General features: G+C 34.5%; 1 protein-coding gene across 1 annotated transcript; it reads right to left on the bottom strand.

The window, feature by feature from the left end:
• Positions 1-4,443: 4,443 nt before the first annotated feature.
• Positions 4,444-42,038, bottom strand: LOC127721585 (CTD small phosphatase-like protein 3). The gene is made up of 12 exons (XM_052228359.1): positions 41,942-42,038; positions 34,543-34,691; positions 33,159-33,258; positions 25,962-26,075; positions 23,751-23,876; positions 21,889-22,078; positions 18,801-18,912; positions 17,380-17,466; positions 14,437-14,579; positions 12,638-12,767; positions 11,936-12,031; positions 4,444-10,043 (listed from the first exon to the last, which is right to left on the bottom strand). Exons 2-12 carry the CDS (start codon positions 34,651-34,653, stop codon positions 9,981-9,983), a joined length of 1,272 nt encoding a protein of 423 aa, XP_052084319.1. The 5' UTR covers positions 34,654-34,691; positions 41,942-42,038; the 3' UTR covers positions 4,444-9,980.
• Positions 42,039-72,089: the final 30,051 nt, after the last annotated feature.

The raw sequence follows: 72,089 nt of genomic DNA on the forward strand, positions 1-72,089 counted from the left end.
AACGGTTGTGTATAAGTTTTATTACATTTGGTTGAGACAAACTAAAGTTAGAGAACGGAAACGAAAAATTTAGCAATGTTTGTGTTTATAAAGGGACATAACTCAAGAATGGTAAAAGTGTCGCCACCAAATTTCGTACTCAATCTGTATTATGTAGTAATAAGCATTGTGTATAAGTTTCATAACATTTGGTTGAGGCAAACTAAAGTTAGAAAACGGAAACAAAAAATTTGTACTTGATCTTAGTTATGTGGTAATGAATATTGTGTATAGGTTTCATAATGTTTGGTTGGGGCAAACTTAAGATACAGAATGGAAACTAAATAATTTGCAATCTTTCGATTTATAAAGGGCATAACTCCATAATGGTTAAAGTGACACTACCCAAATTCAACTTGATCTGTGTTTTATCAGTGGAAGTCAAAATTAAACATTGCATTGTATAAAGATTTGATTGTAGTTGATTCAACTATAATCATGGACAAAGAAATATAACTCCAATTTTAAAAATTACTTAATATTTAGAAGAAAATAAAAATTTTGCAATTTTTCCATTTGTAAAGGGCGTAACTTTAGAATGGTTAAAGTGACGCCACTAAAATTCAAACTTGATCTGTGTTTTGTGGTAATAAGCATTGTGTATAAGTTTCATAACATTTGGTTAAGGTAAACTAAAATTAGAGAACGGAAACGAAAAATTCAGCATTTTTTTCATTTGTAAAGGGGCATAACTCTAGAACGGTAAAAGTGAAGCCACCAAAATTCAAACTTAATCTGTGTTTTGTGTTAATAAGCATTGTGTTTAAGTTTCATAATATTTGGTTAAGGTAAACTAAAATTAAAGAACAGAAACGAAAAATTCAGCAATTTTTCCATTTGTAAAGGGGCATAACTCTAGAGCAGTAAAATTGACGCCACCAAAATTCAAACTTGATCTGTGTTTTGTGGTAATACGCATTGTGTATAAGTTTCATAACATTTGGTTGAGGCAAACTAAAGTTAGAGAACGGAAACGATAAACTCAGCATTTTTTTCATTTGTAAAGGGGTATAACTCTAGAACGGTAAAAGTGACGCCACCCAAATTCAAACTTGATCTGTGTTTTGTGATAAGTTTCATAACATTTAGTTGAGGCAAACTAAAGTTAGAGAATGCAAACCAATTTTGGGACGTACTTATGTACGTACAGACAGACAGACAAGGGTAAAACTTAATGCCCCCTCCCCTACGGCGGGGGCATAAAAATAGTTCATCTGTACTGATTTTCTAACTCGTCCGAGACATTGCTGATATAAACCTATGATATAAGTTTTATAGATATCTGCCAAGAATTGTACACGTGAGAGCGCTAACAGTGCAATTTTCCATATAATTAATGTTTCCAACTCTTTAAATAAACTGTTAACACAGAGATATGTCTAGCCTTTTGTAATTATGATAATGCAAATGTTGAAATTAAAATAGCAATACTTTTAACATGTAAGTTATGCAAATATTCAAAGCCAATGAACCATGATGAGGGGGTGGGGCTATATAATCTCCATGGAAACGAGACTTGCAAATACCAATAAATTTGCAAACCAAATATCATTGACCTAACATTAGCAGTTCATCTTGAACTGACCTTATCACAAACTAATACATGTAAACTAAGCAAAAGTTTAAAAGTCAATAGACCATGACTGAGGGGGTGGCACCAAACATTCTCCATGGAAAACGTGTTGACCAGGGGACAAAAAGTGGTGTTAACCATCAACCTATCTGACCTTGCAAATTAAATTGTAATGTCAAGAATTTGTTTTTGTTTTGTTGGAATGAGAACATGGCTCAGTTTACAAAGTGAAAGAGACTCGTATTATATAGTCATAGTTAGTCATATTTATTCACTACTTGTCTATAGATTTTAGGCACTAGTCTATTTGACTTACCAATCTCTTTTTAGAGTTTTTTGTGTTGTCTGGTTGTTCAATGTATACATAAAATTCTACACCATTTCTGACATTTAAGAATCACAATGACCTAGCAAGTAAAATAACAATTCATTTATTTTCATGGCCATACATTTTTCATGAAATCTTGCTTTAACGGTTTTGCCAAAGTCTGCATACATGCCTAAATATGATGTGAAGCTTGTTGAACGCAAATTTGTTGTTCATGTATACTTATAACTATAAATGGAAAATTTGTCCATGGGACACAGATGATGCCCCGCTTGCATATAACGTTATAAAGGGACATAACTCAAGAACTGTAAAAGTGAAGCTACCCAAATTTGTACTTGATCTGAGTTTTGTGGTAATAAGCATTGATTATAAGTTTCATAACATTTGGTTGAGACAAACTTAAAGTTAGAGATTTTGGGATGTACGTACAGACAGACAAGGGTTTGGGATGTAAGTACAGACAGACAAGGGTAAGACTTAATGCCCCCTCCACTATGGCGGGGGCACAACAATAAAAAACAATAAATAAAATGCTCCGCAGGGCGCAGCTTGATACGACCGCAGAGGTCGAACCCTGAACAGTTGGGGCAAGTATGGACACAACATTTAAGCTTGATACAGCTCTGAATTTGGATTGTGATTAAATATTTGACACAGCCTAGGTTACTGACACAGAATGAATGTGGTCTAAGAACTTAAATTTTTTTATTAAATTGGACATTCACCTATTATGGTCCAATATCCAAAATCTAAATACATGGTTAGATTAAGCATATCAAAGAACCCCAAGAATTCAATTTTTGATGAAATCAAACAAAGTTTAATTTAGGACCCTTTTGACCTCAATGTGGACAAAGTTGATAACGGGGCCCAAAAATCAAAAATCTAAATACATGGTTAGATTCAGCATATCAAAGAACCCCATATATTCAATTTTTGTTGAATCAAACAAAGTTTAATTTTGGACCCCGATTTGGACCAACTTGAAAACTGGGCCCATAATCAAAAATCTAAATACATGTTTAGATTCAGCATATCAAAGAACCCTAAGAATTCAATTTTAATTTTGAACCCTTTGGACCTTAATGTAGACCAATTTGAAAACGGAACCAAAAATTAAGAATCTAAATACACGGTTAGATTCGGCATATCAAAGAACCCCAATAATTCAATTTTTGATGAAATCAAACAAAGTTAAATTTTGGACCCTTTGGACCTCAATGTGGACCAATTTAAAATCGGGGCCCAAAATCCAAAAACTTAATACACGGTTAGATTCAGCATATTAAAGAACCCCAAGAATTCAAGAATAAAACCCCATTGAAATTGGTCAAGATATAAGCAATTAATACTGTGCAATTGAATATTTCTTGCTATTGCGCAATACTGTACAATTGACAATTTCTTGCTATTGCGCAATATTGTGCTATTGGATATTTCTTGCTATTGCGCAATACTGTGCAATTGAAGATTTCTTGCTATTGCGCAATACTGTGCAATTGAAAATTTCTTGCTATTGCACAATACTTATTATATAATAATTTACACATCCTGTTTGGTGTGTATCTCCTACCATATCATTATTATTTGCTTTTAAATATAAATCAGAAATAACCAACTTAAAATGGAAAATTTAAAAAGAAAAAAAAGGAAACCCCCCCCCCCCCCCCCCCCAATTTTTTGAAATCCCTTATGATTCATCACCCCCAAACTCAATCCCAGCCTTCCCTTTGTGGTATGGTACCTTGCAGTACAATTTCAGAGAGATCCATACACTTGAACACAAGTAATTGTCTGGAAACTATAAAAATGCTATTTTTGGCCCCTTATTCCTAAATGTTTTGGGCAATTACCCCCAAACTCAATTCCAGCTTTCCCTTTGTGATATGGAACCTTGTAGTTCAATTTCAGAAAGATCCATACACTTACACACAAGTTATTATCATGAAACTAGAAAAATGCTTGTTTTTTGCCCCTTTTTGGGCCCCTAATTCCTAAAATTTTGAGGCAATTACCCCCAAAACCAATCCCAGCATTCCCTTTGTGATATGGAAACTTGTGGTACAATGTCAGAGAGATCCATACACTAACACACAAGTTATGTCTGGAAGTTACAAAAATGCTTATTTTTGGCCCCTTTTTGGCCCCTAATTCCTTAACTGTTGGTACCATAACCCCCAAAATCAATCCCAACCTTCCTTTTGTGGTATTGAACCTTATGGTAAAATTTCACGGAGATCCATTCACTTAAACTAAAGTTAGAGTGCGAAAACCAATGTGTCTTCGGACGACGACAACGACGCCAACGTCATACTAATATACGACCAAAAAATTTTTAATTTTTGCGGTCGTATAAAAACCAGGAGTAATGAATCCACAGTATTATAATACAGATCAAATGTTCCATGTAATAAATATATGGCAAGTATATATCAACTGTCCTGTCTACTCAATTGAGGCAACCTATACAGCATGACCTAGCAATAAAGAGTAAACAAAGTGAATTTTTATCATTTATTTCAAATTTTACATCCATTATAAAGATTTAAGGTCACATCAATGGTTTTACATGATAAATCTATCAACATAACTCTACTTTTAGCAATTTTATCACAGTATATTTATATAGAATCACTTACAATTACTATTTGTGTCTGTATCATTTCATACAAGAGTCATTCCCCCACATAACATTAAACATCCTATTCTATAATTTTAGCCTGATAGATTATTAAATTACATCAAAGATATTCAGTTTTTTTCCATTTTTTAAACTAATGGTACTTTGGGATGTTCACCTAGTAATCCAGAGAACAGTTCTTAAAGCATACTTGTTCTGCGTGTGAATCACAGTCCAGGTAAAACTGCAAAAGACTAGATGTCAGAGTTTATTTCTAGGACAGAAATATATGGACAATCATTTTTTCTGTACCAGATCAAAAACAAAAATATAAATGCCACAAAATTAGTTAACACATAATAATCCCTTCAACCATATGCCATTGTATTCATCCTTAGTTCCTGTGGCATGAACCAACACCTGATGTGTACAGATAAATCCTGTTGTCAACAGATACACTGCATTTATACTTTATATTTAGAATTAATCAATAAACTTTACCAATAAAAGAAAACTAAGCAGCAGTTAGGGCTGTTCCAACAAACATGGTAACCAGAGAAGGCACTCTAAAAGGGTACCTTAGAGACAATTTTAGAATGTCATTGTCAATAAAAGTATTTGACATCTACCAATAATAGAAATTTCAAACTTCCTTCCCTGTGCCCCACATATGTCTTAATGGAACAACCTTTATCTGCACAGTAATTATTGTAGAATAAAGCCATTAAAGTTGACAGGGTTGATTCTAGTGAACTAGTTGGTTCTACAACTGTCTCAAATATGTAAGCTTAATCATAGTGACTCACTTTATAAACAAATCAGGAGTGACATGATTCACTTAAGTCATATAACATATACAAATTATTACAACTAAAATCTATCAAAACATGTTGATTGCCATCAATTATTACAATGAAGAATGACCTTTGACCTAGTGATGTGACCTTCTGCTGCCTACAACAAAATAAAGCTAAATATATTGAGAGCCAGAAAAAACAAAAAAATATGACGGGTTGTTATTCATGTACAATTTCTAAATAACTTAAAACAATTTCACCTAACTGGGCTTAAACGAGTACCTAACAAATGACTAACATATTTCGACTACCAATAAGAATAAAGGCAAAAATGTCAAAATCTACAAAGTACGTCCATTTTTTTAAGAGAACACTGTCCATCTATAAAGCTGTTTAAGCCCGGTCAGGTCAAATTCATTAAATAATATTATTGCAAAACAAGTAAGTGAATGAAATGCATATATTCTGGAAAAAAATATTCAAATTTTGATTCTCATGACCGTATGTCCATTTTAAATTCCTCTTTTCAGAAAAAAACATTAATCTATTGTTAATACATTATAATTAGTTGGACTTTGCCCATGATGGGACGTCCATTAAATTTGAACGGAAAATTTAAAAACATAGCATATGTTTAAAAAAAAAAAAAAAGGGGGGGGGCATGTCCTTTCTAAAAGGTGGACACAGAGGACATATATATATAAATGGTTTTGCCAATTGCTATCATGAATATGTAAATAGGAAAATGCATGTGTGCTGACGTGTACATAAATGGTCATCACTTTCAGTTTATAATTAAGGAAATCATCTTCAAACAAATACAACTTCATTAGTATTTCTCAACACTTTTTTTTAAGAATGACACATTTATAAATTTTGCCGATAAACAGAAAATTCCATAATTTACATCCATGAGAATTTTTTTTTACAGAGGATCATTATATTTTCAAAACAACAAATTTTTACATTTTTGCTAAGTTTTGCCTGCATTGTAATATCAAACTACCTTCCCATCAAAAATTTGAGTACTTTCTTGACAGTGACAACATATTTAAACTTGTTTTATTTCCCAGATGACAAGACTTTATACATGTACCTACACCACATGACATGTAATGAAACATACAAAGACACTTTAGCCAAGTATCAACATGATAAAATGGTGGAAGTGGGACTCACTTTTTCATCTTTAGATAATTTTTTGTGGAAAGAGGGCTGGGAAGTTCAAGCTGTTTAGAACTTCACAAGAGTGACATTGTAGAATCATTCATTTTTCTTGACTTCAAATTTAAGTGAATCAAGGCCAAAGTGTATTTTTTGTGGATATTTGATACACGATTTTTATAAGTTCTACACACAAATTTAAGTAAATGCAGTCTGGGGTACACATTGTCCAAAAATCATCAAATTAGTCCCCCATGAATAATAATGGCTGCAATAATGGTCAAAAATATTTATGTTAGATTAAAAAGTTTGTTTACAAAAAATCTGAATACACAAAATAAATTCATCATTCTTTCTTTGTATTGGCAATTTATTTTTAATCAATGTTATCAGGTTTTTTTTTTATTTCTATTTGGTTGGTGATTAAGATTGAACAATACTGACCAAAAAAATAACTTGTCCAATTCATTTCTGATCAAAGATTCAAGAAAAAGGGACTTATGGAAATAACAGATCGATATCAGGGCTTCCAACAAAAAACTTGTATTATATTATACATAATATTGCATACATATTAAATGGACCATCTCAAAACGTAGCAGTTCTTTTCCCAAAAAAAAAAATTAAAAAAGATTTACTTTTATCTTGAACCACATTGAAACCTTATGCTGCTACATAAAAGCAACGTTTCATTGGTTTTTCCTTAACTTCAACAAAGTAAAGGAAAATGTAATCATATGAATTAACCTTATAAACTGCTACATTTTGAGATGGTCTCTAACACAATTTGCCATTTTTATTTATTTATACATCATGATTACTTACAGCAGTGAATAAAACAAAAAACAAAATACACTGTACCATTTCATAGTTTGTGTTACTTAGTCATATCTTACAGAATTATATCCCTTGAATTAAATGACTATCATGATTCAAGTTCAGAGAACTGTTGTATGGAAAGATCGCACATTTCAGATATCTACAAATTGCTATCAACTGTTATTTTAAGATTTTTTTTTTTACATCAAACGAAACATAACGAAAATGTGATTAAATTTGGTACTACTCTATGAAAATATAAAATGTAAGAAATTTCTGTACATTGAGAGCTTTTTTCATTTCTTTAAGATATCTTATATATTTTTTTTGTCATTTGTGTACCAGCACTACCAAAGTTGGGCAGTTTGTCAAAGTTAAACCAGCCAAAACATTTGGGAAAATGATATAATTTGCCTACCTACCTCCACTTATTTTTTTCAGCATATTAGTGGAAACAAGCATTATTATTTTAACTCTAAAAGAAAATCTCACCAACACAGACATTTGATGTCCCCACATCAAGCTCAACATGTCCTGTTGATACAAATAACTACCACAAACAATGAAACTTAAACACTTTGTACAATTCAAAAAACACATGAACAAAAATTGTTCCATGCTTAGGTAAAATTCATTTTTAAAATCAACAAAAAACATCATGTATATAAGATATTGGTAAAACATAGGTTTAAAATGAGGATAAAATAATAAAACTGCATAATATAAGAACAAAAAGGCAAAAAATTAAAATTTCTTCTTCAACATGTATAATATAGTATATATAATTGGTTAACATTATTTTGTACAGTTTCACTTGAGAATAAATTCTGTGCTAATTATGGCCAATTTATAAACCCATAAAATATAATCCTGAACTAGATACTAACCTGTTGAAGGATAGATTTAATTCAACTATACCTAGTTTGTAATTACAATTGACCACTTGTGGGAGGATGGAAAGCACTTCTATTAACATTTGATTGGTCATTGAAGAAAGGACAGTTGTAAGAAATAAGTCAAAAAAACTTGACAGCATTTCCTGTGTTTGGAAGAAAAAAATTGTGAAAAATATCTTCAAAAATATTGAATATCAAAGGAAGTAGTTTGTGTATCATTTTTGAAGATAGAAACAAAAACTCATTTAGGACTGTTCTTAAATTGATAATAACGATTGTGGATGGTTGCATTTTCCTTAGAATTTGTGTAGAATTCAAAGCAGAATTTCTTTTTTTATTATGGGTCTAAAAAAGTGCCTCCCATGCGTTTACTTCTGGAACAGCTGTTACTTAATTTTTGAGAATAAACAAAAATAAAAGCTTAACAAGCATTTTGGCCAATTATCAACATGCAGAATTTAAACAAAGTATATAATAAAAATATTCACAATGACAATCTATTTCTTAAAAATAACTCTGCCCAATTATATACATTCTATCAGAGCAGAAATGTCAACCAAATTTCAACGTCACACAAATAAGTTTTTGGCATAGTAAGCCTGTTGTATTTGTTTAGCAATATAACATGTTTGTTTGATATCAACAAATAATTCTATAAAAAAAAGGAGACTTGAATTTGGTATAAAGTGTACCAAGAATTTGTCAAAATGGCCTTATTAGCTTTTAATCATTCATTTTGGAAGACAAAAAAAGGTTTGCAAAATATTCTTTAAATGAGTTTCCCTCTATGTGGTCAGGCAACCACAAACACTGACCTGTAATGCTCATATTGAACATGGTTCACCATTTCTTCAAAGGGAAGGATACTGGTCTTCAAGCTGCATAGTGTAGCATCATTCATGCCAAATAAATTACAAGAGTTATTGTGTGGACTCCACAACTTATAAATATGGGAAATACTAATCTCAACTTATACTTCATTACATTTTTTTTTTATTACATTTTAAAAAAGAAAGGAAGTCAGCTCTGCCTAATTTAAGTTATTCCTTTGCAGTTTATCAAATTATTCAATATATTAACTTTCTTTCTAAAAGATGCCAAGCTGAAGTATTGGTTCTAAGGTACTTTACAAGTATGGCTTTAACATGAGCTGTTTCTGCTTACCCTGCCTACTTTCACCCCTTTAAACAAGCACTGTTCAAGTCAGACTGTTTTCACCTTTTTAAATCTGTCAAATACTTTTTGAAAATAAAATAATTGAGTCTACCTAAATAGTTTGTTTTTCAGCATGTTTAAAAGAAAAAAATGGTATTATTTTTTAATTTCTTATCATGCTTGGAATAAAATAAAATATATCCTAATTTTTTTAGGCCTAATATTTCAACTCCTCAGCAGAAGAAAGTTCTGTTAAAATGGGTCTTTCAAGGCATGAAGGTTGATTAGTAACCACAATTTAACAAAATAATTGAAAGAAGAAATGGTGGTCCTTGCATCATAAAAATGTATTACATTATTACTCAATAAAATTCCAATGGTTTGTAGTCTTGTGCCGTACTGGCCTGGTCACATAAAATTAGATTATCCATAAAATCATAAAACTATATGTGCATTTGACCTATCAATTATCTTAACAACAAAACAACAGTCATTTTGCATGTGTATAAAAATATAACAAACTTTTACATGATTTGTAACCTTGTTAACAGTTCTTCATGCATCACCGTGGTAACCGTTGCCATGACTATGGTGGAAGAAGTGTGTGTAGACGGAAATGGTCGTGAATAACAGGTCTAACATCTTCATGCTGAAAATAACAGAGACTTAATGAAAATAAACAAAGGATGGCAACATGGCAGACAGTGGTCTATTACTGAATATTATTTATTGACTTAATCATGTTTATAGTATTTTTTGTTTTGCTTTGCTGGTTCACACATTTGCCTAACATTTCCTTTTGTTAACAAAATAAGTTGTTTTTCAAAGTCAATTATCATTTATTTCAACAAGTTTCCAAGATGCCTATTATTTTATTACATTGTGGTTCCTTGTCCTGTAGTTTCAGATCTCCCCTTTGTATCTATCTTCTCTCCCTATTAAATCCAGTACCATTTAAGCTATCTGCACCTCAGACAAAAGGTAAGCTGTATTTTGTTTCTCAAAGCTGCTCTGTACATTTTAGTTAGATTAATTTTTGCCCTTCAATCAAGTCAAAAGGCTTAACAGCCCTTCAATCCAGATAAATGGCTTTTTAAGAAATCAATATTCGGGTGTGTAAGAAATCCATTATTTTTTTTTACATAAATATTCTATATCTTTCCACTGATCTATTACAGAAAACAATTAACCCCAAAATAAACTAGAGGCTCTCAAGAGCCTGTGTCGCTCACCTGACTCTACTTTGGTTTTAGAAATCATGTAAAGATAGATAAAAATCATAACAGATACCCAAATAATGATTGAGGCCAAATTTGGTTTAATATTGGTCCCCGTTATTTAATAAAATATCCTGGTGGCCATCTTGAACAGTAAATCGGCAACAAAGAAGCAACACTTGGTCAGCACCTCATAAGGAACATTCATGCAATGTTTGGTTTCATTACATTCAGTGGTACTCTTAAAGAAGACATTTGTATGTATTTCCCATAGGGTCCTATGTTAAACTAAGTCCCCCCTGGCGGCCATCTTGGATGATGGACCAACTGCAAAGTAACAACACTTGGTCAACACCTCATAAAGAACATTCATGCCATGTTTGGTTCCATTCCATTCAGTGGTACTCTAAAAGAAGACATTTTGCATGTATTTCCCATAGGGTCCTATGTTAAACTAAGTCCCCCGCTGGCGGCCATCTTGGATGATGGACCAACTGCAAAGTAACAACACTTGGTCAACACCTCATAAAGAACATTCATGCCATGTTTGGTTCCATTCCATTCAGTGGTTCTCTAAAAGAAGACATTTGTATGTAATTCCCTTAGGGTCCTATGTTAAACTAAGTCCCCCCCTGGCGGCCATCTTGGATAATGGATCAACTGCAAAGTAACAACACTTGGTCAGCACCTCATAAGGAACATTCATGCCATGTTTGGTTCCATTCCATTCAGTGGTTCTCTAAAAGAAGACATTTGTATGTATTTCCCAAAGGGTCCTATGTTAAACTAAGTCCCCTGCTGGCGGCCATCTTGGATGATGGATCGCCTGCAAAGTAACAACACTTGGTCAGCACCTCATAAGGAACATTCATGCCATGTTTGGTTCCATTCCATTCAGTGGTTCTCTAAAAGAAGACATTTGTATGTATTTCCCAAAGGGTCCCATGTTAAACTAAGTCACCCGCTGGCGGCCATCTTGGATGATGGACCGACTGCAAAGTAACAACACTTGGTCAGCACCTCATAAGGAACATTCATGCAATGTTCGGTTTCATTCCATTCAGTGGTTCTCTAGAAGAAGTTCAAAATGTAAAAAGTTAACGACGACGACGGAGACGGACGACGGACGCCAAGTGATGAGAAAAGCTCACTTGGCCCTTTGGGCCAGGTGAGCTAAAAAGGACTCCTGATAAACCCCCCCTTGTGTAATTTTCCCTTCGATAGTCGATAGCCCTAAGAATATGCCTCCTTTAGACAATCAGCTCCATCCAAATTAAAATAGGGTCCCTGTCCAAAACAATCAGAAATAATACTTCACACAAACCTTAAACACTAATTCTTCTAAAAATGGTAACAAATTCAACAGTTCTCTGTCAGATGGTTCAACAAACCAACTTTCTATTGGTATACCATTGTCTAGCTGAAAATATTAAAACAGATCTCTTGTCAAAGGGAAGTAACTCTTGTCATACTATGTAAAAAGACTGACCTGACAAATAATGACCCAAGCCCAGCATATATGACAGCTTTATTACAACCTAATCAGGTATTACCTCTATCTGTCTTCATAATACAATCATCTTTGATATTTGTTATTGTAGTAAAACTCACCTGTTCTATATTGTGAAGCAAATGAAGACTTTTGTTATGAACATAAATCAGGCTGTCAGTTTTCTCATTTGCATTGTTTTACATATTATGTTTCTATGGCATTTGGTCTCTGGTGGGTAGTTGACTCATTGGCAATCATACGTCATCTTATTTTATGAAAATGAAAATTTAAATGCTTTCGAAATTAAAAAAAATCAAACATTCTATATTTTTTCTGGTAATTCAAATACAGCACACCAATTCATATTCACTGCACCATTTTGGAAAATAAATTTACACGAAAACTGTACAGTATTTGCAATAATTAAATTATAGTTGGAATGTCCAAATAGTGTTTTCCTTTATATGCCCTCCAGACAATGAATGGCCAGTAGTGATGATATCTCAATTCAGTGTTGTTAATACATGTACTCACCTGATACCCAAAGGCCTGTGGTGAATTATCAATGATAATGGTTTTCCTCAAGTCTCGCCCTAAAATTGTCAGGTCTTTGATGTAATTGTTGCCATTCACACAGACACAGTGTTCTCTAAACAACCGATGTCTAAAATAATATTAAACAAATCCATATAATTCAAATCTATTACAATAATTCAAACCGACACAATGTTCACTAGACAACTGATGTCTAAAACAATAATATAAGTCCATTTCATACAAATGTATTACAAGTAATTTATTACAATTATTCCAATTGACACAATGTTCACTTAACAACTGATGTCTGAAACAATAATAAAAATAAAAGTTCATATAATACAATGTATTACTAATTTTAGTAAAATAGCTAATTTTTCAAAACAGTACCAACCTTTAAATTGAATTCAAAGTGATGCACAATGACTTAAGGGCTATTCAATTCAAATGTTTGTGGGAGGGTAGAAAGGGAAGTCTAATTAATGAATGTGGGTCATGGGTCTTTTTTAAGTATGGGTCTATTAACATTATGCAAAATTATCTAAAAAATGGTTCTTGGTTGTAGGGATGTTTTGAAAGTCCCTTCCTACCCTCCCACATACATTTTATTGGAATAGCCCTTAATATGAAATATAGTGTTAAATCAAAATCATGATGATTAAATATTCTTCTAATTTGTAAAATCTGTCACTATGTTAATGTATGTATTGAATCTTTATATAAGAACATAGTAACATTTTAAGATGATGTAAGCATTGTGTACAAGTTTCATAACATTTGTTTGAAGCAAAGTAAAGTTAGAGTGCAGAAACTGAAAACTTGCAAATTATTTTCATTTATAAAAGGGACATAACTCAATACAGTGAGAGTGACACAACTCAAGAACAGTGAAAGTGACGCCTCCCAAGCTAGAACTTGATCTGTAATTTGGTGGTAAAAAGCATTGAATATAAGGTTCACAGGGAAAAAAATTAACGGTCGCCTAGTTGCCCATGGGGACCAAAAATTGACCTGGGCAACCTTTTTATTCAGTTGTGGTAGCCCAGGTGGCGAATAGAAAAAAAGTACTCAACAAGTAAAATCTAGCGTTCACAAACCCAGGATCGGCACTCTCACTGGTCCCCCTTAATCAGAAACATAACCGTCGTCATCACAATTTTATAGGGAACCAGTTGTTAGAATTCGGAAATTGTGCCAATATCAGTTTGCATTTACAATTTTTCGCGAACATCCGAATTTGAAGAAAAAACAAAATGTGGAAACATATTCATGGGGTTAAAGAACCTGAAGTCACCAAAAGAAGATTGGGTGTGATGATTTGGAGGAGGATGTGGTGTTTGCAAGGTTGTTCGAATTTTCCAGAGATTAACAATTATGTCTGTTCTGTTGTTTGATGTAGCTAATTCAAGTTAATAAAAAATAAAATCATTGAATTCTTAGTTATCTTAAAAAGATATATATAAAAAAAAGTGTAGTCCTCCGAGCAAAGGGTGCCCTTAAAATGTAGCCAATCGCGCTAATAGTGCCCTCTGAGAAAAATAATTACCCTGCCCTTTTCAAAAGCAGCAGAACACTATGCATGAGACAAACATATTCAAAAATTAAGTGCTCCATCTTTGTATAAAATTGAAGGCAATATGACATCTACATATGCAGCATTTTTCTATTTTTGTGGTCAATACATTGAAATATCGTCAAATAATAGTGTGATTTCTCTGAAAAAAATAATTTCCATCTGGTAATTCATAATAGTCTGCCCAAACCAGTTGCTGGCATATCCAGTAAATTAAACTTACTTTATTAGCTTTTTCTCAGGATCTAACAAATTAAGTAGTTTATCAGCATAAACTTTCTTTGATGCAGTGAATAAGATGACTTCAAACAATTTTGATACTCTCTCTAGGAATTGCCTGAAGTGGGGTCGTGTCCGTACATATACCTACATCAAAGATACAAACATTTTATACTCTCTTCATAGAATTTTAATAATGTAAATTCAATAATTTGTTCATGCATTTATCATGGCCATTGTTGAACAATAGACATACATATGAGTACAAATATTGATTTCAGGAAATGCTGCAAATAATTTTTAATGTGAGATTCTTTTTTTTCAAAGTCAATCCCAAAACATGGCAAAAAAATTTGATGTCCTAGTACAATAGGAAATGAGAAAGCTGGGTATTGTGGGTACACATACATACAACCAGAACACAAACATAAACTCTTTTCAAACAATTTTACAGTCTCCATGGCCAATTTTCAAATAAAAATTTGTAAGGGTTCCGCGGAACCCAGTGTCTCGCCTACTTTTGCTGATAATCGCAGGCTCAACAAAAATGAGATGAGGCAAAAATTTAATAAAAATATTCCTCTCGATACAATTTTTTTATTGTAAGAAGCTTCTGTCCTAGTTTGGTAAAAATCCAGGATAGTTTATGAATCTAATAAAAGTTTTAAAAATTTTAACTGCAGACTGTATGTAATGTTAACTGGAAGAAAAACTAAGTCCATTTATAAGTAAAATATGGATAACAAGTACAAAATTTTAATAAAAATTTCCTTCTAGATACTAGCTTTTGATCATAAACAAACTTCTGTCCATGTTTGGTACAAATCCAGGATAGTTTAAGAAAGTTATTAAAATTTTAAAAACTTTAACCACAGAGTGAATGTAATGTTTCCTGGCAGAAAAACTAAGTCCATTTATAAGTAAAATACCGAAAAACAGGATTTTTTTTTTTAAATTTACTTCTGGATACTATCTTATGATCATAAACAAGCTTCTGTCCAAGTTTGGAAGAAATCCAGGATAATTTGAGAAAGTTATTAAAATTTTAAAAACTTTAACCACAGAGTGAATGTAATGTTTCCTGGCAGAAAAACTAAGTCCATTTATAAGTAAAATACAGAAAAACAGGATTTTTTTTTTTACAAAATTTACTTCTGGATACTATCTTATGATCATAAACAACCTTCTGTCCAAGTTTGGTACAAATCCAGGATAGTTTAAGAAAGTTATCAAAATTTAAAAAACTTTAACCACAGAGTGAATATTTGTGGCCGCAGCCGACGGAATGTAGGATCGCTATGTCTCGCTTTTTCAACAAAAGTCGAAGGCTCAACAAAAATCATCATTAAAGGGGAATAACTCTATTTTAGTCATGATAACATATTTGTAGAACTTATCCTGCTCATAATTTTTCTTTTTTAAAGTTTCTTTTTATCTATTATAGTTTTCAAAATAAAAAGCAAAAAATGCATAAAATTAAAAAAAAAAATCATTTAAGGGCAGTAACTCAAATAAAGAGTCGAATGAAGATATCTGGCTTATTCGTAGATCCTTGTATTGCCGACCATTTGTGCTATCGAAAGTTTTTATCCATCTATTAGTTTTCAAGATAATAGACAATAAAAATCGAAAGAGAGGTTACAAAAATAGATATTAACATTTCACCAAAGTTTCATGCAAATTGGTTAAAGCGTTTTTGAGTTAATGTCCGACATGTTGACGACGGACGGACAAACAGTATACCATAATACATCCGGTAAACAGGCGTATAAAAATGAGGAAAATCATCAATAAAGGGCAATAACTTTGATAAAGAGTTGACTAATGATTTCGGATATGTTGAATATTTGTAGATCCTGTCGTGCTGATCATTTTTGGCAATAACGAAAAAATTGTTAAAAAATGTCATTAAAGAGCAACAACTCTAATAAGGAGTCGTCTGACGATTTTGGTCAAGTTGACTTATTTGTAGATCTTGTCTTACTGATCATTTTTGCTTTATTAAAGTTTCTGTGTATCTATTATAATTTTTGGGAAAATAGGCAAAATTTTTTAAAAAATAATAAAATTCATTTAAGGGCAATTACTAATATAAGAAGTCGTCTGACAGTTTTGATGGACACAGAAAATAGATAAAGCTCAACATTTTGAAAATTTCTGCCCTTGTCAGATTTTCTCTATTTACTGCAGTTTTTCGGAATAATAGGTAAAACTTGCATTTTACCCCTATGTTCTATTTTTAGCCATGTCGGCCATCTTGGTTGACAGCCAGGTCATGGCACACATTTTTTAAACTAGATACCCTAATAACCAGTGTGGCCAAGTTTGGTTAAATTTGGCCCAGTTGTCAGAGATTTTTTTTTAATTTAACGGATGACGACGAGATGCCTGATGCCAAGTGATGAGAAAAGCTTATATTTAGCTTTTCGGCCAGGTTAGCTAAAAATACAATAAAAGTAAAACTTAGACAGTCTTGAAGCTCCTGAAAAAACTCCAGTCTTGTTAAAGAGTTACTTCAGAGTAATTCACAAGTAATTGACCTTAATAAAAATCTGCCAATTTATGTCAAAAATTGCACAAAATGTATTTCAGATTACAACCTACGTTTACAATTCATGTCATTTTGGCTTCTTATATTCTTACAACATTAAGTTACAATTCAAGTCATTTTGGCTTCTTATATTCTTACAACATTCATGACATTAAGTTACAACTCGTCATTTTTGCTATTGTCACTTAAGCACAGGTCAGGAATGGCAAAAATTTCTGTGTACTACGCTACTGGACTATTTTTTTTAACAGAAACTACAAGTACAAACCACTGATCTATCATATAAACATGTGTTTTTATACTTTTTTTGTGAAAGACTTTAAACTTAAGTGTACATGAATGGATTATTGAAAGAAAGTACCATTCACTAGAGCTTGTCCAACTTTATAATCTCACCTGGTAAGTGACTTCTTGAAATAGAACAGGGAAACTAAATGCAGCATCGTCTAATTCTGTTAAACTACAATGGACTAAGGTTTCATCCTAAAAATAATAATGTAAGTTTTTCAGTTATTTTAAAAATGCAACAAGTTGTCATATTCTTCATTCAAATGGAATTCACATTTTTATCTGTCCAAGGGCAAAACCTAACAAGAATGTGTCCATAGTACACGGATGCCCCACTCGTGCTATCATTTTCTATGTTCAGTGGACCGTGAATCTGGGATTAAAACTCTAATTTGGCATTAAAATTAGAAAGATCATATCACAGGGAACATGTGTACTAAGTTTCAAGTTGATTGGACTTCAACTTCATCAAAAACTACCTTGACCAAAAACTTTAACCTGAAGCAGGACAGACAGACGAACGAACGGATGTACAGACCAAAAATTATGCCCCTCTACTATCGTAGGTGGGGCATAAAAAAACTGATTTTTGGTTCTTTAGAACTTTTTATAAATATTTTAAGAGAAATGACGGCTTGAGAGCAAATGCAATGCAATTTCCTACATTTTTCCTGTATAAGAATGAATGATTTTTTTGTCGATCAAATCAGTCAGCCAAATGGTTAACCCTTGTTTCATATTCAATGTTGACATTCTTTTCCTTTTAATAGTTGTACATGCCAAGTACACGTGTAACCCTTCTCTGTATAATGGGTTTAAATGAAGGTCACATGAATACAGATTCAATGAGGTTAAATTATTGACTTGCAAGTGAATAATTTACATCAGTAATGTTTCTGATCTTATTTTGACAAATTTGGGCCAAATTGACTGCTTAAAACGAACTATTAGTTTTAAATTTTGCTTTTATTAATACTTGAACCAAAGAGAATCGTATTTTAAATTTTTGTCAAAATCGTAGCCAATGCCCTGCCCCTCTATCAAACAATCAATCAATTTCTACTTTTTCCCATATTTGTAAAGAAAAGAGAAAATATTTAATCTTTGACATATGGGTCAACCTCTTAAGTAAAAAATTCTGAACTGAATTAAATGAATCAAACAGGCAACAATCCATTTTTTTTTGGCCTCTCAATTTGACTTGCACATTTTACACATAATATCAAATGTTTTTATATGATAAAAAGATGTAAAGAAGCAAGGAACACACTTTTCAATTCCAATGTTTTCAAAACACAAACAATCTGGAGGGCTGTTTCAGAATTAAACTCATGGGAGGCCCTTTTTTTAAACAAAATTCTAAGGAAAATGCAACCACCAACAATTAATTTACTTGAGAGCCTCACATTCCCTCCACGAAGATCAATTTTGGAACAGCCCAAACATAAATGCCAAATTGAGCTGTGATTTAAATGAAGCAGGATGTAAAATTTGAATTTATTTTTGTGTATAGAGATTAAACATCATACCAAATCGAGCACTAATGAAAATTCAGGTGAACTTCTGGTTTTCAAAGGTAAAGCAGGCACCCTGGCCCTCAATTCTTCTGTTAATGGTGGCAGGTTCTTTATGAATACATAGCTAAAAAAAAACAACATATCTATAAATAATAATAAACATGGCAATATATACAAACAAAAATAGTAAAAGATACATAAACATAGCTATAAAAACACAAATAAACAAAGCTTTCTGTACAGAACACAACAAAGTCAACTCATCTCTTAAACAAAGGCATAAAACTAAATAAATAAAAAACAAGAGTGCACACGCTGAAATGTCTCGCCTTCTTTACTAATCATTGATATTATGTTGATAGTCCTAAATATAAAGCTTTATTACAACTGTCACATAAACTTAACATTAACCAAGTAACCTTAACATTGACCAATGAACCATGAAAATGAGGTCAAGGTCAGATGAACCATGCTAGGCAGGCATGTACAGCTAACAATTCTTCCATACAACAAATATAGTTGACCTATTGCTTATAGTTTGAGAAAAACAGACCAAAACACAAAAACTTAACACTGAGCAATGAACCTTGAAAATGAGGTCAAGGTTAAATAAAACCTGTGTGACTGCCAAATAGATCATAAAATATTTCCATACACCAAATATAGTTGAACTATTGCATATAGTATTAGAAAAAAGACCAAAACTCAAAAAACTTAACTTTGACCACTGAACCATGAAAATGAGGTCAAGGTCAGATGACACCTGCCCACTAGACATGTACACCTTACAATCATTCCATACACCAAATATAGTAGACCTATGGCATACAGTATAAGAAAAACAGACAAAAACACAAAAACTTAACTATAACCACTGAACCATGAAAATGAGGCCAAGGTCAGATGACACCTGCCAGTTGGACATGTACACCTTACAGTCCTTCCATACACCGAATATACTAGACCTATTGCTTATAGTATCTGAGATATGGACTTGACCACCAAAACTTAACCTTGTTCATTGATCCATGAAATGAGGTCGAGGTCAAGTGAAAACTGTCTGACGGGCATGAGGACCTTGCAAGGTACGCACATACCAAATATAGTTGAACTATTGCACATAGTATTAGAAAAAAAGACCAAAACTCAAAAACTTAACTTTGACCACTGAACCATGAAAATGAGGTCAAGGTCAAATGACACCTGCCCGCTAGACATGTACACCTTACAATCATTCCATACACCAAATATAGTAGACCTATGGCATACAGTATAAGAAAAACAGACCAAAACACAAAAACTTAACTATAACCACTGAACCATGAAAATGAGGTCAAGGTCAGATGACACCTGCCAGTTGGACATGTACACCTTACAGTCCTTCCATACACCGAATATACTAGACCTATTGCTTATAGTATCTGAGATATGGACTTGACCACCAAAACTTAACCTTGTTCACTGATCCATGAAATGAGGTCGAGGTCAAGTGAAAACTGTCTGACGGGCATGAGGACCTTGCAAGGTACGCACATACCAAATATAGTTATCTTATTACTTATAATAAGAGAGAATCTAACATTACAAAAAATCTGAACTTTTTTTTCAAGTAGTCACTGAACCATGAAAATGAGGTCAAGGACATTGGACATGTGACTGACGGAAACTTCGTAACATGAGGCATCCATATACAAAGTATGAAGCATCCAGACCTTCCACCTTCTAAAATATAAAGCTTTTAAGAAGTTAGCTAACGCCGCCGCCGCCGCCGCCGCCGGATCGCTATCCCTATGTCGAGCTTTCTGCGACAAAAGTCGCAGGCTCGACAAAAAACCATACTGAAAACCTTTAAAATGTACCAAAAAGAATGTGTCCATAGTACACAGATGCCCCACTCACACTATCATTTTCTATGTTCAGTGGAAGTTTCAAGTTCATTGGAATTCAACTTCATCAAAACTACCTTGACCAAAAACTTTAACCTGAAGCTTGACAGACGGACGAACGGACGTAGGTGGGGCATAAAAATTAATGCCTACATCAGGTCTGTGGAAATGCTATGCCCGACTCTTAATTTGACCAACCAGACAAGCAAGTTTTCGTGTCTTTGTTTTGCTGTGGACAAGTAAAAAGAATGTTGCTTGACAATTTTAATTTACATATCGGTCATATTGAAAAGTCCTCTAAATTTATTCATCAAAGTAGAAAAAATATCAAATAAGACAAAAGCAACATGTTTTAAGTAAAACAATATCAATGATCAAGAAATAGATCGATTATCAAACAACAAAAAATAAGTATGCAGACCAGGGTTTCATTAATATTTTGCGATCCCCCCCTTTTTATCCAGATCGTCATTATCAATTACAAGCTCTGATTTCTTCAGAATGAAGACTTAATGGCCAGAAGACAAACAACAATTCAATAATTCATCAATTATTTGGTTTTCATCTCTTTAATTAACTTTCAAACTTCACATAGGCTCACAGTGAAGAAAATATGTCATGATATAATCTCCCAGGTTCATGTACAAGCTAGCATCAACAAACATTGCAAAATTAGCCTCAAGATTGTTTAGTTTCAAGTTGTTGTTTTTTTGGTTGGTTTCTATATCATTGGTGTATACTCTACTTATATTTTTATCATTCTAACATACAAACAAAGACCAGGAATACCATTTTAATTGTGTTTCAAAACTGTTTTAGAAACATACACATTTACAATATAATACATCTTCTTCATTCCAAAATTCATTAAAAAATCAGGCCAAGTAACTTTTCTTCCAGACAAGTAATATTTAGAATTTCACTTGCCAGGGGATAAGTCGTCACAACAAATAATTCCACACCCCTCTGCACACAAATGCTGCATTTATTATTGTGAATCCTTGACAACTAGGATTTTTTTTTGCGGTCGTATAAAAACATTGCAATCATTTCTGCATTTACTGTTTTATTTCAAATTACACAACTTTTTTCCTCAATGTATTGAAGAATCAGCCATTTTTTTCTTCTTCCTTCGTATATTGCAGTGATGCAATGTAGGGTTGTGTTATCACTACACCTCCCCTCCCTCACAAATACTTGTTCCTCATACTTACGGATCAAAGGGCTGATTATCCCATTCTCCCTCTTCATAGGATTCATCAGACACCTCTTCCTCTTCTTCCATGTGATGGTACTCATAAGGCACATCACCTTTGTTGTACATATGGTTGTTATTGTCCTCCAGACATTCCTCTTCCTCCTCCTCTTCTTCTCTTTCAAATGACGGCTCCTGGTTTTCTTTAGCTGCAAAAATATTGAATATTGCTTTTAACAAACAAAATTAAAAATGAAGACCTAAATTAATATTTTTTTCAGTTACTATTAAACATGTGTTTCTTTAAGAAGAAAATCCTATAGGCCAAAAAAAAAATATGTCTGTTTACGGTTACCTGACCCCTACTTATGAGCGACGACCCTAAGTCATTTTATTTCTGTCGTAAAGTGAAAAATAAACTGAACACGTGTCAAAAGCGATGTTAGTGTTGCAAAAAATATAAATCAATTGCCTGATACATCCCAATGTTCACAATCGTGAATATATGACAGCTGTTTTAAGGAAATTCGCTACTTGTGTGATGAAATAAACACTTTGCTGCCTTTTTTGCAACCAATTAGTGAATTACCAAGGGATTTAATCCAATCATTAAAAATTCGAGTAACTCGAACCATGACAAGACGAAATGGCATGACTCAAAATCATGTTACAAAAAAAAAATATAAAAATGAAATAAAATGGAACTACTGACCTACCTACCCTATTTTTAAAAAGTATGTAACCTTAAACAGACATATATTTTTTTTTGGCCTTATCTTATCAAAATACTCAGTAATATACTGCTATTGAATTATTGTCTTCCCATAGACATGTTATGATGTACTCTAATTTCTTTAATAATCTAACATTTTTCCTATCCTTTAGTTACTTAACACAACTTTTCAAATTGTTTTTTTGTTGTTGAGATTATGGCTTATTTTAACACTAAGTGATGAGGAATCGTTTACAAGCATTTCCAACTTTTACTTGTTAATGGAAAATGGGGGTTTTCCATAAAATTACTGCAAACAATCACACATGATTTGAAATTACCACATTCTCACTTACTTAACAATTAAGGATGTACTTAGGTGAGGTTTTGGAATTCGTGACAAATGTTCGGACTCCTTGGTGTTTTTCCATACAATACAATGTAAAATATTTTGCCCCATAACATCCATTTATTTTTTCATATAAGACTTAAAAGCTCATGAAAGGTGATTTACCAAAATTTTAGAAGATTCTTGATTTTCTTTGTTTTGTTTTGGGACTCAAATCATACCAATGCAAATATAAGGTAAAAGTCTGAGTCAGCCTTTTAAAGCAATATTTTAAATCTCAAATATCTCGAAAAGGAGGTCCATGACCTATCAATATTTTTAGCTTATTTTTGTCCTTAACGGATGCTCTACCAGTTTATAGTATCAATTTTAATTTCTTGATTTATTAATTTTCACCTAAACTCACCTAAGTACATCCTTAAGATTTATTTTCTTTTAAATGTTGTTGGGTGGGCTATGATCTTGAATTATTTGATATTATAACCATATCTAAATATACTTGAAAAAGCTTCCGAGATGCAGCGAAATTGTATCAATTCTGTGTCATCAGCATCAAACAATAAACACATAACAGATCTAGATTATGTCTATAGCAGATGATTATATCTCAACACTGACATAAGTCACATGTATTAAAGTGATGCTGAATACCAGTCCCTGTGGAATGCTAGAGAATCCATGACAAACTTGATGGAGTCTGAATCTCCTTCCTAATTGCTACATAAAATGATGGTATATCAATAAACAAGTTGAAGTCTTAATGATTTATGTACATGTATGTGATGCTGTGTGGGGAGGGGGAGTGTAGTATTATACAAACTAGATGAAGCTGAGTCTGAATCCTCTTCCTCATTGCTAAATGATGATGGCATATCAGTACACTGGCTGAAATCTAATGATTTATGTACATGTAGATGTTTGTGATGATCTGTGTCTTCTTCTCCATCTGCAAAGTAACAAGTTACATGTTAGGCCAACAAAAAAAATGATTGATTCCTGACTCTTCCATCTTCAGGGGTTTTTCTGGGTAATTTGGGAAAAAGGACTCTGGACAGTTTTGGGAATTTCAATGAAATTGTGAAAAACAACAAATATACCAGATGTAAGTTTTAGTGTGTCAAGTTCATTAGAAATTATCTTTTTTGTGAAAATAAAGCAAGAAACTACATGGTTGCCATTTATAATTTTATTTTTCTGTCCCTTTTTTGTTTTTAAACTTTACAACAAGGCAATCAAGTTCATTTTAGCATCAGAATACTGTACTTCTTAAAGCACACATGGGAAAAGAATTTACAGCCTTTTTCACCTTCAAAGTCCATTACAGATAAAAATAATAAGTTCAGAGATAGAAATAAGATTTTTAATTGGCCAAGCGGGCTTACACTTTTTTAAATTCACTTGAAATAAATTGAGCAGAAATAACCTCCTAGTTCTGTAGTAATGTGTTACATAAAAACATCCAATATCAAAAATTTTTAGTGATAAAGAAAAGTAATGAAACATTTTATTGGATTTTGACATGAAAATTTGTGGACTAAAAATATCTTTAATTTCTGTATAAAATATTTCCTGTTCCTTCTTTCTTCTTCGTATATCTTTTGGTTTACAATTCAAGAGTATATTTTGGTTGTATTTTGTCTCCTTTTGGCGATTTAAAAAAAAATTAAAGTGACGCCACCAAAATTCAAACTTGATCTGTGTTTTGTGGTAATAAGCATTGTGTATAAGTTTCATAACATTTGGTTGAGGCAAACTCAAGTAAGAGAACGGAAACCAATTTTGGGACATACATTCGTAAGTACGTATGTATATTACGTACAGACAGACAAGGGTAAATCTCAATGTCCCCACCGCTACGGCGGGGGCATAAAAAATTAATTTGTATTTGACTGGCAAACCCAGATGAGCGGTATCTGCTTCCGAAATCTGATCTGGTATTGCATTTGTCTACATTTCTGGTTTAAGCGACCATTTGTCAAAGTTGTTTTGAAAACAGTCAGATATGTTTTTAATTGGTTTTAAACGTTACTTGTTGGCGATTTTCTGCATAAAACTAGCGGTTGAACAAAAAGAACATCACTGTCAAGAATAAAATAGGTGTGATTGTAAATTCAACAATTTTTAGTGAAATTTCTACTGAAAATGAGATCGTTTGTGAATTTTTCATACCGAAATTTGGAAAAATGTAGGGGTTTGCCATTGGGAATGAATCCAAATACCGGATCCTGTGGAATGCTAGAAAAATCCATGTTCTTAACTAAAATTTCCAGGCTTACCGTAAGTTGATGTAACACATTTTTTTGGACACAAACCTCACATTTCCTTTCTCATTTAAGCAAAGATAGCATATTTAAAGCTATATTTTTATTTCCTCGAGAGGAAAGATAACAATCTTACATATTATCAAACAGAGGGACACTTTGTTCCTTCCTTTTGGAAAAGCCCAGAATTGAATAAACAGCTGCGCCATGAGCGAATGTCACTTCTTTTAAAAGAATAAAGTTCAATAACTTCTCAATGTCATATCACAAATTTATGAAAAACTGAAGGGAGGTTATCTTAATAGATATAAATCAGTCACCAAAGTTTCATGAAAACTCCTCAAAGCACTTTAAAGATAGTCCGAAAACTGGAATATCCCCCTTTTTTAATGAATAAAACCCCATAACTCAGAAACTTAAAATCTAAAATTGATAAAAAACGAAAGGGAGCTCACGTCAATAGATATAAACAATTCATAATAATAATATTTTTCAAAGTACACTCGCCGTGTGAGCTAAGAAGATTGCATATCTATGAGACAACATCAAAAAACACTTGCTAATGGTGAGTGGATGACGGCTAATTTCAAACCCTGCTGATTTTTCAGTTTTTTATGCTCTTCAACTTTGTAATTGATCTGGCTAATCAACTGTTTGGATTTGAGCGCTATTGATGAGTCTTGATAAGACATGTTAAATGAAACGTGTGTATGAGGTACAAAATCAAAAGCCTGGAATCTTTGATTAGTTTTTTCAGACCAAATACTTACCAACATATGAATAAACTGGTGAAAACAATGTTCCACTGGTCCTTGGTGGACTCCCTGGGCAAGGTGGGTTCTGGTTTTCTTGTACTGGGTTAAGCACTTCTGGTTTCTTCTTTCCTGCAACACACATGATGAATTAATCTGTGGTAATATTCTTATTTCTAAGGGTGATTTCAGAAAAAAACATGCAGGCCTCTACAATAACTTTTTTTTCAACCTGTCCAGTAGGACAAGTACATACCAAAACTTACTTGTCCAAATGAAATTGTAACTTGTCCAAAAAAAATCTTAACAATAACCTTTTTTGCATTTTAAGTTGATTGAATTAAAACAATAGAACAGAATTTGATTTTAACATATCTTTTGCAATACTTTACAAAAATATGAGTCGAGAACAACTGAATCTAGTCATGTCACAGGACTTAGGTTCTAGTTTTCATCAATGCCAAAGTCTCATCAGACTCTGCACATGAGGCACCGTCTGATAGGATTGCCAATGTACACTCATTGGATTTGTATCCTGGTTTTTTAATTTGAAAAAAGTTTATTCAAATACAATCAATAAAAAAAACGAGATGAGGTATGATTGCCAATGAGACAACTCTCTGCAAGAGATCAAATGACACAGAAATTAACAACTATAGGTCACCGTATTGCAAGTATTGTTTTTTTCTACATACATGACATATGATCAAATATGATTTTGTGAATTTTATGGTCATTTTTATTTTAAAAATATTTTTGCTAAAAAAATTACCGGTATGGTATTTATTATAAAGCAACAGAATAAGGTAGGAAAACGAGGTACTGATTTGTCTTGGTCCTGAAATGTCTCCTGCGTTACCAAACTGTCTATTAATTATGTTTATTGAATATGTCTCCTACGGTGCCAAACTGTCTATTAAACTTGGAGCCGAATCGCTTCCGAGCTGGAGATGAACTGTCTTGTAAAGTTACCTTATCTACAAAGCGCAGCATATTGGATCAGTCTCTGGTTTCCGAGAACCTATTAAAAAGTACCTGACAAAGAACCAGTTTTAAATTATCAATTGCAAGTAAACATGTCAAATTAATACTTGTTTTTATGTTCTTTTCTTGTTTTTTGTTTATAATTACTTTGTTCATCAAAGTTGGATTAAATTTATTTTCTGCAGAATAATTTTACTTGTCCCATCGGACAAGCTTGATATAGCTTTTACTTGTCCGACCTTTGTTTCCTCTGGTACCGGACAATCGGACAAGCGTTATTGTCGAGCCCTGACATGGGGGAGGGCAGAAGGCACTTTTTGATTTTACTCTGCCATGTATTTAGAAAGTATAAATTGATTACCTACTTCAGGCTATCTTTCTAAAACAATCAGAATGAAAGAACAGAGTTCCAATGTCCCCCGCATCACACATATTTTATCTGTCCAAGGTGCAAGAGCAAGGGCAAAAACTAAAATAAAATGCTCCGCTGGGGCGCAGCTTGATACGACCACAGAGGTCGAACCCTGAACAGTTTGGGCAAGTATGGACACAACATTCAAGCTTGATACAGCACTGAATTTGGATTGTAATTAAATATTTGACACAGCATAGGTTTCTGACACAGAATGAATGTGGTCTAAGAACTTGAAATTTTTTAATTAACCTATTCAAACCATATCATTATTTTTTGCTTTTATATATAAATCAGAAATAACCAATTAAAAATGGAAAATTTTAAAGAAAAAAAAGGAAAAAAAAATCCCCCCCCCAAATTTTTTGAACCCCCTTATGATTTATCACCCCCAAACTCAATCCCAACCTTCCCTTTGTGGTATGGTACCTTGCAGTACAATTTCAGAGAGATCCATACACTTGAACACAAGTTATTGTCTGGAAACTAGAAAAATGCTTGTTTTTTGGCCCCTTTTTGACCCAAAATTCCTAAAACATTAGGGCAATTACCCCCAAACTCAAACCCAGTTTTCCCTTTGTGATATGGAACCTTGTAGTACAATTTCATAAAGATCAATACACTTACACACAAGTTATTGTCCTGAAACTAGAAAAATGCTTATTTTTTTGCCCCTAATTCCTAAACTTTTAAGGCAATTACCCCCAAAATCAATCAAAGCCTTCCCTTTGTGGTATGGTGCCCTGCAGTACAATTTCAGAGAGATCCATACACTTGAACACAAGTTATTGTCTGGAAACTAGAAAAATGCTTATTTTTGGCCCCTAATTCCTAAAATTTGGAGGCAATTACCCCCAAAATCAATCCCAGCATTCCCTTTGTAATATGGAACCTTGTGGTACAATGTCAGAGAGATCCATACACTAACACACAAGTTATGTCTGTAAGTTACAAAAATGCTTGTTTTGGCCCCTAATTCCTTAACTGTTGGTACCATAACCCCCAAAATCAATCCCCACCTTCCTTTTGTGGTATTGAACCTTGTAGTGCAATTTCATAAAGATCCATACACTTACACACAAGTTATTGTCATGAAACTAGAAAAATGCTTGTTTTTTGCCTCTTTTTGGCCCCTAATCCCTAAAATTTGGAGGCAATTACCCCCAAAATCAATCCCAGCATTCCCTTTGTGACATGGAACCTTGTGGTACAATGTCAGAGAGATCCATACACTTACACACAAGTTATTGTCATGAAACTAGAAAAATGCTTATTTTTTGGTTTTTTTGGCCCCTAATTCCTAAAATTTGGAGGCAATTACCCCCAAAATCAATCCCAGCATTCCCTTTGTAATATGGAACCTTGTGGTACAATGTCAGAGAGATCCATACACTAACACACAAGTTATGTCTGTAAGTTACAAAAATGCTTGTTTTGGCCCTTAATTCCTTAACTGTTGGTACCATAACCCCCAAAATCAATCCCCACCTTCCTTTTGTGGTATTGAACCTTGTAGTGCAATTTCATAAAGATCCATACACTTACACACAAGTTATTGTCATGAAACTAGAAAAATGCTTGTTTTTTGCCTCTTTTTGGCCCCTAATCCCTAAAATTTGGAGGCAATTACCCCCAAAATCAATCCCAGCATTCCCTTTGTGACATGGAACCTTGTGGTACAATGTCAGAGAGATCCATACACTTACACACAAGTTATTGTCATGAAACTAGAAAAATGCTTATTTTTTTGTTTTTTTGGCCCCTAATTCCTAAAATTTGGAGGCAATTACCCCCAAAATCAATCCCAGCATTCCCTTTGTAATATGGAACCTTGTGGTACAATGTCAGAGAGATCCATAAACTAACACACAAGTTATGTCTGTAAGTTGCAAAAATGCTTGTTTTTGGCCCCTAATTCCTTAACTGTTGGTACCATAACCCCCAAAATCAATCCCCACCTTCCTTTTGTGGTATTGAACCTTGTAGTGCAATTTCATAAAGATCCATACACTTACACACAAGTTATTGTCATGAAACTAGAAAAATGCTTGTTTTTTGCCTCTTTTTGGCCCCTAATCCCTAAAATTTGGAGGCAATTACCCCCAAAATCAATCCCAGCATTCCCTTTGTGACATGGAACCTTGTGGTACAATGTCAGAGAGATCCATACACTTACACACAAGTTATTGTCATGAAACTAGAAAAATGCTTATTTTTTGGTTTTTTTGGCCCCTAATTCCTAAAATTTTGAGGCAATTACCCCCAAAATCAATCCCAGCATTCCCTTTGTAATATGGAACCTTGTGGTACAATGTCAGAGAGATCCATAAACTAACACACAAGTTATGTCTGTAAGTTACAATAAAATGCTCCGCAGGGCGCAGCCTGATACGACCGCAGAGGTCGAACCCTGAACAGTTGGGGCAAGTATGGACACAACATTCAAGCTTGATACAGCTCTGAATTTGGATTGTGATTAAATATTTGACACAGCATAGGTTTCTGACACAGAATGAATGTGGTCTAAGAACTTAAAAATTTTAAATTGGACATTCACCTATTATGGTCCAATATCCAAAATCTAAATACATGGTTAGATTCAGCATATCAAAGAACCCTAAGAATTCAATTTTTGATGAAATCAAACAAAGTTTAATTTTGGACCCTTTTGATCTCAATGTGGACAAAAATGATAACAGGGCCCAAAAATCAAAAATCTAAATACATGGTTAGATTCAGCATATCAAAGAACCCCATATATTCAATTTTTGTTGAAATCAAACAAAGTTTTATTTTGGACCCCGATTTCGACCAACTTGAAAACTGGGCCCATAATCAAAAATCTAAATACATGTTTAGATTCAGCATATCAAAGAACCCTAAAAATTCAATTTTTGTTAAAATCAAACTAAGTTTAATTTTGGACCCTTTGGACCTTTATGTAGACCAATTTGAAAACGGAACCAAAAATTAAGAATCTAAATACACGGTTAGATTCGGCATATCAAAGAACCCCAATAATTCAATTTTTGATGAAATCAAACAAAGTTAAATTTTGGACCCTTTGGACTTCAATGTGGACCAATTTAAAAACGGGGCCCAAAATCCAAAAACTTAATACACGGTTAGATTCAGCATATTACAGAACCCCATATATATCAATTTTTGTTGAAATCAAACAAAGTTTAATTTTGGACCCCGATTTGGACCAACTTGAAAACTGGGCCCATAATCAAAAATCTAAATGCATGGTTAGATTCAGCATATCAAAGAACCCCATATATTCAATTTTTGTTGAAATCAAACAAAGTTTAATTTTGGACCCCGATTTGGACCAACTTGAAAACTGGGCCCATAATCAAAAATCTAAATACATGGTTAGATTCAGCATATCAAAGAACCCCATATATTCAATTTTTGATGAAATCAAACAAAGTTTCATTTTGGACCCTTTTGATCTCAATGTGGACAAAGTTGATAACGGGGCCCAACAATCAAAAATCTAAATACATGGTTAGATTCAGCATATCAAAGAACCCCATATATTCAATTTTTGTTGAAATCAAACAAAGTTTAATTTTGGACCCCGATTTGGACCAACTTGAAAACTGGGCTCATAATAAAAAATCTAAATACATGGTTAGATTCAGCATATCAAAGAACCCCATATATTCAATTTTTGTTGAAATCAAACAAAGTTTAATTTTGGACCCCGATTTGGACCAACTCGAAAACTGGGCCCATAATCAAAAATCTAAATACATGGTTAGATTCAGCATATCAAAGAACCCCATATATTCAATTTTTGTTGAAATCAAACTAAGTTTAATTTTGGACCCTTTGGACCTTTATGTAGACCAATTTGAAAACAGAACCAAAAATTAAGAATCTAAATACACGGTTAGATTCGGCATATCAAAGAACCCCAATAGTTCAATTTTTGATGAAATCAAACAAAGTAAAATTTTGGACCCTTTGGACCTCAATGTGGACCAATTTAAAAACGGGGCCCAAAATCCAAAAACTTAATACACGGTTAGATTCAGCATATTAAAGAACCCCAAGAATTCAAGAATAAAACCCCATTGAAATTGATCAAGAAATAAGCAATTTATACGAAGTATCTTCTTTTGCACAATACTGTGCAATTGATTATTTCTTGCTATTGCGCAATACTGTACAATTGACAATTTCTTGCTATTGCGCAATATTGTGCTATTGGATATTTCTTGCTATTGCGCAATACTGTGCAATTGAAGATTTCTTGCTATTGCGCAATACTGTGCAATTGAAGATTTCTTGCTATTGTGCAATACTGTGCAATTGAAAATTTCTTGCTATTGCACAATACTTATTATATAATAATTTACACATCCTGTTTGGTGTGTATCTCCTACCATATCATTATTATTTGCTTTTAAATATAAATCAGAAATAACCAACTTAAAATGGAAAATTTTAAAAGAAAAAAAAAAGGAAAAAAAGAAAAAAAAAAGAAAAAAAAAAATCCCCCCCCAAAATTTTTTGAACCCCCTTATGATTCATCACCCCCAAACTCAATCTCAGCCTTCCCTTTGTGGTATGGTACCTTGCAGTACAATTTCAGAGAGATCCATACACTTGAACATAAGTTATTGTCTGGAAACTAGAAAAATGCTTATTTTTGGCCCCTTTTTGGCCCCCAATTCCTAAACGTTTCGGGCAATTACCCCCAAACTCAATTCCAGCTTTCCCTTTATGATATGGAACCTTGTAGTACAATTTCAGAAATATCCAAACACTTACACACAAGTTATTGTCATGAAACTAGAAAAATGCTTGTTTTTTGCCCCTTTTTTGGCCCCTAATTCCTAACATTTTGAGGCAATTACCCCCAAAATCAATTACAGCCTTCCCTTTGTGATATGGAACCTTGTGGTACAATGTCAGAGAGATCCATACACTTGCACACAAGTTATTGTCTGGAAGTTACAAAAATGCTTATTGTTGGCCCCTTTTTGGCCCCTAATTCCTTAACTGTTGGTACCATAACCCCCAAAATCAATCCCAACCTTCCTTTCATGGTATTGAACCTTATGGTAAAATTTCATGGAGATCCATTCACTTAAACTAAAGTTAGAGTGCGAAAACCAATGTGTCTTCGGACGACGCCAGACGACGCCGACGACGCCAACGTCATACCAATATACGACCAAAAAATTTTCAATTTTTGCGGTCGTATAAAAATGCTTATTTTTGGCCCCTAATTCCTTAACTGTTGGTACCATAAACCCCAAAATCAATCCCCACCTTCCTTTTGTGGTATTGAACCTTATGGTACAATTTCATAGAGATCCATTCACTTAAACTAAAGTTAGATTGCGAAAACCAATGTGTCTTCGGACAATGACGACGATGCCAACGTCATACCAATATACGACCGCAAATTTTTTTTGCGGTCGTATAAAAAAAAACCCAGTTTTTTTTGTTCTTAAAAACTTTATTTAAATATATCTTAAGAGAAATGAAGGCTTGATAGCAAATTAAATGCAATTTCTGATATAAATATTATTTCCAAGGGGCATACCTGGTTAAAAATATTTTAGCAGCACTTATTTTCCATATTGTCAGAGACATTGCTGATATAAATCTATGATGTGAGTTTTATAAAAATCTGGCAAGAATAATATTATAGAACAGATTATATAATTATTAGGATAATAAGAAATGTCTTTATAAGATACAATGTTAAGTTTGAGTGGCTACGTCAAGTCAGCAGTTGAAATAAGCAAAATTAACCTGGAACTAACGTGTAGGTATGAAATGGACATTTGCCTCACCTTTGACCCTCAAACAAGGTGTAGAGGAGATCATATCAGGCTCTCCTCCTTCCACTCTACCCTCATATGACATCTTGTATTTCTTTTCTTCTGGCACATCCTGCAAAATAAATATATGTAAATACTGTCATAAATGTAGATGTCAAGTAAAAAATTCTAGATTTATTAGAAATGAAATTGTGAAAAGTTTCATAAAAGAGCTAATGTATTTACTATCTATTTCTTGCTTCTACATGTGCAAGAAGGATCCTTTACGGTCTGTAGAAGACCTATTGTGTGCTGTCTTTTTATTTTCAAATTTTCATACCTGTTTACCCCATTTAAGCTAGTAGTGTACAAATGTAGTTTATACATTTAGAAAGTTTAGTTTTCAATATTTAGGTGTCTTCACAATAAACTTTTAAATCTACATTGCCAGGGGACTTGTGGTTTATAAGATTTTACAAGTCCCCACAAATTACTATCACCGATGAGCGACGCAAACACAGCGCGAACTTGCTAGATTTTTTTTGAAAAATTATATGCAAAATCCTGCATTCTGAGAGCTTTGATGGTCATGTTTTGAAGATACCAAATATACAAATTCAATAGAATTAGTAATATTGAACACAATATATGTTTTCTTCATAAATTTTATTAATCAATTCTCATGTAAATTAAAAGATACAACCACGGTCTGTCCTTGGTCCAAAAATTTACTTTCTCTGACAATATATGTAACTAATTGAAAACTTTAGAACAGTTCCAATTATTTATTCAAACTTTTAATAATAATGCAGTAAAACAACAATGACTAGATTTAGCACACATGAAAAGTCCTTTTGACATAACCCGCAACATACGTATTGGTTTCCCTTTTTGGATGAACCGAGACACTTCCAAATCTCAGCATAGTCCTGTCTTTAACGCTGACAAAGCTTTTTCTGCTTGTCTTTTTTCATTTCCCCTCTTCATTGTTCCATCCAAGATACTTTCATTTCTGCATAGCACCATGTGTCACGATCACCAGAGCGTTTGTAAGACATACTTTTATAACCCTTTTCAAGCACATAAAAGGCAAAGACTATGTTTTGCGTTCTGATAACTTCCTTTGGACTAAAAAAAAACATACTGCCGGTTTTTTTTTACTGTAACATCTTTGAAAGCGTAGAAATGACCTATTTGGGTGTAAAGCATAATTTGAGTGCCAAAAATTGTAGAAACTACACTAAAATCATACTGGTAAACAGGTCTGGAATTTCTGTAATAAGCTGTAATAACTTGTAAATTGCTCTTGGACTTAAAGAAAACATGTTATTTTATATATTTCAGCATGGAGGTTCAATAATGAAGCTTTGTGTATTTCTACAAAATAACATTAAAAACCGTCATTCTTGACACAAACCTGGTCTTCTGTTTGCACTACTGTTCTTTTCTGTCGACCATTTTTCTTCTTAGCTCCCCCTTTCTTTGTACGCAATCTTGTCATTGTACCAGACTTCTGTCTTAGCTGCATATTAAAACTGCTTTCACTAGTGCCTACATTACTGAAATCTGAGAAGGAAAAGATACTTTGAAAGTTTATTATTGGCCAATTAATGGACAAATAAACATGGCGTTTTTGCGCCTGTCCCAAGTCAGGAGCCTCTAGCCTTTGTTAGTCTTGTTTTATTTTTAATTTTAGTTTCTTGTGTACAATTTGGAGTTTAGTATGGCGTTCATTATCACTGAACTAGTATATATATTTGTTTAGGGGCCAGCTGAAGGACGCCTCCGGGTGCGGGAATTTCTCGCTGCATTGAAGACCTGTTGGTGACCTTCTGCTGTTGTCTGTTCTATGGTCGGGTTGTTGTCTCTTTGACACATTCCCCATTTCCATTCTCAATTTTATGGTACTACATGTACTAATTGATATGGAATTATGGGATCTTTTTACATTTAAATAAGTTATGACACCAAGTCAGAAATATGACTATTATTTTCCATTCATTTGATGTGCTTGAACTTTTGATTTTGCCATTTGATAAGGGACTTTCCATTTTGAATTTTCCTTAGACGTCCAGTATTTTTGTTGTTTGACTTTTAACGAAAGAAAAACCGGATTGTCAGGGTTCGACATTAACTTTTATACCAACTTGTCCAGTTGAGCAAGTGCCCTCTTACTTTTACTTGTCCGAAAGTGAAATCTACATGCCCAAACTTTTACATGCCAGGGTTGATTGTTGTGCCATGATGGAAGCAACTAGACTTGGCCACTGAGATACTATGAGGCATATATGAGCCGAGGAGGGAGGGAAAAGATTGAGGAATATACGGGAATTGGATCATTTACATAGAGATACTTATTTCATAATAATTTATCCAAGAGATGCCATTTCAAAAAACCCTTCTTAATAAACTGACAACAACTGACAAATTTGTTAAAGTTTAATTTCATTTTCTCTTTCAAGCCCCTATGTTTCCATCTTCATGATCTTAGGGAAATACACATATGATGTCAAATTCTAAAGTTAGAACAACGAAAATAGACCTCTGCGTCCCATTGATCGGTGGGAATAACACGTGCGTCGGAACGCCAGAGTGGTGTCCCAATTGATAACGATAATGACGAAGCAAAGCTGCAGCCGCCTCATTGGCCAAGATTTTTAAACGTGATCTATTTTTGGTAAAATGGGGGAATTCAGTGCGAACAAATGACGAAATATACACATTGAAGGGGGGTTAAGACCACTTTACTCGACCGTGCGGTGTTATCACTGCGTAATCTATGGACAAAACAACAGACACTATTGATTTTGTGAAATTTTAATCATATAACAGTTTTTTTTTCACTTGCCCGATCGGACAACCAAGATGATGTTTTAACTTGTCCGAATACGGCATTAACTTGCCCTGGGCAATCGGACAACCGTAAGTGTCGGACCCTGATTGTACCCCAATTGAAGGATATGTTGTTGATAATAACAACCAGCTGATCATTAGATGAAGTTGCAATTAAAACTATCTGTCAGATGTTCTTAAAATCTTAATAAATAAACTCATAAACAGTCTTCACGCTTAACCACAATTCCTACAGCCCAGGCTTGTAAAATTCTTCTCTACAAGCCAACAGAATACAACTAAAATTTTCAAAAAATTGAGCTTCGGGCTTGTGGACTCAAAAGTTAATCGTGAAGGCTGCATAAATATCTACTGGATTCAACACTTGACCCATTAAAACAGTAAATCTGGTCCTACAAATGTACTTTCTGAAAATATCAACAATCAGCTGAGTGATTAAGCATCATCCCATGCAATGTACAATTTTAACTGAAATGGAAGCTGGATTCCCTATACTTTAATTATATACATTTCAAAATGTGCAGTGGTACAAAGTCACTGCTGTCTTTGTCCATTTAACCATCAAGAGTATTTGAACAAAATCCCTTCAAAATTGTTCAAACATATTTGTAACCAGTCTGAGTTTTTGAAATATAGTAAAATGACAACTATTAAAATTTGTCTAAATAAAAGATGAATTGCAGTACCTATCATAAAATACATGTATGACAGAGTATTTAACAAATACTGAAATGAAACAAAATTCAACAAAATGGACAGGACACCAAGAAAACATGAAAAAATCTCCTGTAGCAGTCTTCACGCTGAACCACAGGCCCAGCAGCCCAGGCTTGTAAAATTGCTCTCGGGTCTGCAAAAATCATCTCTACAGGCCAACATAATCTGACTAAAATTTTCAAAAAATTGAGCTGCGGGCCTGTAGATTTAAAAGTTCATGGTGAAGACTGCTGTAGGGAGATGTGGTATGATAGTCAATGTGACAACTATATACTGGAGGTCAAATGATAAATGCAGGTTTCTACTGAGTATTTTACTTTGTCAACACTGTCAGGCCATAATCTTGCCGGCGAAATGACGATTAAAGTCGCCAAAGAATTTTGACAATCGCTAAATCTCGCCGGCCAACTTACTATGGGGTTAAAAAAATTTGTTACAGCTCACTAGCCCAGGACTTATTGGTAGCAGGATTTTACTAGCCCTGTTGAAAGAGCTGCTAGCCCATCAAAACTGACCTGCTAGCCCGAGTATACCTTTCAAATTTAGAGTGGGTGTCCCTTGTTTTGAATGCAGCATTATACACGGTATTTGATAAAATAAATCAAATAAATTTTTGTTTTATTAATTATAACAAGGATCTCTAGACATCTTTTTGGATATCCCTTGTACTATGGGTTGTTAAATATTTTCGGGCACAGAAAACATGTTCATTGATATTGTCATGTTAAACCAGTGGTTCAATTCGTATATTTGTTGTTCCCACATACAAAGCAGACTTTTTATCAGCGAGATCGGGAAAATAACGGCAATATTCACAATACATCATCTCTTGTTTATCATCAGTAACAGTCGACCTTGCCCATGGGGAATCTTTCTGTCCATGACACAATAAATGTTTTTTTCCGCTTTTCCTGGTCGTATTTGGCATTTTTTTGGATAAATTTTCAGCCTCATTACCCCCTTCATCTACCGTTTTTCGTTTTAAAACTGACAAAGTTCCTGTGGTGGCCGTACTAAAATGTTTAGAAATAATTTGTGCATGGTTTCAAGCTCAAATTAACAGCTGTCCGACAAGACAGGTCAATATCGATCATTACATCATACACCCAAGTACCATTAATTGAAAATCTCGGCATAAGCAATGTACAATACTCCCTGTACTGAGAAGTTGATATTGAAAGTACGTGAATTGCGATCAATACATGATACCGGTCCACCCAGAGTTAGTTGTTCTATTTTTAAAACATGTACAAAATCGGTTCAAATTCTTGGAATCCCGGATGACGTATGTAATTGAATCTGATTGGCTAAGATAGAATAGTGATGAGGGGATTTTCCACTTACTATTTTGGAAATGCCAAGAATTGTTTGTTACTAGTCCATCGGGCATATTCGGTTACAAGTTTTAATTGCCCGAAGTGTAAAAGTCTAGTCCCGGGCGTCGGGCTAGTGGATTTTTTAACCCCTGTTACTTCATGGTGAACTAAAAAAAAATCGCGATCAAAATCGGTAAAAGGGAGACAACTTGTAAATTATAAGTCTCCCAGGTAAAAAAAAATGGTGACTGACAAGGAAAATCAAGATTTTCAAAACGACCAAGGACTAATACTGTCGACAGTCAAATTAAATAAATACAACTGCGACTTTGAACATCCTCGGTATAACATTCAAAACTATTCAAGCGGAAAACTGACCATCTGTTAAAGTTATCATTTTATGATGATTTTCATCTGATGATGTTGCGTAATCACTCAGCTGATTTGTTCTATTTTTATTTATTACGAGTCGGTCAATTGTACTATTCGGTAGGTTAAGGGTGGGAATTAACGGTAGATTTATTATATTCATTGAATAAATATTAAAATAAAAAGGCAGAAAGACAGCTGATGGATAATGTGATTGCAAACGTATGACACTCGACCAGCTGTGATCATGAGAACACTATGCAACCGAAACAGTAATGGAATCTCACTTGTCCAAGAAACTGACCACTTCTCCCTTCTCTCTCATGGAAGGAGGAGTCACTCAGTTTTCCAGCTTGAATCTCAGGGCAGAAGGGTGCTAGTTGTTTGAAAGGGCACTTTACCGCAATAACCCAGATTGTAAGGGCACTGTTGGACTGTGTATAAATTACCTTGAATATTGCTAGGCTCAGCTGGAGAACATTAGTTGTATTTTAAGCATATTAAGAAATAAATGTGTTCCTGATGTTGGTTCCAGTAAGATTTTTTTTTATCAAATTATCATACCATGATGCAAAGCATATCATTTTGAAGTAAATCTAAACAAAGTTGTACACTTGGTTATTAAAGGAAAATAATTATCAAAAAATTCAATGTTTTATAACTTAAACCAGTCTATAGAAATAAACAAGTAATTCTGAAAGATGGAGCTATAAATGCAAAATTGAATTTGTGATGTAATTAAATTTTCTACATTTAAATAACTTGTTCTACTTGCTATAGTATATGTTATTGAAAGTTACTAATAATCCTTTTAATTGTTACAAAAAAGTTTTTTAAGTGCACACCAAAGTGCTCCTAAGTAAGGAGTTTTATAAATATAACAGGTGAGACAGGAGATGATCATATTATATTGATGCAATAATGTATTGCAAAAGGTATAAATAGTTACTTTTTTCTCCATTATTGTTAAAAATAAAAGCATTTGTTAAATGCTCCTATGTAAGGAGGATTATTAATACAAGAAGTAAAACAGGAAGTTGTGCAATCTTGTTATGTCCAAAGTACAAATTTCTTTGATTCTTCTTTAAATTTCATACTCATGGTTATGAAACAAAAAATGTTCTACCCCATTTACCAATTTAGTCAAAACTGTGTATGCCTTTTAAATTGCTTTAGATATTTTTTTTATTTTATGTCTACTGAAATAAAGTTTTTCTGGTGTACATGCTGTACATAAACATTACAAATGGATAACATGTGGACATTTTCATTCTGTATTAAATATCTAGTATTTGTTCAATTATCTTAAATCCAATAATTAGCAGTAAGCAATCATTAACAGAGGTGATAAAACTGCCAAAGGCATTAGGTATTTAACTTAACCCCATTGTCAGTTAATTAGTGTTACACAATCAGGTAACATTTTACCGGAAACGCCGACAGGCACGAAATTTGGAAATTTTATTTTATGAAAAGACAGAGGGGTGCATTCTTTTGCTTTGGGGGGCAGAAGGGCGGGGGTAAGGGCACCAAGGGCGGGCCGCCCTTCTATTTAGGGCAGGCGGAACACTGTCACTTCTCCCTCTCCAAAATCCTAGATTAGGCCCTGCACTGTATGGTCTAATCAAGCACATGTAAAATTTAAAGTGGTTAAATCCCACCACATTCATGGCCTGTACCAAGTCAATCAACCTGCTCTATCTGTTGTCTGTTTTTGTATATATATTTTCATATATAAACACAGACCAGATGTGGAAGGGTATTTATACATCCCCATTGCTACAACAGAATATCTTAAAGCTTACCAAACATTTTAAGATTCCACTTTACCTTTGAACATTAAATTTAGACAAGTATAGATTTAGTCACATACATGTACACTGTAAAAGGGTGTGTTGGCATGACAAGAATTGATTGGCTGATAAGATTTGACAATGACCCAAACCAGACAAACTGTTAAATTCTCAACGTTACAACTTATATCCTTATCTTTCAGGACAAAAGAAATTTTCATGATTTACTTAATTTATGGGCACAATGGAAACATGATATACTTTATTATCTATATAAGAAAATAGTCATGACCAATGGAATTAACAAAAGCACAAGTTTAATGTAGGTGCAAATGTTGACTATTTTTATAGATGTAGAATAGACAATACTCTCTTAGTTAGGCCAATTAAAATTAATTGATAGATTTTCATCCCCGTCCGCCCCTCTGAAATCGTTCCGCACCAATTTTTTTTATTTTGAAAAATTTACGATTTCTGGATTTTGTTCATTTTCGTTACCGGTAACTGGATTTTGTTCATTTTCGTTACCCGTAACTGTCGATAATTTCGTTTCATTAATAACATCCTGTTTCAAATTTTGGTTTTTGCATTTCTTTGTATGTTTGATTCGTTATACATGTATATACATGATAGAACCTTATTATTACACTTGCATATATGAAGAATACGTCACAAGAGCGTTTCATATCTAATAAAAAATTAAATCCTCCCACCCACCCCATTTTTTTCAAAAATTTGGACGAAAATTTTCTAATTAAATTTACTTGGCCTTATACACCAATCAGTGTAAACAACGACATCGAACAATTGCTTCATAAAGTGATGTAATAACATAATCATTGTGACATAGGAAATATACAGGAAAGTCAATGTATATTGTGAGTGGCAACAATACTCAATTGTAATAAACCATCAGAAATATATATATCTTTGACGTTGGCGCCAAAATATCTGCATATAATAACAATAATTCTTCAACGCATATTAAAAGCAACTGTTCCTAAAGGGCACACTGGTGAACAGGAAATATAGAATTCACTCATTCAAATGTATTATGTAGGTCAAAGTTTCATAATAGGAAAATATTGTATAAAACTGTTGTTAAAATATGTCTCCATATCACAGGATAACACTAACTCTGACCCAATTCTGACAGCTGGCAAACTTAACTTCTCTGTCCTAACTTGACCTAAGTTTGGGAAGAAAAATGTGAAAGAAATGTGAAAGTTGTCTTGTTGAACTTAGCACCGATTTAAAGGGGGAAATTGTTAACTCTCTGACATGGCATTGCCAGATTCTGTTTTATTTTCTTAATTCTGCTTTAAAGTTTGCCAAGTTTTTCTCATTTCATCACAAGAGAACACAAAATGTCAACATTACAACACACGAGTGAAATGGGGTCAAATCAGATGACGTCATCTCGTGGACGATCAATACAAAATTTCAAAGCTGAGAAACTGCGGTTCCCTGACACAATTCTTACATCGACATCAACCTTGACATATGGCCAGACACATTATTACTGTTTATTAAATCGTTCTCAAATACTTTTTCTGAAAATCAAAATCGACAAATGATTTAAAAGAACTCAAACATCAACTTTAATATTTCGGCCAAGGTCCCCAAAAATGGCTACTTGCCAGAAAGTGCAAAACTGATTGTGAAAATTAGATTGAAAGATGTCTGACAAATCTATCATATACAAAATGATATAATTATTGTTATAAAATGCAAATAATTATCGATCTAAGACAATCAATCATCTTACCATTTGATCTATTTTGTGTTTTCCTTCGACATCATTTCGCGCGTAGGCCAAACGTCCCGGATGAGTAACCTGTTTGCGCATGCGTTCTGTACCGTAAATATAAACAACAGCACGTGGTTTCACTATTCATACAGGTAACACTAAATATTTGCTGTTTTACAGAGCTGTTTTTCCTGGGAACTAATACTTCTTTGAAAGAACTTATGAAAACAAAGTGTTTCACATTTCTTAAACGAATAATTTGGAATTTATTAAAAATGAAACAAAACTTAGTCATTGTTGAAGGCCTTACGGGTGCCTTCAATTGCTTACACCCACTTTATTTGAACTCTAGCTGCCTGGTGGATAGTTGTCTCATTTGCAATCATAAAGATTAAAAACGACTCTATATAAATATCATCAATCTGAGATCGGACTAAGGGACTGGTCATTTGTAACATAAAAGGGGGAGACGAAAATAAGGGGGTTTGTGGGGGGGGGGGCTTGAATTTTTATGGGCATGGAAAGGGGCCGGTGTCCAATTTTTTAATACTTCAGATAGGGAGCGGGAGCATCGAAAAATTTTGGCCACCCACACCCATCTCTTCCCAATACAATAAAAATATATTGTTTTGGCACAAAAGACTTTTTTTCGACTCGGTCCGCTCGGCTCAATTCTGAAAATTCAATTCCTTAGTTTCAACATCTTCTTCCAAGAATGTATTTCTATCTGAAGTTAATTTACCAACTTCTTTAGTAAAGGATATATGAACAATGTGCTGAAATTGAATAAAGGTGTGGTATTAAATGTCAATGAGACCATAACAGGCATATTCCTTTAGCCCCTTCTGACGGTGTGATAATACATTTCACAAAGGTTTTAGATTTCAATGAACATAATTTATTTATAACTGGTAAATTAAACGGCAGGGATTTCGTTACCACAAAGTTATTAAAACCTTAACCAAATTCTTTCATAAATATCAATATTTGGTTAGAAAGTTTGGCTGCACACACGGGGGGGGGGGGGGGGGTGGGGGGGGGGGGGGTCTCTTCCTATATGAAGGTATATACATATGTGCCGCTGGAATGCAGTGGAATGGGTCCCTTTTTTGATACGCCAAATATATCAATGGGGTGCAATTTTACTAAGGAAATATATCAATAGGTAGTAATTGACCAATTGTGATGTATCAATTTGTCATAATTTTTCAGTTTGTTGTGCAACGATCTTCACTGAATTTCCTAAACTCATTATATAAATATATGTATAGGTAGGGATTTCACAATTATTCAATATATGAATGGGGGTGTTTTTTAAATCCCAGCTGCACAACTGTACCCAAAATCCCATGTTGAGACCCCCCCCCCCCCCCCCCCCCCCCCCCCCCGTGTTACAAACGGTATATCCCATCATAATTTTTACGGTGATGTTGTTTATTATATAAAGCCTGTAGATTTAGACACATTCCATGTTGATCCTTTAGATAAACTTATTCTTAAAAGCCGGGTTATCAATTTAACATTGTAGTTAAATCTTTAAATATTGTTTTATTGGACTACTAACATAGTTTTTTTAGTTTTGAAAAATTAAAACATAACTGACTATATGATGCTATATATGTACAGTTATGATAACTTATGATACTACATCCTGTAGATACTGTTTGCTTATATTTTGGCATTGCACAATGTCATGCGTTTCTCAGACTGTTTATAACGTCATAATTTACACGTAATCTGTTGGATGTGTACTAGTTGATACTTTAACCTGAGGAAAACATGATGATTTATTTATTAGTGGTAATTTGCATTAAACTAGCTTTCAGTAACTACGAGTACTCTTTTTTCGGTGCTTTGTGTCTTTTGTTTAAGTGCCTCTTACCAATCCTTTGATTTGCAAATTGAAACTGAATTTAACAGTTTGTTCTGAGGTTGTGCTGTAACACCGCTGTCCAATAATCAATAATCTATCAATTGGTCCCTCATCTTAGACTGCTACGTACACAATAGTAGTCTCCGCTTCAATTTAAGTTTTCCGTAACCCCTTAAATCGGTATACATTGAACCGACCAAGCCATGCGTGTTCATTTTACAGTGTATGTAAAAAACTTGTGAGCAGTCTAAAATAGGATCAAATCATAAAATTAATAGATTTTTACAGTAACATTAATATATTGCTTCAAATGTGCAGGTCTGTTCAATAATTATAGCACCTGAGATCACCCCAAGTTTTTGGTGAGGTTCGTGTTGCTCAGTCTTTGGTTTTCTATGTTGTGTTTTGTGTACGGTTGTTTGTTTGTCTTTGTCTTTTTCTTTTTAGCCATGGCGTTGTCAGTTTATTTTCGACTTGTGAGTTTGATTGTCCCTTTGGTATCCTTTGCCTCTCTTTTATCTTCTGTGGTTCTCAAGACTATTTATATGTAGAAATACACATAAAAAGAATGTGACAGCTGGGCTCACGTATCACCTATGCGTAGGACCATTTTGTTTTAAGTGTGTACTACTTTCCAGTATGTTCTTTTATGACCGGGCTCGATTTGGGGTGTTACACCTTACAAAGTCTATCCGAATCATTTTTCAAAGAATTCCGCTCAACCGGTGCTAGGGTTCGTCTTAAACTTGCAGTGAGGTGAAAATTCTTTTTTGCTCCGTGTTGAAGGCATCACGGTGAATTTGAGATGACGAACCACAATAGATGCGTTGGTCCTTTGCTTTTGTGTGTTTTTGGTGTGCATGTACTGATTTTGTGTTATGGATGGATACCCCATATGCTTTGTTTTTTTAAGACATAATTAAGTTTCCAAGCTTATCTTCTGTGGTTCCCAAGACTATGTATACGTAGAAATACAAATAAAAAGAATTCGCTAGCTGGGCGTATGCAATATACAATTAAGTTTCCAAGCTTATATTCTGTGGTTCCCAACAGAAGACTATGTATACGTAGAAATACAAATACAAAGAAGTTGCCAGCTGGGTTCATGCAATACATTATTTAGTTTCCAAGCTTATCTTCTGTGGTTCCCAACACTATATATACGTTTACTAGAAATACAAATGAAAACATCTTGGCCGCTTGGCTATCACAGAAACACTTTAGTAACCTTGACTTAAATGTAGAGGCTTGGACTACGGGGCTCCCGCAAATCTGAACCCGAAGAATAGAAGTGTATTATTTCCCACGATGGTCTCTAAAGCCAGTAAACTTCTATCCAAACATAAAGATTTTTTACTTTCTATTGCTTAAGCTGGATAGGGAATGTTTGCCCATTAAGGGATTAGTAGAAACCATATTTTACCCAGTGGTTACTTTTGTCGCCTGTCTCTTTTCCAATTGTATTGTATTTGTTCGTTTTTTATTCGTGTTGGATCGCTGTATAATCGTTGTATATTTATTTTTATCGAAACATCATATACTGTTCAAAAAAAGAAACGCAAGCTCGGATGAATTTTTCAAAATGCAAAATATATATTTTGTGTTCGAGCATATTGTTTTTCTTTAATTGTTTAACATTTCTTACCGATATAACATGTTACTTTTATTATTCTTCCCTTAGTTTATTTATTTTGTATTTGCATTGTATCATAGGTCAAATTTATTTGTTCAGTGTATGTTCAATGGTGTTAATATGTCCTTTGATTGAGTTAAGCTATTTCAGTTGATATTAATAGTGTGTCTTTCTATTTTGTGATGTTACACTATTGTTTCAGAAAAAGGGTGAAGGTTTGGTACCATTAAAACGTTTAAACCCGCTGCATTTGTTTGCACCTGTCCTAAGTCAGGAATCTGATGTTCAGTAGTTGTCGTTTGTTGATGTGGTTCATAAGTGTTTCTCGTTTCTCGTTTTTTATATAGATTAGACCGTTGGTTTTTCCCGTTTGAATGGTTTTACACTAGTAATTTTGGGGCCCTTTATAGCTTACTGTTCGGTGTGAGCCAAGGCTCCGTGTTGAAGACCGTACTGTGACCTATAATGGTTTACTTTTATAAATTTTGACTTGGATGGAGAGTTGTCTCATTGGCACTCATACCACATCTTCTTATATCTATTTACAAGGTAAAATGAAACGGTCATTTGCATCTCCGAATTTTTACAGGTAAGTTTTAAACTTTAAATGCCCGTTCTTTTGATTTGGCTCTCTGCCACATGAAATTTACGACTCGCTAAAAGTGATTATGACCTTTTTCGCCGCGAAATTTTGCTAACGTTTTTCACGAGTATTTTGTGGTCAACTCAACGGTTACACTTTTGCACATATAAGTACCAAGTTTGAAGATTTAATTCATCACAACTTTAAAACGCTGCCATGCTAAGGTTGGAACCTGCTATTCAAAGCATCGTCATCGGCCGTCTCCAGGCCGGAGTGTCCCAAAGTGAAGTAGCAAGAACTGAAAATGTTAACCAGAGCACAATTTCGCGACTTTGGAACAGATACCAGCAGACCGGCTGTACTAAGGACCACCCGAGGAGTGGACGACCTCGCCAAACGACTCCAGGACAAGATAGCTACATCCGGGTATTTCATATACAGAATCGAACCGTTGCCGCAACAGTCACTATTGGTGGGGGACCAGGATTGAGAAGAATCAGCTCACAAACAGTCCGCAATCGACTGCGACAACATGGCATTAGATCCAGGAGGCCATATTTTGGACCCGTTTTGAGGTCGTTACACAGACGGAATAGAGTCCGATGGTGCAACAGATTGAGACCGGCTGGACAGTCTGAAACTGGCGCAGAATCTGGCGCAGAATCTGGTTCAGTGATGAGTCCCGTTTTATGCTTCAGAAACGTGATGGAAGAACTCGTGTCAACCGCGGCGCATGAATGAACATTTTGCTTCCTCGTGTGTCCAAAAAGTGGATAGCTTCGGTGGAGGAAGTGTCATGATGTGGGCTGATATCTCTAATGACCGTAAACGCAATTGGTACATGTTCCGGGTAATTTAACGGCTCAAAGGTACAGAGACGAAATTCTCCAACCTCACCTTATGCATGTTATTGACCGACAGATGGAGTTATTCCAGCAAGACAATGCTGGGCCTCACACAGCGTGTTTAATAATGGACTACCTTGAGCAGAATAACATCAATGTGCTACCTTGGCCTTCCAAATCATCGGACTTGAATCCTATTGAGCATCTATGGGACCAACTGGATAAACGTGTGCGCCAGCGTCAATCCCGCCTCAGACCCTTGATTACCGGTAGCTCCACAAATGTTGCAACAGGAAAGGCGAGCAATTCCACCCAACAACATTAGAACATTGATAGCATCCATGCCGACGAAGAAATGGAGACGGGTCTAAATCACTCACCTGCTGATACGGCACCTGCTGATTTTGCACCATTAACCTGCCAATTTTGCCCCTATGTAGAACAACTAAAGTTGCTTCCCTTTGTACATTAACCGATTTTAAATTGAAAATTAATGTCATGTTACTTTATTAATTAAGTTAAGATAAATAACAGCTAGAAATTAATTATGTAAAATCGCAGGAAAGTATAATTTAAATGGTTTGTATAATTTTGAATACACTGTTGAACATTTTGTCTTTTTTTATAGTTCACAATAAGAAAACGTCAACGATTTGTATAGTCGTAATATACAAATCCTTGAATACATATATTAATTTGGAAAACAATAATTTATTAATCTTGCAAAGTTAAAAAAAATAGTGAAATGAAATTATTTAAACTTATACATGTAGCAGGAAAATAACTTATATGACTGTTAGGTTATTTTTTTTTCTTAAAATATTATTGTTTGGACACCACTAATAGAAGTTAATCATACAATTAATATAATTTCACAATGATTTTATGATTAATGCATAACGGTATATTTCAGTAATTTACCAGGGGTAAAAAGGGGGAGGTAGTCATTCTGAAATTTGACTACGTTTATAATGATCATGATTATCATGATAAATGTAGGGTATCCTTATACTTTCAATGTAATCATGGTGTAAATGTATTTTCTAATTTGTATAAATACATTCAATTTTATTACTTATTTTAATCACATATATTTTGATAGAGGTACCTACGGAAGCGTATATTGGTCAAGCGTTATTAGTAATTTCGATGTAAACTTGTGTTATTTTACGATAATTAATGCCTTAAAAGATGAAAATATAGGACTATTATATAACAAATATGTCGTTATTAATTATAGTGTTGCTTTAGTTTTCTTTTGGTGTTACTTTATAATATGAAACAAATTTAATTAAACTGTTAATATTATTATAATTGTAAACTTGTGTTATTTTATGAGAATTAATGCTTTATAAGATGATAATATTGGACTATTATAAAACGATTATGCCATTATTAGTTATAATGTTGCTTTAGTTTTCATTGGGTATTACTTATAATATTAAAAACAATTTAATCGGGGCGTAGCTACCTTGTTAATGAAGTGGAATCACAAACTGAAGAGCGAGGGATATGGGGGCTGCGTAAGGCCCCCAGTTGGTCCAGGGCCGTTGAAAGTCCTGGTAGGGGGCAGGGGACGAAGTCACCCGGAAGCTCCGCATATATAGCGTTTCAAAACAATCACAACCGTATTAAAATTTGTAGTTTTGTTATAGTTTTTTTGGTCAGTTATTTGTTTAACTTCGACATATACGAGTCGAATGAAGACTAAAATTGTTATGTGCGTTTTTTGTTCGCCGTGAGAGCTTTTAAAATCACGGAGATTTGTTCCATATATTAGTATTTGTATTGAGGAAAGTAGATATAAAAATAAGGAGATGTGGTATGATTGCCAATGAGACAACTCTCCAGAAGAGACCAAATGACACAGAAATTATTTACTATATGTCACCGTACGGCCTTCAACAATAAGTACAACCCATACATAACAAAGTGGCATCAGTTGTTTTCCATTCGTTAGATGTGTTTGAGCTTTTAATTATACCATTTTATAAAGGACTTTCCGTTCTGAATTTCCCTTTGAAATCGGAATTTTTGTTATTTTACTTTTTCATTTGGAAGATAAGAAGTAGGAAGGGAACTGACAGGTAAAAAATTCATGAAGCTTGCTACTTAATATTAGATTTCTGCCGGAAATAGTTTCTGAGAAAATGCCATCAAAACTTCCATATGTACTAAAATAAAAAGAGCTTGGGAAACAGGAAGTAGGAAACTGAGTAGTATTTTGCTGTGATGAATAGTTGCTGAGAAAAATGTTGTTACGGACGGACGCATGGACAGATACACATGCAGTTACCCGTATACCCCGTACTCTTTTGGGCAAGGAACGGGAGGATAAAAAAAGTCATTCACAATAAGTGCATTATGTTGGAACCAAACCAGCCGTTTTTACAGGTGGTGGCCACAGATTGCACGACTAATCTATTAACGAAGAAAACACATTCTGTATATATTTTTCAATTTCTTTATAATTTTAAATTTCTCTTCCCGATCACTGCGTCCATCTTTGAGGTTTTTCTGTTCTGTAGTAATCGTAACTTCCTAACTATGCGTATCTTTACTAATTTAACATTGTAAAACTTTTAAAATGTGTTAATGTATTGTGCATTACTACATATATTTCTTAATAAGAATATAAAGATGAGATTTTAGCGTCTAGTTGACGATAACTTTTTTCTTGTGTGCCAAGATTAACTTTATCAATTACTCATTTTTCAATTATTCAACATATACCCCCATAGCACTAGCAGAAGAAGAATATTTAATTTACACTGATATTAAGAGTAATATTAAATTTATTGATTGTGGTTCGTTTTACGTCACGTCCAGTGTCAAATATTTCATGCATGCTAATGGTGATAACAATTTTAATAATGAATAAAACGGAAGGTCTTTAATCGAAATGAATGTCGAGAAATTTGAAATACCACTGGAAAATGAGGGTATACTGGATAGAGAAATTGAAATTTAGCCTTGCAACAGCCCACCTACAGACCCTTCAAGGAGGAGTTCTTTCAAGGGTCTTTAATGTGCAGAGACCCTTGCACTCTATCTCTTCAAGAGACAAAGGATGAGAAATCTTTTTTTTTTAACCATACGTGGCTGCGTATTTATCCTCCAACATGACCAAAACTAAAGCAACATTATGAGGGACTTTACTGATCATAAGTGATCATATTTTCTGTCCCTGAGTCACCTTTTATTACTTATAACATCAACTGCTGATATAAATCTACCTAAAGGCACCATAAAAAGTCTCTCTATTGACCCTTTCTTTACTTATAACATCACCGGTTGATATGACCCCTTCCTATAGGCACCAAAGAAAGTGTCTCTATTGACCCTTTCTTTACTTAGGACATCACCTGCTGATATGACCCCATCCTATAGGCACCACAAAAGAAAATATCCATCGAACATTTCTTTACTTATAACATCACCTGCTGATATGACCCCTGCCTAAAGGCATCAAAGAATGTGTCTCTTATTGACCTTTTCTTTACTTATAACATCTCTTGATGATATGACCCCTTCTTATAGGCACCAGAGAAAGTGTCTCTATTGCCCCTTTCTTTACTTATAACATCACCTGCTGATATGACCCCTTCCTATAGGCACAATAGAAAGTGTTTCTATTGACCCTTTGTTTACTTATAACATCACCGGCCGATATGACCCCTTCCTATAGGCACAATAAAAAATGTCTCTATTGACCCTTTCTTTACTTATAACATCACCTACTGATATGACCCCTTCCTATATGCACCATAGAAAGTGTCTCTATTGACCCTTTCTTTACCTAAAACATCACCTGCAGGTATGACCCCTTCCTATAGACACAAAAGAAAGTGTCTCTATTGACCCTCTCTTTACTTATATCATCACCTGCTGATATGACCCCTTCCTATAGGCACCATAGAAAGTGTCTCTATTGACCCTTTCTTCACATAAAACATCACCTGCTGATATGACCCCTTCCTATAGGCACAATAGAAAGTGTCTCTATTGACCCTTTCTTTACTTATAACATCACCTGCTGATATGACCCCTTCCTAAAGGCACCATAGAAAGTGTCTATAGACGCTTTCTTTACTTATAACATCACCTGCTGATATGACTCCTTCTTATAGACACAATAGAAAGTGTCTCTATTGACCATTTCTTTACTTAAAACATCACCTGCTGATATGACCCCTTCCTATAGGCACAATAGAAAGTTTCTCTATTGACACTTTCTTTACTTTTAACATCACCTGCTGATATGAACCCTTCCTATAAGAACCATAGAAAGTGTCTCTATTGACCCTTTCTTTACTTATAATATCACCTGCTGATATGACCCCTTCCTATAGGCACCATAAAAAGTGGATCTCTTGGAATCTTTACTTATAACATCACTTGCTGATATGACCCCTTCCTATAGGCACAATAGAAAGTGTCTCTATTGACCCTTTCTATACTTATAACATCACCTGCTGATATGACCCCTTCCTATAGGCACAATAGAAGTGTCTCTATTGACCCTTTCTTTACATATAACATCACCTGCTGATATGACCCCTTCCTATAGGCATCATAGAAAGTGTCTCTATTGACCCTTTCTTTACTTATAACATCACCTGTTGATATGACCCCTTCCTATAGGCACAATAGAAAGTGTCTCTATTGACCCTTTCTTTACTTATAACATCACCTGCTATTATGACCCCTTCCTATAGGCACAATAGAAAGTGTCTCTATTGACCCTTTCTTTACTTTAAACATCACCTGCTGATACGACCCATTCCTAAAGACACAATAGAAAGTGTCTCTATTGATCCTTACTTACTTATAACATCACCTGTCGATATGACCCCTTCCTAAAGGCATCATACAAAGTGTCTCTATTGACCCTTTCTTTACTTATAACATCACCTGCTGATATGACCCCTTCCTATAGGCACAATAGAAAGTGTCTCTATTGACACTTTCATATTTATAACATCACCTGCTGATATGACCCCTTCCTATAGGCACCATAGAAAGTGTCTCTATTGACCCTTTCTTTACTTATAACATCACCTGCTGATATGACCCCTTCCTATAGGCACAATAGAAAGTGTCTCTATTGACACTTCCTTTACTTTTAACATCACCTGCTGATATGACCCCTTCCTATAAGCACCATAGAAAGTGTCTCTATTGACCCTTTCTTTACTTATATCATCAACTGCTGATATGACCCCTTCCTATAGGCACCATAGAAAGTGTCTCTATTGACCCTTTCTTTACTTATAACATCACCTGCTATTATGACCCCTTCCTATAGGCACAATAGAAAGTGTCTCTATTAACCCTTTCTTTACTTATAACATCACCTGCTGATATGACCCCTTCCTATAGGCACCATAGAAAGTGTCTCTATTGACCCTTTCTTTACTTATAACATCACCTGCTGATATGACCCCTTCCTATAGGCACAATAGAAAGTGTCTCTATTGACCCTTTCTTTACTTATAACATCACCTGCTATTATGACCCCTTCCTATAGGCACAATAGAAAGTGTCTCTATTGACCCTTTCTTTACTTATAACATCACCTGCTGATATGACCCCTTCCTATAGGCACAATAGAAAGTGTCTCTATTGACCCTTTCTTTACTTATAACATCACCTGTTGATATGACCCCTTCCTATAGGCACAATAGAAAGTGTCTCTATTGACCCTTTCTTTACTTATAACATCACCTGCTATTATGACCCCTTCCTATAGGCACAATAGAAAGTGTCTCTATTGACCCTTTCTTTACTTATAACATCACCTGCTGATATGACCCCTTCCTATAGGCACAATAGAAAGTGTCTCTATTGACACTTTCATACTTATAACATCACCTGCTGATATGACCCCTTCCTATAGGCACCATAGAAAGTGTCTCTATTGACCCTTTCTTTACATATAACATCACCTGCTGATATGACCCCTTCCTATAGGCACAATAGAAAGTGTCTCTATTGACACTTTCTTTACTTTTAACATCACCTGCTGATATGACCCCTTCCTATAAGCACCATAGAAAGTGTCTTTATTGACCCTTTCTTTACTTATATCATCACCTGCTGATATGACCCCTTCCTATAGGCACCATAGAAAGTGTCTCTATTGACCCTTTCTTTACTTATAACATCACCTGCTGATATGACCCCTTCCTATAGGCACAATAGAAAGTGTCTCTATTGACACTTTCATACTTATAACATCACCTGCTGATATGACCCCTTCCTATAGGCACCATAGAAAGTGTCTCTATTGACCCTTTCTTTACTTATAACATCACCTGCTGATATGACCCCTTCCTATAGGCACAATAGAAAGTGTCTCTATTGACACTTTCATATTTATAACATCACCTGCTGATATGACCCCTTCCTATAGGCACCATAGAAAGTGTCTCTATTGACCCTTTCTTTACTTATAACATCACCTGCTGATATGACCCTTTCCTATAGGCACAATAGAAAGTGTCTCTATTGACCCTTTCTTTACTTATAACATCACCTGCTGATATGACCCCTTCCTATAGGCACAATAGAAAGTGTCTCTATTGACACTTTCATACTTATAACATCACCTGCTGATATGACCCCTTCCTATAGGCACCATAGAAAGTGTCTCTATTGACCCTTTCTTTACTTATAACATCACCTGCTGATATGACCCCTTCCTATATGCACAATAGAAAGTGTCTCTATTGACACTTTCTTTACTTTTAACATCACCTGCTGATATGACCCCTTCCTATAAGCACCATAGAAAGTGTCTTTATTGACCCTTTCTTTACTTATAACATCACCTGCTGATATGACCCCTTCCTATAGGCACAATAGAAAGTGTCTCTATTGACACTTTCTTTACTTATAACATCACCTGCTGATATGACCCCTTCCTATAGGCACAATAGAAAGTGTCTCTATTGACACTTTCTTTACTTTTAACATCACCTGCTGATATGACCCCTTCCTATAAGCACCATAGAAAGTGTCTCTATTGACCCTTTCTTTACTTATATCATCACCTGCTGATATGACCCCTTCCTATAGGCACCATAGAAAGTGTCTCTATTGACCCTTTCTTTACTTATAACATCACCTGCTGATATGACCCCTTCCTATAGGCATCATAGAAAGTGTCTCTATTGGCTTTCTCTTTACTTATAACATCACCGGTCGATATGACCCCTTCCTATAGGCACAATAGAAAGTGTCTCTATTGACCCTTTCTTTACTTATAACATCACCTGCTGATATGACCCCTTCCTAAAGGCACCATAGAAAGTGTCTATAGACGCTTTCTTTACTTATAACATCACCTGCTGATATGACTCCTTCTTATAGACACAATAGAAAGTGTCTCTATTGACCATTTCTTTACTTAAAACATCACCTGCTGATATGACCCCTTCCTATAGGCACAATAGAAAGTTTCTCTATTGACACTTTCTTTACTTTTAACATCACCTGCTGATATGAACCCTTCCTATAAGAACCATAGAAAGTGTCTCTATTGACCCTTTCTTTACTTATAATATCACCTGCTGATATGACCCCTTCCTATAGGCACCATAAAAAGTGGATCTATTGGAATCTTTACTTATAACATCACTTGCTGATATGACCCCTTCCTATAGGCACAATAGAAAGTGTCTCTATTGACCCTTTCTATACTTATAACATCACCTGCTGATATGACCCCTTCCTATAGGCACAATAGAAGTGTCTCTATTGACCCTTTCTTTACATATAACATCACCTGCTGATATGACCCCTTCCTATAGGCATCATAGAAAGTGTCTCTATTGACCCTTTCTTTACTTATAACATCACCTGTTGATATGACCCCTTCCTATAGGCACAATAGAAAGTGTCTCTATTGACCCTTTCTTTACTTATAACATCACCTGCTATTATGACCCCTTCCTATAGGCACAATAGAAAGTGTCTCTATTGACCCTTTCTTTACTTTAAACATCACCTGCTGATACGACCCATTCCTAAAGACACAATAGAAAGTGTCTCTATTGATCCTTACTTACTTATAACATCACCTGTCGATATGACCCCTTCCTAAAGGCATCATACAAAGTGTCTCTATTGACCCTTTCTTTACTTATAACATCACCTGCTGATATGACCCCTTCCTATAGGCACAATAGAAAGTGTCTCTATTGACACTTTCATATTTATAACATCACCTGCTGATATGACCCCTTCCTATAGGCACCATAGAAAGTGTCTCTATTGACCCTTTCTTTACTTATAACATCACCTGCTGATATGACCCCTTCCTATAGGCACAATAGAAAGTGTCTCTATTGACACTTCCTTTACTTTTAACATCACTTGCTGATATGACCCCTTCCTATAAGCACCATAGAAAGTGTCTCTATTGACCCTTTCTTTACTTATATCATCACCTGCTGATATGACCCCTTCCTATAGGCACCATAGAAAGTGTCTCTATTGACCCTTTCTTTACTTATAACATCACCTGCTATTATGACCCCTTCCTATAGGCACAATAGAAAGTGTCTCTATTAACCCTTTCTTTACTTATAACATCACCTGCTGATATGACCCCTTCCTATAGGCACCATAGAAAGTGTCTCTATTGACCCTTTCTTTACTTATAACATCACCTGCTGATATGACCCCTTCCTATAGGCACAATAGAAAGTGTCTCTATTGACCCTTTCTTTACTTATAACATCACCTGCTATTATGACCCCTTCCTATAGGCACAATAGAAAGTGTCTCTATTGACCCTTTCTTTACTTATAACATCACCTGCTGATATGACCCCTTCCTATAGGCACAATAGAAAGTGTCTCTATTGACCCTTTCTTTACTTATAACATCACCTGTTGATATGACCCCTTCCTATAGGCACAATAGAAAGTGTCTCTATTGACCCTTTCTTTACTTATAACATCACCTGCTATTATGACCCCTTCCTATAGGCACAATAGAAAGTGTCTCTATTGACCCTTTCTTTACTTATAACATCACCTGCTATTATGACCCCTTCCTATAGGCACAATAGAAAGTGTCTCTATTGACCCTTTCTTTACTTATAACATCACCTGCTTATATGACCACTTCCTATAGGCACAATAGAAAGTGTCTCTATTGACCCTTTCATATTTATAACATCACCTGCTGATATGACCCCTTCCTATAGGCACAATAGAAAGTGTCTCTATTGACACTTTCATACTTATAACATCACCTGCTATTATGACCCCTTCCTATAGGCACAATAGAAAGTGTCTCTATTGACCCTTTCTTTACTTATAACATCACCTGCTGATATGACCCCTTCCTATAGGCACAATAGAAAGTGTCTCTATTGACCCTTTCTTTACTTATAACATCACCGGTTGATATGACCCCTTCCTATAGGCACCAAAGAAAGTGTCTCTATTGACCCTTTCTTTACTTAGGACATCACCTGCTGATATGACCCCATCCTATAGGCACCACAAAAGAAAATATCCATCGAACATTTCTTTACTTATAACATCACCTGCTGATATGACCCCTGCCTAAAGGCATCAAAGAATGTGTCTCTTATTGACCTTTTCTTTACTTATAACATCTCTTGATGATATGACCCCTTCTTATAGGCACCAGAGAAAGTGTCTCTATTGCCCCTTTCTTTACTTATAACATCACCTGCTGATATGACCCCTTCCTATAGGCACAATAGAAAGTGTTTCTATTGACCCTTTGTTTACTTATAACATCACCGGCCGATATGACCCCTTCCTATAGGCACAATAAAAAATGTCTCTATTGACCCTTTCTTTACTTATAACATCACCTACTGATATGACCCCTTCCTATATGCACCATAGAAAGTGTCTCTATTGACCCTTTCTTTACCTATAACATCACCTGCAGGTATGACCCCTTCCTATAGACACAAAAGAAAGTGTCTCTATTGACCCTCTCTTTACTTATATCATCACCTGCTGATATGACCCCTTCCTATAGGCACCATAGAAAGTGTCTCTATTGACCCTTTCTTCACATAAAACATCACCTGCTGATATGACCCCTTCCTATAGGCACCATAGAAAGTGTCTCTATTGACCCTTTCTTTACTTTAAACATCACCTGCTGATACGACCCCTTCCTAAAGACACAATAGAAAGTGTCTCTATTGATCCTTACTTACTTATAACATCACCTGTCGATATGACCCCTTCCTAAAGGCATCATACAAAGTGTCTCTATTGACCCTTTCTTTACTTAGGACATCACCTGCTGATATGACCCTTTCCTAAAGGCACCATAGAAAGTGTCTCTATTGACCCTTTCTTTACATATAATATCACCTGCTGATATGACCCCTTCCTATAGGCATCATAAAAAGTGTCTCTATTGACCCTTTCTTTACTTATAACATCACCTGTTGATATGACCCCTTCCTATAGGCACAATAGAAAGTGTCTCTATTGACCCTTTCTTTACTTATAACATCACCTGCTATTATGACCCCTTCCTATAGGCACAATAGAAAGTGTCTCTATTGACCCTTTCTTTACTTTAAACATCACCTGCTGATACGACCCATTCCTAAAGACACAATAGAAAGTGTCTCTATTGATCCTTACTTACTTATAACATCACCTGTCGATATGACCCCTTCCTAAAGGCATCATACAAAGTGTCTCTATTGACCCTTTCTTTACTTATAACATCACCTGCTGATATGACCCCTTCCTATAGGCACAATAGAAAGTGTCTCTATTGACACTTTCATATTTATAACATCACCTGCTGATATGACCCCTTCCTATAGGCACCATAGAAAGTGTCTCTATTGACCCTTTCTTTACTTATAACATCACCTGCTGATATGACCCCTTCCTATAGGCACAATAGAAAGTGTCTCTATTGACACTTCCTTTACTTTTAACATCACCTGCTGATATGACCCCTTCCTATAAGCACCATAGAAAGTGTCTCTATTGACCCTTTCTTTACTTATATCATCACCTGCTGATATGACCCCTTCCTATAGGCACCATAGAAAGTGTCTCTATTGACCCTTTCTTTACTTATAACATCACCTGCTATTATGACCCCTTCCTATAGGCACAATAGAAAGTGTCTCTATTGACCCTTTCTTTACTTTAAACATCACCTGCTGATACGACCCATTCCTAAAGACACAATAGAAAGTGTCTCTATTGATCCTTACTTACTTATAACATCACCTGTCGATATGACCCCTTCCTAAAGGCATCATACAAAGTGTCTCTATTGACCCTTTCTTTACTTATAACATCACCTGCTGATATGACCCCTTCCTATAGGCACAATAGAAAGTGTCTCTATTGACACTTTCATATTTATAACATCACCTGCTGATATGACCCCTTCCTATAGGCACCATAGAAAGTGTCTCTATTGACCCTTTCTTTACTTATAACATCACCTGCTGATATGACCCCTTCCTATAGGCACAATAGAAAGTGTCTCTATTGACACTTCCTTTACTTTTAACATCACCTGCTGATATGACCCCTTCCTATAAGCACCATAGAAAGTGTCTCTATTGACCCTTTCTTTACTTATATCATCACCTGCTGATATGACCCCTTCCTATAGGCACCATAGAAAGTGTCTCTATTGACCCTTTCTTTACTTATAACATCACCTGCTATTATGACCCCTTCCTATAGGCACCATAGAAAGTGTCTCTATTGACCCTTTCTTTACTTATAACATCACCTGCTGATATGACCCCTTCCTATAGGCACAATAGAAAGTGTCTCTATTGACCCTTTCTTTACTTATAACATCACCTGCTATTATGACCCCTTCCTATAGGCACAATAGAAAGTGTCTCTATTGACCCTTTCTTTACTTATAACATCACCTGCTGATATGACCCCTTCCTATAGGCACAATAGAAAGTGTCTTTATTGACCCTTTCTTTACTTATAACATCACCTGTTGATATGACCCCTTCCTATAGGCACAATAGAAAGTGTCTCTATTGACCCTTTCTTTACTTATAACATCACCTGCTATTATGACCCCTTCCTATAGGCACAATAGAAAGTGTCTCTATTGACCCTTTCTTTACTTATAACATCACCTGCTATTATGACCCCTTCCTATAGGCACAATAGAAAGTGTCTCTATTGACCCTTTCTTTACTTATAACATCACCTGCTTATATGACCCCTTCCTATAGGCACAATAGAAAGTGTCTCTATTGACACTTTCATATTTATAACATCACCTGCTGATATGACCCCTTCCTATAAGCACCATAGAAAGTGTCTCTATTGACCCTTTCTTTACTTATATCATCACCTGCTGATATGACCCTTTCCTATAGGCACCATAGAAAGTGTCTCTATTGACCCTTTCTTTACTTATAACATCACCTGCTTATATGACCCCTTCCTATAGGCACAATAGAAAGTGTCTCTATTGACACTTTCATATTTATAACATCACCTGCTGATATGACCCCTTCCTATAAGCACCATAGAAAGTGTCTCTATTGACCCTTTCTTTACTTATAACATCACCTGCTGATATGACCCCTTCCTATAGGCACCATAGAAAGTGTCTCTATTGACCCTTTCTTTACTTATAACATCACCTGCTGATATGACCCCTTCCTATAGGCACAATAGAAAGTGTCTCTATTGACACTTTCATACTTATAACATCACCTGCTGATATGACCCCTTCCTATAGGCACCATAGAAAGTGTCTCTATTGACCCTTTCTTTACTTATAACATCACCTGCTGATATGACCCCTTCCTATAGGCACAATAGAAAGTGTCTCTATTGACACTTTCTTTACTTTTAACATCACCTGCTGATATGACCCCTTCCTATAAGCACCATAGAAAGTGTCTTTATTGACCCTTTCTTTACTTATATCATCACCTGCAGATATGACCCCTTCCTATAGGCACCATAGAAAGTGTCTCTATTGACCCTTTCTTTACTTATAACATCACCTGCTGATATGACCCCTTCCTATAGGCACAATAGAAAGTGTCTCTATTGACACTTTCATACTTATAACATCACCTGCTGATATGACCCCTTCCTATAGGCACCATAGAAAGTGTCTCTATTGACCCTTTCTTTACTTATAACATCACCTGCTGATATGACCCCTTCCTATAGGCACAATAGAAAGTGTCTCTATTGACACTTTCATATTTATAACATCACCTGCTGATATGACCCCTTCCTATAGGCACCATAGAAAGTGTCTCTATTGACCCTTTCTTTACTTATAACATCACCTGCTGATATGACCCTTTCCTATAGGCACAATAGAAAGTGTCTCTATTGACACTTTCTTTACTTTTAACATCACCTGCTGATATGACCCCTTCCTATAAGCACCATAGAAAGTGTCTCTATTGACCCTTTCTTTACTTATATCATCACCTGATGATATGACCCCTTCCTATAGGCACCATAGAAAGTGTCTCTATTGACTCTTTCTTTACTTATAACATCACCTGCTATTATGACCCCTTCCTATAGGCACAATAGAAAGTGTCTCTATTGACCCTTTCTTTACTTATAACATCACCTGCTGATATGACCCCTTCCTATAGGCACAATAGAAAGTGTCTCTATTGACACTTTCATACTTATAACATCACCTGCTGATATGACCCCTTCCTATAGGCACCATAGAAAGTGTCTCTATTGACCCTTTCTTTACTTATAACATCACCTGCTGATATGACCCCTTCCTATAGGCACAATAGAAAGTGTCTCTATTGACACTTTCTTTACTTTTAACATCACCTGCTGATATGACCCCTTCCTATAAGCACCATAGAAAGTGTCTTTATTGACCCTTTCTTTACTTATAACATCACCTGCTGATATGACCCCTTCCTATAGGCACAATAGAAAGTGTCTCTATTGACACTTTCTTTACTTATAACATCACCTGCTGATATGACCCCTTCCTATAGGCACAATAGAAAGTGTCTCTATTGACACTTTCTTTACTTTTAACATCACCTGCTGATATGACCCCTTCCTATAAGCACCATAGAAAGTGTCTCTATTGACCCTTTCTTTACTTATATCATCACCTGCTGATATGACCCCTTCCTATAGGCACCATAGAAAGTGTCTCTATTGACCCTTTCTTTACTTATAACATCACCTGCTGATATGACCCCTTCCTATAGGCATCATAGAAAGTGTCTCTATTGGCTTTCTCTTTACTTATAACATCACCGGTCGATATGACCCCTTCCTATAGGCACAATAGAAAGTGTCTCTATTGACCCTTTCTTTACTTATAAAATCACCTGCTGATATGACCCCTTCCTAAAGGCACCATAGAAAGTGTCTATAGACGCTTTCTTTACTTATAACATCACCTGCTGATATGACTCCTTCTTATAGACACAATAGAAAGTGTCTCTATTGACCATTTCTTTACTTAAAACATCACCTGCTGATATGACCCCTTCCTATAGGCACAATAGAAAGTTTCTCTATTGACACTTTCTTTACTTTTAACATCACCTGCTGATATGAACCCTTCCTATAAGAACCATAGAAAGTGTCTCTATTGACCCTTTCTTTACTTATAATATCACCTGCTAATATGACCCCTTCCTATAGGCACCATAAAAAGTGGATCTATTGGAATCTTTACTTATAACATCACTTGCTGATATGACCCCTTCCTATAGGCACAATAGAAAGTGTCTCTATTGACCCTTTCTATACTTATAACATCACCTGCTGATATGACCCCTTCCTATAGGCACAATAGAAGTGTCTCTATTGACCCTTTCTTTACTTATAACATCACCTGCACATTCACTTCAAATGAGGTATATCCATATCTTTTACAATATCGCAATATAAAGGAATTCGTTCTCCCTAATCCATTTAAACAGCTATATGTGTTGCTTTTGGTGGGTACTAAGAATAAATTTGCAAATGCGTTTTTTTTTCTGTAAAACTTTTGTCATACATTCGGTAAAAAGACATAAAACCATTCCTTAATTTAGATTTGAACGCGAGTTAATTATTCTCCACACTTAATTACCATATAACGGTGTAGGTTTAACTGTATGGTCAAGCACGCATTCAAGTTTGATTTTTTAACACATAAATAATGTAGACTTTTCATTTCTATGTCATTTGGTGTCTTGTGGAGAGTTGTCTCTTGGAAATCATACCACATCTTCTTATTTTTATATCAGCTGCACAATCAGGTAGCTTCTCTGATAACAGCAAAATCTAGGGAATTTAAATCAGATCATAATTATACGCAATGGAACCAAGATATTTATGATGATAATGCATGTATACGCGGTGCTTATCATAGCGGTCAGAGATGAGCACCTGTTACAGTTGTCAGCCCATGAAGAGATTACTTCAATGACATCTTTATTGCATTCGTGTCATTTGATATTAACAGTATTAGACATTAGATTGCATTTTATTTACATTTAATTGCTTTATTGAGATATTTATTTCATGGAATCTTCACAGATAATTAACCGTCAGCGAAGTTATCCTATCATGTTATAAGACAATATAACGATTATTCACCAATATTTTCCCCTCTGATAAAATAACTGTATATATTTAATCCATGCAATCTGGTTGAATTATTAAAAAAAAGTCCATGCGCATATTATTCTGATATAATTTTAGTAAAATGATAATGAAGTATGACCGTTAATTCATACAAAACGTTTTGGAAAGAAATGAGAAAAAAAATCAAAAATAGTTGGGACACCAACTGATTATCTATTTATATTTTGTTTTAAATTGATATCTCAGCCAGTCATGTCAAACGATATTTGAGTTGTTAATTAAAGAATGACAAAAATGAAAATAAAATATATAGATTATATCAAATTCTAGGCTATATGCAGCACTTTTACATTTTTTTAAAACAAAACAAAACATCATCGAATTTTTCAATAATTCACCGTCGTAAACATAAAGGATTCAGTTTTTATATTTCTATGGAAACTTTCGATTTGTGTTAATGTTTTGGTGTAAAAAAACGCTGAAATAATTTTGACACAATAATAGTATCATAAAAAAAGAATGCGAATATACGTTTGGGTATTTATATTAAACAAACGGTCAATAGAAAAAAGAGCACTTTTACTGAATGTAAAAACTGCAATTTTAGAATTGTTTACATTTTTACATTTTATTGATAGATGCCATTATCATAGTTTGCAGTCGTAAGATTTAAGACAGTTCTGTATTATACACTGATTTAAACATGAAATTGTTCATAAGCCTTGATAAATGGAAATTTAATAAATTTCAATCATGCTAAGGATATATTTCTTGGCACCATGAAGCCATTTAAGTACCAAGCCACTTTGACATTTTGTTTTCATAACAATTATTTGATCATTATTGATATTTATTGAATAAATTTTAATAACAAAGTTGCTTCATATATATTGTTCAAGAAAAAAACAAAAACAAAAATTTTTAAATTAGGGTTTTCTTGTTCAATTAAAAATAATCTCAAAACTGAACTGTGACTTTTTGTCCTGTGACTTTTTGTCCGTGACTTTTTGTCTGTGACTTTTTTTCCTGTGACTTTCTGTCCTACATTCGAATTATAGTGTCAAGTTATATTGCTAATGCCTGTTTATCGAAGCAGTCTTATGATTATGATATGTCCTGAGACCATCATCACGGCTGTCATTCGGTATATCGAGAAAATGATCGTGAAAGAATACCTAATGGTGGTCAAGCATTGCGATCGGATCGTGAGGATCTGGTATCGGATTGTGAATGTAATGAATAGTAGTTCTACTTCAAAATCTGTGAAAAATCGACAGTATTTTCAAAACACGGAAAAAATCCGGAAAAATAAATTGTCTGTCAAAATGATTTAACTTTCTCAATAATAATGTGTAATAAGATAAACAAAATATGCAGTACTTTATGAGAAAACACAAAAGGCGCAACACAAGTATATTGGATGTATTGAAACAAAACACGTTGTGTACCTATAATGGTCACATTCCGGCAATATATAATGGTATATTTGAAACTGAATCATTGGTGTGTCATAGTACAGTAAACATATAAGTTTTTACCCCTTGAAACCGTTCATTTTGTTTTTCAAAACATTGAATTTTGTTATTTTTTTTATCAAAATTAATCGTGAAAGATCGGGCAACGCATAATCTTGATCGTGAAAAAAATGGCTTGACCAGACGGACGCACCTGACGTTTTTGCTTTTTACCTGTAGCACTATAAAGGACATTTGCGCCTTAGACTTTGATACACCTGAATAAAATTGACAAGACATTTGCGCTTTTTACCCATAATAGTTTACATGTAATCTTTAGAAATTTACCAAAGTCATGAAAAGATGTTCACATATTCTTTGAAAGTTCTTCCGAACAAACGACAAAATCAGAAAAAAAATATAGTACACGTTTCTGGGTAAACGATAGAAGAAAAAGAAAATTTTATGGATGGATCATTTAAATTTTGATCCAAATTCTTTAATTTATATAGCTTTCTTACTAGTGGATTAGAATTAGAAACTATATTCCTCTTGTGCCTATTTTGTTAATGAATAGTCGAGGAACTGTACCATCATAGTTTTTTTAAGTTTGTTTCAATTTGTGAAAGACCGGGAAAGGTTTATGATTTTAGCTGTATATAAATATATGAATGTTTGTGCTTTTTTTATATATTAAATGATTTTTTTTATGTTGATAAAGCGCAAATGTCTTATTAAAAAAAGCCAATGTCTTTTTTTTAAAAAGCGCAATATCCTAAAAATTTAAGCGCAAATGTCCTATCAAAAAGCGCAAACGTCCTGCGCCGGACCAGCATTAAAAATTTGTTTACCAATTGATATATTTGCAACTAGTTGAAGCGTGTAATTATTTTAATAAGAAAGAACATTAATGCTTTCATTTTTTTTTCTCACTTTTTTTTCAAAACTTTTACTTAAAAGTTATTAAAATAATCAAAAACGTGTCTAAATAAGAAGATATCCAAGATATTGGCGAAATTACCAATTCAAATATGTATTGCCATATAAACTTTAAACATTAAGTTTGTGACAAATTACCAATCAACGAACATCGCTTTAGATTCTGCCTGATGCCATGCTTGAACTGTAATTTAGATTAGGCTCTATTCTCAATCTTAATGTGTATAAGATAATCAGATCATATGGCATTGAACGAGTATAGCCCTATTCACCAACAAAAGAGAACAGGAATGAGTCATGCAAATCCAATATTTGCTATACCAATTAGAAATATAAACCATCATATAATTAAAAAATGGTTTGAACGTTTTCGTTCCATCAAATCTTCCACGATCCTTTTCACGATCTTCGAAAAGCGGTACGCGATCTTTCACGATCCTAAAAATCAATGTTTTGTAAATATTTCATTGTTTGCAGAATGTCTGATTATGCTAACACAAGATAACTTTAGGAACCATTTAAATCGTGAAAATGGAATGGCATGTTTCGGAAAAAAAAGTTGGTTAGTAATTTGAATTATGAAAAAAATCTTGTTTGTTTCCATATTTAATATCATTTAAATGTCGAGGAGCAATCTGCCTTTTGTAGTTTTGTAAAAACGGTTTACTTTTAAACCTTGAAATTCTCAGATACTAATCATAATGTTGAACCATTTTGACAGACAGTTTTATTTTTTGGTAAATTTGTCCGTATAATTAATTAAATTAGATAAGTAATTGACCTTGCATATATGTCTTCTCGATAAGATTTCCTTCCCGATCCTATACCAGAGCTTTCACGATCCAATTGCAATACTTGACCACCGTTACGTATTCTTTTACGATCTTTTTTCTCGATATAACGAATGACAGACATATCTTATGTGGGTGTATAAAATCTGTCGCAACCTAGAATATATCATAGGAATTATCCTAATTTAAGACACTAATTTAGGTGTCTAAGTATGGTCTTTTTAATATGGTTCTAACTTAAGGATACATTTGATGTTGCTTAATTTAAATCTCAAATCCCCCTTTAAGCACTATTATTCGCAACATTGCAACGGAGAGTTCACTAAAAGGTAATGATTTATGCGTTTCCACTGTCAACGTCTATTTGTTCCACCTAAAAAAGTTTCCTTGGATATTTTGAAGGAAACAATGCCATATATAATATGTGTTCCTGTTGGAACAAATATTCTATACTCTTTACTCCGTAAGGTACAACTACTGTCATAAATGCATTCAGGGGAGTCTGTTGTTCTGAATATGTAAAGTTTGGTTCCATTATTGTGCTCATATTCACTCGTATATTTCAACGTATGTGCTCTTTGAAACTTTGAATTAACTCACTAAAAATTATTTCATCATTTCTTATAAAATTATGCAAGTTTCCAGTAATATCATAATTTTACATGATGGTTCTCCTTCTTGTCTGTTTCAACCTTCAGTAGATTGTTATTATTGACAAGTGATTATTGATTGTGTGTGCTCCGCGAATTGTGCTTTAATAGAGCTAACCTCAACTCGACGTCACATTGAGAATGTTATCAAGGGGGATGTAAATCCTGAAAACAGTATAGATACTTCCGAGCGGAGCTGAAAAATATACATTTTCCAATCAAAGGTGGGTGGTTTGTACGTGCGCTAATGATATTCAAAGTAGAGGTATGGCGACCCTATCCCCTATCCATGACTTTACTTCACAAAGGACACCTTGTATTTATTTTAATTAATATCTGATTAAAACTTAACACGGAAAATTTGTAATTATTTCAATTTCTGTGTAATACTTTAGAAATCTGGGATAATAGAGCTTTCTTACATTTTGACGAAAGGTTCGAACGAACGTAAAGGGAGCATGCACTACATTTCCACGATTACACTTAGAATCTTTGTTTAATCCGGTAAAACATCATTCTTGTCTGAATAAAACGTATCTTTAAAAAATTTAAACATATCGCAACTGAAACACGCTTTTAATATCTGAAAATAAAGAAAACTAGTTGCATATAAAAAAAAAGTAAAATCATAAAAATACTGAACTCCGAGGAAAATTCAAAACGGAAAGTCCCTAATCAAATGGCAAAATCAAAAGCTCAAACACGTCAAAGGAATGGACAACAACTGTCATATTCCTAACTTGGTACAGGCATTTTCTGATGTAGAAAATGGTGAATTAAACCTGGTTTTATAGCTAGCTAAACCTTTCACTTGTATAACAGTCGCATAAAATTCCATTATATTGACAACGATGTGTGAACAAAACAAACAGACATAATAGATAAAAATGTCAAAAAATAGGGGTACAGCTGTCAACATTGTGATATTATCTTAATCACTAGAAAAACAAAGAAATATCTTAACAAACATTTACCATGGCACAAAACACAATGGCGGGATGTATAAGTACAGAGCCACGTCATATGTAACAAAGAAACAAAAAAAGTCATAAAGACATGAATACAAAAATAATCATAGAACAATAACACAATGACGGGATGTATAAGTACAGAGCCACGTCAAACGGATACCACTAAAAACAGACTAAACAGTAAAAGTAATATTCATAAAGACAAATAACAGAACACTATAACACGTTATTAAGATGATAAACAAAGTCAGTACCCAGAATCTTTACTTCAAGACCATCGTGTATTATTTGTGAAGTTGATACGGAATATTTATCAACAAGGTCTTGATACCTTCCGATGAACTTTTTTAGAAAAAGGACGAGACGTTCTTTGACATACCCCTGGTTCATCAACTTTCTACTCAAACACTGGTGACGTTTTAAAAATTCCTCAGTAGTTGCTGCATGCCCTCGAATACCGAATAAGTTGGGAAATGTATATCCCATGTGCAGGTAAAGTTGGTATATTGCTACTAAGGTTGGGGAAATTGATAATTTCAAAATTAAAATCATCTCATTTGTCATAGATTCTGGTACTGAGATGACCGTGTACAATTCGTTCCCATAGGAATGCCGACAATTTGTTGAAAAAGTCTACCTTCAAATTCAACAAATATGTTGTCAATAAGAAGAAACTCTAGCACGCTGATCACTTGTTTCTCTGTGTAGCATGTTTTACCTTTTGTTCATTATTAACAAAATATGCCGTATGGTATCCCAAAGTAATAAATTCATAGCGTATGCTACCATTTTTATGTTGAAAAGCATTGTGGATTATTTCTTTTAAACGATTTTTCAATTTCGCATGGGGAATGGTGGTATACAGGGTTGAAAAATCAAAAGTTTTGATAGAACTAATTTCAGAAAAAGATCGAGATTTAAAATTATCCAGAAGTTCTTATGTCCGATACGTAACTTATGTTAACAACGATTACACACATTTTCGTGGGAATTTTTCAAGCATGCGTTTCACGATTAACGTTGTAATGAAATTATTGAAGTAGGATACTCTAAATTTAACGACAAGATTATTTTTATTTTAAATGAGTATGCTACCATCAAATATTCAACGTGGATCATCGAGATTTGCAAGAAAAGGATGCTGTAATGTTTTAAAAAAGAAATCATTTCTTATTATGTGAAATAAATATGGGAATCTAACAACGGATGTTCTTAAACCCTGCTGACGGCCATTGGCGATTGCCAAATAAACGGATCACCAGATGTAACAAAATGGATACATCTCGTGATCCGTTTATTTGGCAATCGCCAATGGCAGTCAGCAGGCTTTAAGAACATCCGTTGTTCGACCTGCTAGTCAAATGCGTTTTGTTAAAATATACTTTTTCACTTTTTTGTCTTTTGGAAAATGTTGTTTTGTGCTGTATTTAGATCCCTGTACAAATAAATAATATATATCAGAAATCGGAGATTTATAATAATAAAGGGCAGGGACTATAGGAGCTCCAGATAGGGTCCTGCCCTAAAGCCCCGATTCTTTTGGTGGGGTAGCTCTTCAACTTTTTCGGTTCTTGTACATCATTGGCTTTCAGAAATTCGGCTTTGGGCGTTCCTGATGTAGGTAAATCCAATTTATAATGTGTCGTTTTAATTTTTTCTTTTATATATCTATTGACGTAAGATCCTCTAATAGTCTACCAGCAGAGGTATCGAACCAGTGCTGTAAAAGATGAAAACAACACGTATCAGGAAAATTAGTGAAAGCGTTTTTGAGTAATTGTCCGAAGTGTTGACGACGGACGGACGGAAAAACGAACAATGGTTACCAAAATACGTCTTGTAAACTGGCGTATAAAACAAAACAAAACCCAACAAAATCAGAGGTGTGATCTCAGGTGCTCCGGAAGGGTAAGCAGTATTTTTTCAATATTATTTATAACATTTAAAATACTCCAAAAAAGAGACAGCCAGACGCAATTTAAGTTATTTATTAAATAAAGAAAAACAATAAAAACCAAAACGTCAGTCAAGAAGATAAAAAAAAAAACAAAAACAACAAAACACTGAGACAAAGCAGAGGAAAACAAAAAAGAACTAAATAGAGACCTGATTAAACTTGCAAGACATGGTGATAACATCTTATATGGTGTATATGATGTCATAAATGTTTTATACGACTCCTACAGATACGATCAGATACATGTACTAGCGTTTTACTTTTGTGGCAAATATCAAAATATTTTTTCCCAAAAAATCACACAATATTATCTGTCAGAGCAAAAAAGACGATGACATCCCGTTAGTCCGACAACCATTATTCCAACATCCCCTTACTTCGACATCCCATAATTCAACAGCCCATTAATCCGACATCTCTTTATTCCGACAACCCACTACTCCGACATCCAATTATTCCGACAGCCAATTATTCCGACATCTCATTATTCTGACACTGCATCTGTCATAAGTTTATGGGTAAATTTTCTCCAAATAGACCCAACTACTCTCATGTGGGATATTTGTCTCAGTGCCTTGTAGTTGATACACATGCTTATTGCAACCTCACGGTCCTTATCCTACGGTCCCCCATTTCGTTTTACGGGTCGGGTCCTGGTATTCTATTTGTCTTTAATTTTCGGCGTTTGTGTGTCCATTGTCATTCGGTGCTGATCTAGTCCCAGGATTTGTTTGTGTCCTGATTTACCATCTAGATCATCAGTTTCCCCCTTTCGTATTTTCACCACTACTAACTACATATATAAATATACCAGAGTTGGATTATCCTACCCGCCCTCTTTGATCGTAACACTTTTAACCACTTGTATCACTCAACTAAGCTTTTTTTTAAATTTTGTCGCGGAAAAAAACAAATGAAGCGTCAGTTAAAAATGAGAAAAATCACCAGACAAATACAAACACAGGACCCAAAAAAAAATAGGACAAATAGGACGAACTATGTATGTACTCCGAACAGATTAGCAACTCTAGCTGCTATCAAGATACCTAAATTGCGGTTTGATAAATGTCATGTTCGGAAATACGAATCCACGAAATACGGAGACAGTACGCGGCACCTACAATAACGGTCGATCAGACATAGGGATTACACTCAATATATATGTAGGGGTACCGATTTTATATCCTGAGCTTATTTTGAAATCTAGAAAAAAAAACATGCCACTTTAATAATGCAGTTTTGAGGCGCAGGACGGGGTGAATGATAACAAAACTATTTACGAAAATTAAACAAATATGACAAGCATGAACCAACGACAACCACTGAACTTGACTTGGGACAGGCACATAAATAATGTGGCGGGATTAAACATCTTTGAAGGCGCCAATCCTCCACAATCCTGGGACAGTGGTGTAAAAGTACAACATAAGAGCAAACTATAAAAAAGCAGTTCAAAAGAATTTAACACATCCGATCGAAACAAAATAGAAAGCATCTAACACAAACACAGACCGGACGTGGCAAGGTATTAATACATCCCTCACAGCAATAAAAACACAAATAAGACAAATTTAAAAGTACTCGCAGTTACTGACAGCTAGTTCAAATCCAATAACAAATATTAAAAAATCGTGTATGTAAGACGCTGTGTGCCTTTCTTGTCCCATGTGTGTCTTTGTCAAATGATTTCCCTTCTCCTGGACTTACACTTGGAGTGTCTACCATTCATTGGTTTAGTCAAGACAATTGTTGAGACAAACTGACTGTGCATAACACTACTGTATCGATTTTATTCCAATATTGAAGTAAACTGGCGGCAAGGTCTTTAAAAAGATATTGAAGTTTAAGGTCAATTTCAAAATGCGATTATTGAAGTAAAAAAATACTTCTATAATAAACAATAGCTTGTAAAAAGAAAAGTGTTTGTTAATGTATCATAATACGGGGCCCCAGTAGAATACCACCTTAAGGTCGCGTAAAAAATGCATCAGTTCGCCTCACTTTTAAGCAAATATAAAAAAAAAAATAATGTCGTAGGTTGTTATAAATGAAACGCAGATTCGCTCACTTAATCCCTTAAGTGGCGGGTCTGATTATGCTATATTGGGGCCACACAATATCTAATATACAGAATAAATTCTGTATTTTAAAAAGCAAACCTGCAGAAGCAAATTGTTGTTTTTGCTTCGCCGGGATTCGAACTCATGCTATTGTGATATCGAGACAACACCGCCTGCAATATGTCCATCGCTCTAGACAACTCGGCCACCTACACTGAACTAAATAATTCAGCTTTCGGTGGCCTAGTGTTACCTTCTCGTCAGTAGAATCTAGAGTTGTAACACAGTACTTGATATATGAAATTGATTGCAGATTAGCTAAATATCGTAAGATACAGTCACAGAAATAATTATTTTGATAAGTACGTCTAAACACGTGATACACGGCTGAAACACATTTTATATTCTTAATTACTCTAAATATCAGCACAGCTCTGTATTTGCGTATAAATGTTACGTCATAATTCCGTATACACGGAATTTGAAGTCTATCCATACGGAAACAGTTCTGAATATCCGTCTTTTGAATTCTGTAAATACATAAACGATTTCTGTATATACAAAAAGGGCGCGAACATACATAATTGAATAATATACCCCTATACACAAATTGTAATTTTATTGCTGTTCTTCATCTCAAAGTCACAGTGAGGCCTTCAACACGGAGTAAAAAAAAAAAAAAAACTCCCACCTCACTGCTCACTAAATAAGATGGCCCTTAGCACCGGCTTCAGCGGAATTCTTTGCAAAACTAATTTGGATACACTTTGTAAGATATCACACCACATAATCGGGCCTG

The sequence above is a fragment of the Mytilus californianus genome, unplaced genomic scaffold (assembly GCF_021869535.1).
Source record: "Mytilus californianus isolate M0D057914Y unplaced genomic scaffold, xbMytCali1.0.p SCAF_12, whole genome shotgun sequence".
Taxonomy (NCBI): Eukaryota; Metazoa; Mollusca; class Bivalvia; order Mytilida; family Mytilidae; genus Mytilus; species Mytilus californianus.

Coding starts and splice junctions, on each gene's coding strand:
- LOC127721585 (XM_052228359.1), bottom strand. CDS start 34,653: ATGCAGCTAAGACAGAAGTCTGGTACAATGACAAGATTGCGTACAAAG. Junction 22,079..23,750: donor TTCAGACTCAGCTTCATCTA/GTTTGTATAATA, acceptor ATATTTTTGCAG/CTAAAGAAAACCAGGAGCCG. Junction 12,768..14,436: donor CCTGAGAAAAAGCTAATAAA/GTAAGTTTAATT, acceptor ATATTATTTTAG/ACATCGGTTGTTTAGAGAAC.